This window comes from Macaca nemestrina, chromosome 19 (assembly GCF_043159975.1).
Source record: "Macaca nemestrina isolate mMacNem1 chromosome 19, mMacNem.hap1, whole genome shotgun sequence".
In the NCBI taxonomy this organism is placed as follows: Eukaryota; Metazoa; Chordata; class Mammalia; order Primates; family Cercopithecidae; genus Macaca; species Macaca nemestrina.
This window is the reverse complement of record NC_092143.1, coordinates 16,898,222-16,970,310: the sequence shown is the minus strand read 5'-3', so window position 1 is coordinate 16,970,310 and position 72,089 is coordinate 16,898,222. Positions and strand designations below refer to the sequence as shown.

At 40.9% G+C, this 72,089-nt stretch overlaps 1 protein-coding gene and 1 pseudogene across 1 annotated transcript; both read left to right on the top strand.

Moving 5' to 3' along the window:
• The first annotated feature begins 15,587 nt into the window (after positions 1-15,587).
• LOC105476997 (serpin family B member 5) lies at positions 15,588-43,234 on the top strand. The gene is made up of 7 exons (XM_011733301.2): positions 15,588-15,687; positions 24,052-24,226; positions 26,546-26,683; positions 28,890-29,007; positions 33,313-33,455; positions 39,584-39,751; positions 41,493-43,234. The coding sequence occupies exons 2-7, from the start codon at positions 24,059-24,061 to the stop codon at positions 41,883-41,885; spliced, it is 1,128 nt and encodes a 375-aa protein (XP_011731603.2). The 5' UTR covers positions 15,588-15,687; positions 24,052-24,058; the 3' UTR covers positions 41,886-43,234.
• LOC105477112 (ATP synthase F(0) complex subunit C1, mitochondrial pseudogene) lies at positions 37,509-37,919 on the top strand (annotated as a pseudogene).
• Positions 43,235-72,089: the final 28,855 nt, after the last annotated feature.

The window sequence follows — 72,089 nt, the reverse complement described above, 5'->3', positions numbered from 1 at the left end:
ACTATCATTCCTGTATTAAAAATGAAGAATGTAAGGCACAGGGAAGAAAGCAATTGGCCCAGGTTCACATAGCTAGTAAGTGTGAAGCCAAGTATTAAACCTGAGTCCAGAACCTGTACTCTCAACTGCTATCTAACACTTGACCTACGAGTGGTGTCTAATAAAAATCTAACACTCTTTCTTGACTGCTTCAAACTGTTTCTCTTGCAGATTGGTTTTCTTCTTCCCCCTTGCCCTCTGTCTTGTTCTGGTCTTGCTGGTGCCCTCACCCTGAAGCCTTTCCTTAATTGGTAAAATGACTTGCCTAGAAAAAAATAATCCATTTTATCTAGCAATTTCCTCCCTTTCTTGTATCCAGAGGCTGTTTACATCTTCTTTTTTTTTTTTTTTAAATTGCAATTTCTTTTCTCTCTCTCTCTCTCTCTCTCTTTTTGAGACAGGATCTTGCTCTGCTGCTTAGCCTGAAATGCAGTGGCATGATTATGGCTCACTGCAGCCTCAGTCTCTGGGCTCAAGTGACTCTCCCATCTCAGTCTCCCGAGTAATCGGGACTACAGGCAGACGCCACCACACCTGGCTAACTTTTGTGTTTTCTGTACAGACAGGATTTCGCCATGCTGCTCAGGCTGGTCTCGAACTCTTGGGCTCAGGAGATCTGCCTGCCTCAGCCTCCCAAACTGCTGGAATGACAGGCATGAACCACCATGCCTGGCCTCTTTTTTCTTTTTTAAACTTTTGTTATGAAACATTTCAAACACAGAGAAAATACTTTGTGAACCCTCACTTTGTCTCCTCACTTTATCTGTAAAAATATTAGTAACTATCTTAAATCAAGGAGGATTTTAAGAAATCATAACTCTGATATCATTATTACACTTGAAAAAAATTATATCAGCTTCTTAGTATCATCAATAAATCTCCTTGGTCTTCTCATTAATTTATTTTATGGCCAGTGTGAAGCAAGATCCAAATACTTATGATCATTTGATATGTCTCATAAATTTACTTGAATTTATAGGTTCCCCTTTGAACTCTTTTTTTTGTCCTTGAAGTTTAATTGTTGAAGAAAACAGGTTGTATGCTTATAAAGTTTCCTATAATCTGAATTTTTTTTGATCGAATCTTGTAGTATAGTTTAAAGTGCTCCTCTGTTCTTTATATTTCCTGAAATTTGTAGTCAGATCCAGAAACTTGATCATATTCGGGTTCAATTTGTTTTGCTTAGACCACTTCAAAGATGATGCTGTGAGCTTCCCCCCAAAAATAGACAATATCTGATTGTGTCTCTTCTTGAGATGGTATCAGCCATTGATAATCATAGCCTAAAATATATGAAGTCATTAGGAGTTGTTTTCCTATCATTTCTTCTGTATATATTAGCTGAAATATATCTACAGAGAGAAAACTTCTCCTTATCTACTATGTAGTTATTTAAGATTTGTAGAGGAAAAACAAAACAAATGTTGGGCTCTTTCTCTTTTGCACTGGTTTTCAAAACAGTAAGTTGGTTAGGAGATGGTGTTCTTTTTTTTTTTTGAGATGGAGTCTGGCTCTGTCGTCCAGGCTGGAGTGTAGTGGCGTGATCTCGGCTCATTGCAATCTCCGCTTTCCAGGTTCAAGTGATTTTCCTGCCTCAGCCTCCTGAGTAGCTGGGATTACAGGTGTGCACCTCCACGCCCAGCTAATTTTTGTATTTTTAGTGGAGACTGGGTTCACCATGTTGGCCAGGTTGGCCTTGAACTCCTGACTTCAAGTGATCCATCCACCTTGGCCTCCCAAAGTGCTGGGATTATAGGCATGAGCCACTGTGCCTGGACAGTTATGTTCTTCAAGATAGTAGAAGAATGCAAACATGATATGATGATGCTGGTCCATTTGCCAATAATTAATCATACAAACTCTTTTAGTACAGTCTCATCCTTGGTTTCCCTGAAGAACATACCAATGCTAATGGGAAATTAGGCACCATATGCCAGAAGATGAGCACAAGGAGTAATGTGGCACTTTTCATCTTCAAAGCATTTCAGGGCTAATTATTTCTCCCATCTCCCCAAAGAAATAGGTGTTATTAACTTCATTTTAAAGATAAGAAAATGGAGACTTAAAGAAGGCATGAGAGCCACCTGCCCCAAGCTAAGAGGGCATCACCATGAGAGATGAGATTGTAATTTATATGTGGCTTGATTTTTAATTTCATCCTGAGGAAGGGAGGTCCAGGGAGAGCCAGAGAAAAGGGAACTGGGGATCTCTGACTCCGTTCTGATGCCAGGAGTTGTGCAGTGTGTGGAGACTTGAAGACACGCTGTGGCATGGGCGTTATCGATGAAGTATTTGATGCTGTAGTGCCTGACCCGTGGCAGGTGATGAGTGGATGTTTGTTAGCTCACCATACACAATTTGCAACTGTAAATCTCTATCCTGTGACAAGGACAGGAAACTCCTCACTAGATTCAGACTTCTCAATTACTGCACAGCAGGCAGTTGGAAGATGACAGTTATTTTTTTTTTCCCCCCTCTGGGTTAGAACAATTTAGTTTACACTGATTACCTCTTATATACAGCAAAGAAAATATTAATATTTATACTAAGCTTGGAACATAGTCTGCGCTAAAAGACCCCAGGTAATTGTGAGCCTGAATCAAACAAGAGATCATATAATTCTTGGGACTCAGTCTTTTTTTTTTTTTTTTTTTGAGACAGAGTCTCGCTCTGCCGCCCAGGCTGGAGTGCAGTGGCGTGATCTTGGCTCACTGCAAGCTCCGCCTCCCGGGTTCACGCCATTCTCCTGCCTCAGCCTCCCGAGTAGCTGGGACTACAGGCGCCCGCCACCTCGCCCGGCTAGTTTTTTTGTATTTTTTAGTAGAGACGGGGTTTCACTGTGTCAGCCAGGATGGTCTCAATCTCCTGACCTCGTGATCCGCCCGTCTCGGCCTCCCAAAGTGCTGGGATTACAGGCTTGAGCGACCGCGCCCGGCCGGGACTCAGTCTTCTGAACATCTGGGCTGGTATTTGACTTTTCCACAGTAGAGATGTTGAAGTTAAAATAATTCCAACATCTTGGAGCTGGAATGTACAAAACTTGTGTTCTCCACCCAGAACAATTGCCCTAACAGCCCATAATCACCTGGTCCTCAAGTAAGCTTGCATCATCAGCACCAAACTCACTGTGGGTGGTGCCAGTATGGGCAAAGTCAATCAACAGAAGGTGTTTCCAAAAGGAAGAAACCTGGAAACCTCTTTCTGACATTCATTTTTATTTCTTTGTTTTTAGAGACAAGGTCTTGCACTGTCACTCAGGCTGGAGGGCAAGGTGTGATCATGGCTCACTGTAGCCTCCTGGGCTCAAGTGATCCTCCCACCTTGGCCTCCCAAAGTGCTAGGATTACAGGCATGTGCCACCACACCCGGCTAATTTTTAACTTTTTTGTAAAGATGGGGTCTCAGTATGTTGCTCAGGCTGTTCTCGAACCCCTGGTTTAAAGTATTTCTCCCGCCTCTGCCTCTCAAAATGCTGGGATTACAGGTGTGAGCCACTGTGCATGGCCTAGATTTTTCTTATTTGTTACCTAACAACATCTCCTAGCCTAAAACCCATTTGGTGAGCTTTATGATGACTTGGCAATTTATCTTCTCTTTGAAAAGAATGGCTAACACCTTCCATGTACTGTAGACTTTTAGTTTATGACTCAAATGCCATGTTACTCTTTGTGCTCATTTTCTGGCATGAGGTGTCAGATTTCCCATTACTGGGCGAGAAATCTCTCTGTTTAGTTTTCATCTTATGTCTCTTCTCTCTATTTAATTCATAACTCACGTGCCAATAACCTATTAATTGGCTTTTTTTTTTTTAATCTAAAGGAATTGCATTTCTTTTTAGTTTTTCTCCTTCCTTAACTTCAAGCTAGCATTGATGCTGTGGTTGCTCAGCTACTTAGAGGCATTCTTGTAATTGTTTGGACAGGGAAAGTGGAAGGGGAGAGGTCCTGTCCCTCTTACATAGCCTCCTCCTGCTGTGAACCCACCCAGATGTGCCCCACTTTCCTCTGGCTGTTTTCTCCCTGGCTAATGATATCTTCCTGTCATGACTAATGACAGTAGGGAAACACTGGTTTGCTCATCAACTCCTGGAATACAGGAGCTTGAGAAAAGTAGGTTTATGACTAATATCAAGGACACATTATTTGACATAAGAAGAGAAAATGAACCATCTTTGCCATCCTAGCAAGTGACGCATATAATTCAGTTAGGGGTATGCTCCGTGATGAGGGACCCCAGGGGGGCATCTGCCGTGGACACCAATCATGCTCTCCAGGGGGGTGAGCATGGTGCGGACCAAGTGAGTCTACATGGTGGTCTGGCTTTGTGCTGAGTCTTTGGGCTTCCCCTTCAAAACCTCCTTTGAAAAGGGAACTGATAATACACCTTGAGAGAATTACCATTGGTTCATTCATTCTCTTCCATTCTTTTTTTTTTTTTTTTTTTTTTTTTGAGACAAGGTCTTGCTCTGTTGCCAAGGCTGGAGTGCAGTGATGTGATCTCAGCTCACTGCAGCCTCTGCCTCCCAGGTTCAAGTGATTCTCCTGCCTCAGCCTCCTAAGTAGCTGGGATTACAGGTGCATGCCACCATGCCCAGCTAAGTTTTGTATTTTTAGTAGAGACGGGTTTTCACCATGTTGACCAGGCTCATCTCGAACTCCGGACCTCAAGTGATTCACCTGCCTTGGCTTCCCAAAGTGCTGGGATTACAGGTGTGAGCCACCACACCCGGCCTCCAATCCTTTTTTTTTTAGACAGTGGAAGGCAGTATGGTATTTGTACAGTCTCACTGAGTTCTGAGTGTGAGTTTGACTTTATTTCTTACTAGTAATTACTTAAATTTCTAATATCACTTTTCTCATTTGTAAAATAGAAATCATAATACATAACTGACTGATTTATTGTGAGGTTTGAAAGAGATAATACATATATAAAGACTGGGTATACAATAACAACTAATAAACTGCAAAGCACCATAATTAAGATAATATGTGTTGTTGATCATATTAATGATAGACATTTATTTAATATGAAGTATTACATGTACACTCCCCTCTTTGAAATCTTAATGTCCTTTCTCACTGTGAGTAAATTTCATTTTTATTCTTGTTTTTCGTGTTATAAGGCACCATAACCCAAAGATAGAAAGTGAAAACTTCACATAAATTGTGTGTGTGCGTGTGTATGTGAATGTGATGTGGTTAATGATTCTTAATTCTTCTCAAGCTTTAAAGACTATCAGTTTTTCTTCCAGTTAAAAAATCTTGAAATATATTAATACAATACAGACAAAAATTTTCTGTCTATACTTCCTATTGAGGTAAGACTAATCTCTCTGAGGTTTGTAACTTCACTACAGCATTTAGAGCACAAAAATCATGATAGTTAACATTTCTTGAACATTTACTGGTGGCAGGCAATATTCTAAGCCTTTTGCATGTATTATCTCATTTTGTCTTCATTGTAACCCTATGAGGAATTGCTAACGTCACCTCCATTTTACAGATGAAAGGATTGAGGCAAAGTGAAATGTACTCATTTGCTCGAGGCCATGGTGTCATTAATGGCAGAGTGGGAACCAGCCAGTCTTATGCTATAATCAGTGCTGGCCATTGGATCACCTGTGGTCAATGCAGAACCTGCCAGAAGCTTGTGATTCTGAAAGTGTGGTCTGTGAACAACTCGTTCTGAACCACCCAAAGGGATTCACGTTCCTGGGTCTTACCCTAGACCTCTAAATCCCAGGTCTCTGAGGATTTGGGTCTGGAAATGTGAAAGTTGATTGAACTTCTTCACCTGTCCTCCACACACATTATTCCTTCTTGATTCTGATGTGCAGTGATGTTGAAGGACCACTAGCATAAGGATCTTTATCGAGTTGGATTAAAAAAACCTTTGATTTACTTGCTATAATGTTTAATTCTTTCTTTATATTTCAGGATATTAAAATAGCAACACCATCCTTCATGGACACCACTTCCTGTCCTAACAATCATTGTCTGCATGATGCCATTACGAGAGGTAATTGACTGGTTTCTACTACTAGACTAAGACAAGTTTATTTAATGTGTAGTGTGAAAAGAACTTTGTGAGTTCTAGGAGAGGGGGTAGAGATGTACAGATAAACTGTGGTCCCTGGCCTCCCCATGGCTCAGGGTCTAGAGAGGAACCAGGCACGAATGCAAATAATATAAGGGGGTCTTCAAAAAGTTCATCAAAAATGTGTATCACAAAAAAACAATACATGGATTTCATTTTTTTTGTGTGTCAAAATAAACTCATACTAACTAGTTACAACATGTCTGAACAGGATCTAGTTTGAGGTGCTAAGAAAGATAAGACATCAGTTTGAATACAGCCCCTGTCAAAGCAATGTGAATTCTGCCAAAATTGAAACAAGAACAAACATCAAATTTATGGTGAAGCTTGAGTGCAAGAATGGTGAAATCACTGATGCTCTGTGAAAAGTTTATGGAGACAATGCCTGAAAGAAATCAGCAGTTTACAAATAGATAACTAATTTTAAGTAAGGATGAGAAGATATTGAAGATTGTGAAGAAAAAATTCATCCTGTTTGTGCCCTAATTGAAGAGACCTAACGATTAACAGCACAAACAATAGCTAACACCATTGACATCTCAGATGCTTCAGCATACACAATTCTGATTGAAAAACTAAAGCTGAGCAAACTTTCTACTCGATGGGTGCCAAAACTGTTACAGCCAGATCAGCTGTAGACAAGAGCAGAGCTTTCAATTGAAGTTTTACACAAGTGGGATCAAGATCCTGAAGCATCCTTTGAAGAACTATTACAGGAAGTGCAACACAGCTTTACCAGTACAACACTGAATGCAAAGCACCATCACAGCAATGGCTACCAAGAGGCAGAAGTGGACCAGCGAAAGTGGACTGGTCAGGAGCAAAGGTTATCACAACGGTTTTCTGGGACACTCAATGCATTTTGCTTGTTGACTTTCTGGAGAGCCAAAGAACAACAACATCTGCTTATTCTGAGAGCATTCTGAGAAAATCAACCAAAATGTTATCATTTAAACACCGGAGAAAGCTTCACTAGAGAGCCCCTCTCTACCATGACAATGCTCCAGTTTGTTCCTCTCACCAGATGAGGGCAGGTGTGTGAGAGTTTCGATGGGAAATCATTAGGCATCCACCTTACAGTCCTAATTTGGCTCCTTCTGACTTCTTTTTGTTTCCTAATTGTAAAAAAATAATAAAAATCTTTAAAGGGCAGCCATTTTTTTCCAGCGATAATGAAAAAGGGACTGCACTGACATAAATTCCCAGTAGTCTCCTTTCTTCAGAGATGGACTACGTGGCTGATACCATCACCTGCAAAAGTGTCTTGAACTTGATGCAGCTTACATTGAGAAGTAGAATTTATATTCTTAATTTTTATCTTTATGGTTCAAATTTTCCATGAATTTTTTTTTTTTTTTTTTTTTTTTTTTTTTTTTTGAGACGGAGTCTCGCTCTGTCACCCAGGCTGGAGTGCAGTGGCCCGATTTCAGCTCACTGCAAGCTCCGCCTCCCGGGTTCACGCCATTCTCCTGCCTCAGCCTCCGGAGTAGCTGGGACTACAGGCACCCGCCACCTCGCCCGGCTAGTTTTTTGTATTTTTTAGTAGAGACGGGGTTTCACCGGGTTAGCCAGGATGGTCTCGATCTCCTGACCTTGTGATCCGCCCGTCTCGGCCTCCCAAAGTGCTGGGATTACAGGCTTGAGCCACCGCGCCCGGCCTTAAATTTTCCATGAATTTTTGAAGTCCCCTCATATGTGGGTGTGAGTGAAGAGGCAAAAGTACAGAATGGGACTCATGAAGAAGTGTGTGTTCTCAAGTTTCTACAGGGGGCAGTCTTGGAGCTCCAAGTGAATCTCAGAGTCCTCCATGTCTGGGAGAAATTGAAGCTGCTGGATAGAAGGAGTCCCTCTTAAATCCCGTTTTAAGAGGCAGAGACGTGGACAGAGTTCTCATCTGCAGAATCTAGTGCAGTGCTTTACATACCCAGTACAGGCTGATTCCTACATCTCCCCCACCCCTGCCAAATGACCTTCACAGACTTCATGAAAATTTCCTCCCTTTCCTTGGGGTGGGGATGGTTAATGGGTACAAAAAATAACTGGAAAGAATGAATAAGATCTAGTATTTGATAGCACAACAGGGTGACTATAGTCAATAATAATTTAATTGTACATTTAAAAATGACTAAAAGAGTATAATTGGATTATTTGTAACACAAAGAATAAATGCTTGAGGGGATGGATACTCCATTCTCCATGACGTGATTATTACACATTGCACGCCTGTAATAAAGTATCTCATGTATGCCATAAATATGTACACTTACAGTGTACCCAGAAAAATAAAACATTAAAACAAAATGCCTCCCTTTCCAAGTAAAGCCAGTTGACTTTATGTTTCTGAGGCCTGTAAATTCCTGCGTTCTCTCTCCTCTTGAATTGGTCCTGACATCACATAGAACTAAGTGCTTATTAGAGGAAAAAGTATTTCATATCAATATATTTCTATATAACAACAATTATAAATATATGTATTTTAAATTGTTATATAAACATATTTATAATACAAATATATGTTTAAAATATATAATAAAAATATATTTATAAGTAGTTATAATATAAATATATAATATATAAATATGTACGTATACTATATATTTATGTATTATATATGTTTATATATAATAACAATTATAAAATACATATTTATATTTGTTACATATAAACATATATGTTTATATATATTTATATATAAAATAGTATATGTATATTTATATGTTTTATATATTTATATATATTGTGTGTGTGTGTGTATATATATATTTTTTAGAGACAGAGTCTCACTCTGTTGTTCAGGCTGGAGTGCAGTAGCGCGATCTTGATGCACTGCAATCTCACCGCTTCCCAGGTTCAAATGATTCTCCTACCTCAGCCTCCCAAGTAGCTGGGATTACAGGCGCCCACCACCACGCCTGGCTAAGTTTTGTATTTTTAGTAGAGACAGGGTTTCGTCATGTTGGCCAGGCTGGTCTGGAACTCTCGCCCTCCTTGGCCTCCCAAAGTGCTGGGATTACAGGCATAAGCCACTGCACCTGGCTGTGTTTTTAAAATTTAATACAGGAATAGGTATATTTAATCTCAGATTATGGTCAAGAACATAACGTTTAACACTTGGGTATAGTATGTTTGCTAAGAATACTACCAGGGTCTAAATTAGGTTCTACCATTCACTAACGTTGTGACCTGGGGGAAGTTACTCAATAGCCCTAGGCACCTGCATGTTTTTTCTTTCCATTTATAAATTGGGATGAAAACAGACCTTACATAAAGTGTTATCGCAAAGCATGTATAAAAGGTCTTCCTCACATAACTTTAAAAAATGCTCACACAAGGTGCTGTGGTGTATGTTCTTCACCATTTGGAAACAAGGGTTTGGACTTAGTAGAAGCAAGCTTCCTTTAGAGAAGAGCTGCGCTTCTCCTTGGCCCATTTCAGTTGCATCACCTATCAAGGCAGAGATCATGGCGTGCAACTGAGTCAGCACACTGGCTGATGCTACAGAGGAGGAGGAGGGAGAAAGGGGTCAGCTGTGTTCCCATTTGAGCAGCTCTCCCCTGAGGTGGCTGATACTCTCAGAGGTGCTCCTGAGCACCCCAGAGTCCTGGGCTTGGGCTCTCCTCAACCTGGCTCACCTGGGGTGTGGGTGGTGGTAGGGCTGGTGTGCCAAGGGCTGGTTGCTCATCTCAGGACGACGTCAGCTTCTGTTGGGCAGCTAAGAGGTCCTATGCCTCACAAAGATGCTCTGGAATTTCCACTGCTTAAGAAGTGCAACTTTTTAATCATAAGAAATGATGTACGGTGATTGTTGAAAATTTGCAAGATGCGCCAAAGATATGGAAAAATAATCTTTAATTTTGCCAGCCAGAAATAACTATTATTAAAATTATTTAGGCCAGGAGCAGTGACTCACACCTGCAATCACAGCACTTTGGGAGCCCCAGCCGGGCGGATCAACTGAGGTCAGGAGTTTGAGACGAGCCTGGCTAACATGGCAAAACCCTGTCTACTAAAAATACAAAAATTAGCAGGGCATGGTGGCACATGCCTATAGTCCCAGCTACGTGGGAGGCTGAGGCAGGAGAATCACTTGAACCCAGGAGGCAGAGGTTGCAGTAAGCCAGTAGAAATTAGGAGCTTCTGCCTCTTGTTATAAAGCACTTAAGGGTTGCTTAATTTTGTATTAGCAAATTAGATATTTAGAGGACTTGAAGAAAATATATAAAATAAATTTTTTTTTGAGATGGAATTTCGCTCTTGTCACCTAGGCTGGAGTGCAGTGGCCTAAGGGATTTGTCACTCAATTTTTAGCTCAGATATGCCTTTACACGTAGTATTAAGCATTTTATTTATTCGTATATATTTTTAATAGTACTGTGTGTTGCTATGTTGCCCAGGCTGGTCTCAGACGCTGAACACAAGTGATCCTCCTGCATTGGCCTTCCAAAGTGTTAGAATTACAGGTGTGAGCCACCGCGCCTGGCTAATGAAGCATTTTAGAGGCAAATTGTGCCACTTCTACTATCTGGTTTTGGTTTAACTTTGGGGTCCTGTTTAACTCTATTTTTTTCACTGTGGTCTTTTTTTTCCCCTTAAGTTTGCTTCTTAGAAAATTTCACATAACTTGTTTTCTGTAACAGTTTATCATTTAATATAAAATTTCTTCTAGACAAACACCAGAAGTTGAAAAGACACAAAGTACGAAATAAATCCTCAAACTAGAGTAGTTAGGGTAAAGAATTATAAATCTGGGGCTTTTATAATAGCTTTTTTTCCGTCTCAGTCAGAAACTTGAAAGCAGTCACTCTGTCTTCCCTGACTCAGTTTCCCCACAAGTGAAAAGGACACAATAGTCCTCAGTGACTAGTTAGGATCCTTGATCGTGAACTGTGAATGGCTGGAAACATGGAAGGCTAATATTATTCCACTATTGTATGCGAGAGGCATCATGTGAATTAGTGGGAACCACCTTTATCAGTGAAGAAAAAAATCACTTGATGATTTGTAGGAATCTGGGGAGAATGCTCAGAATTTGTGGCTGAAACTTCTCTTGAAAAGAGAGAGAGAGATTGAGCGAGAGCGAGAGAGAGACAGAGAGACAGAGAGAGAAAGCGAGAGGCACATGCTAGAACAAAGCTCTTTTGATTTGTTCCTGGGAGTGGCTGGGTGTGTCAAATCATCCCTCAGCCTGGATGCTGAGTAATCAAGTTACAATATTTGCAGAGCTTCTACCTATAGGTAAGAAAAAGCCCCAACAAAACAGTCTCCTAGGTTATTAAATATTTGGTCCAATGATTACTTGTGTTGAACTAGAGGAAGTTATTGCTTCATAAAATTGTACAATGAATGAATGAATAATTCATTCTTTGAGCTATGTATCTCCCCTTCAAAAAACCTGCTCTTTTTAATATATAGTCAATAAAATGGTTTTTGTGGCAAATAAAAAGAGGGGAAAACATTATGGATTATTTTTGACATTATAGAGCAAATGCTTTTTCCTACAAACAGGTGTATTCTTTTTCCCTAAATATTTTTTTAAAAAATCATTTATTTGGAGGGGCACCGTGGCTAATGCCTGTAATCCTAGCACTTTGGGAGGCTGAGGTGGGCAGATCAAGAGGTCAGGAGATCAAGACCATCCTGGCCAACATGGTGAAACTCCATCCCTACTAAAAATACAAAAATTAACCGGGCGTGGTGGCGGGCACCTGTAATCCCAGCTACTCGGGAGGCTGAGGCAGGAGAATCGCTTGAACCTGGGAGGTGGAGGTTGCAGTGAGCTGAGATCGTGCCACTGCACTCCAGCCTGGGTGACAGAGTGAGACTCCGTCTCAAAAAAAAAAAAATCATTTATTTTACAAATATAAAGTATTTGGGATGAATCAGATGCACTGGTCTTCAGTATATACAAAGAGAACTGGAGGAAAGGTAGCTGGTATTTAAGGAAATGTCAAACTGACTTCAAATTTATAGGCTGAATTCATCCTTAGTTGAATTACTGTCAGGTAGCGTTATTTCCCACTCATTCATTCTCTACCCACTATGTGCCAGGTACCCATTATGTGCCAGATACTACTCTAAGTTCTTGGACTACATCAGTGAATAAAACAGACCAAAAAAACCTGCTTAGATTTTAGCTGAAGGAGGCCATCAACAGTAAACATAATAAGTGAATTGCATAGTATATCATATCATATAGAAAACTTTAAAATCTGGCTTTATATCTGCTTCTTATAGGTTCAAATTTCATCAGGAAGAAGGGAGATCAAAAATACTCGAGAGTTGACTATTCATGGGCCCACATAAAAAGCTTTTCATGAGGCAACAGACTGAAGATTGTAACAGGATAATAACACCTGTAAAATAGCTTTGTTATTTTGATATTGTTGCTGTCTGAGTTATTAGTATGAGTAGAATCTTTTTTCTTATAAGTCTGATGCTTCTAAGTCCACATGTTAACATGATTGACATGACAACTTTGTTCTTTCCAGGCATTTCCTTCAGGATGTATGTATTTTTTTTTTTTTAACAGTATAACAATTAGTGTAGGTATCTGACTTACAGAAATGCAAAGCTAAACTGTAGTTGGCTTGAGATCCATAGTTAGGTCTTATTCTGGGTCTTGCCCAGGGTCTGACAAACTCAACAAATGCTTATTCAGTCAATCACAGACTCCAATCAAAATGTCTAGTTAAAACAGGGAAGCAGAGTAGAAACCTGTTGAATGCAGAAGACATTCTTGAGGTCACTCTTTCCTAAAATTAATCAGCAGGCATGTTCTCCAGAAACTAATTTGAAATTGTGTAATTTAAAAAACATGAACTACTTGTATAACTCCATCTTCTCCCACTTTTCTGTTTTCTAATGTCTTTTTAGATAGAATTCTAAAGAACTTAAAATTATGGCTGCCGTGGAAAAGAATATTACTGGGAAACGGGTCTTCTCAGTCAAATAGAATCACACTTTTAATACTCTTACCACTGAATGGGAACCACTTTTTTTTTTTCCTACTATTCTGCCTAAATCAACAATGTGTTTTGTCAATGATGTTATACCTGAGACTTGTGAGTCCTTGCCTTACTTGGGTTCAGTGAGAGAGTGAGAACATTTGGGTACAGGGTCTGACCTCCAGAGATACTTCAACAAGTGAAAACTTTTGACAGGGAATGTTCTGTTTAATCTTTTGTTAACATACCTGTCCAATATACCTTGTGTCATCCCAGCTCTGGACCTCCATTCTCAGGCTTAAATGGTCTCCCGATGTCCAATGACGTTGCCTCCGTGGTCCTTCCCCAGTCATAGCCAGACTGAAAAGGTTACACTCATCTCTGAACTCCTTTTGTCCTTTGCACCTCTCTTATGTCTCTTATTACATGCCTCCAGATACTTTCTTTTGTTTCTTATCCTACTGTACCCTTTGGGGAAAGGGAACATGTCTTATAGCCCCAGTCAAATGGTGCCTCTACCTTTCACACAGTTAGAATCACCCAAAGGCATTTCGTTTGGACTTTCTTGGGTGTTGTTGAATTCCTGTCATTGGAAATGTTTCTGCCCAGGCTGGGCAAGCACTGAACAGGAGTGTTTTAGAGGGAATTAAAACATCAAAAAGGAGAACAGAGAAGCTCTACCATTTAGTGCAAGTCCCTTGAAATCTGTAGACCACAGTAGCAAGCACGAAGCAGGTGTTCAATAAATGTGGTGAGTTCAATGTCAATAACAGCTCCAGCCTTTTGTCCACTATTCCCCGGGCCTGCCTAACTAATGGGCAAAGTGGTATTAATTGCCATCATTAGGAAGCACATGCTATGTGCCAGAAACTATGTAAGAATTGTCTCTTCATCCATCTCTGTCTATATCTCATTTTATAGATCTTACTGACAAATGAGGACTATATATAGATCTCATTTTACAGATGAGGAATCTGAAGCTAAAGAGATTAAGCAATTTGCTCAGGATTTCTCAAGCAATGAGTGGTTAGATTTAGTTTGCAAATTTATGACTCTGCTCCTAAATTCTCATTTTCCCTCCTACAGCTGGATAATAGAATTTTTAAGAAGCATCTTTCCACACCTCCTCACCGATGACCTTCCTTCCACTTGCTCCACTGATGCCTAAAATTCTGTTTTTGGAGTTCACTTAGTTTATGACTTTGATCCCGGTTAACATTAAAATACCCAGGACATGGGGGAGGGGAAGCTGTTGATCAATCTTAGTTTAGTAAGTTTAGTATAGCGAGTTGCTCTTATTCATTAGTCAACAAGCACTTATTGACTGCAGACTGTACATCAAGACTGTACCAAGCGTTGGTGTTATAAAAATGAACGAAGCTTGGCCCTTACCTTTAAAATTGTTGTAGTCACATATAGGATAATGTAAGAGATTATTATGAAACAATGTAGTAAACACACAACAGGGAATTCTAGATAAGCACAGCAGAAAAGCAACCAGATCAGTTTCAGGTCCTTTCCTGAGACTGATTCGGCTGGAAGGGAGTAGGTCCCACCAAATGGAGCTGTGGGAAGACAGGAGGACAAAAGCAGGCTCCGCAAAGAGATTTCAGAGCAGAGCTGCATACTCCTTTTTCATTTTGTTTCTTTTGCTCTGTTACCCAGGCTGAAGTACAGTGGTTAGCTCACGGCTCACTGCAGCTTTGCCCTCCCAGGCTCAAGTGATCCTCCCATCTCAGCTTCCCAGGTAACTGGGACCACAGGCATACGCCACCACACTAGGCTATTGTTTTGCATTTTTTGTATAGATGGGATCTCACCATGATGCCCAGGTTGGTCTCAAACTCCTGGGCTCAAGCGATCTGCTCACCTCAACCTCCCAGAATGCTGGGATTACAGGTGTGAGCCACCACACCAGGCCTGAGTAATCCTAATCACAGGATTTTAAAAAGAAACTTCCTGCGCCACCCATCAACCATATCTCCTATCACTTTGGTAGTAAATATTTTGCTAATAGTACCTAATTTTTAAGTAGGCACTGTGTTTATACATATATCCATTTCTTCTTTTTAAAATTGCCTTTTGGTTTAATGGGCAGCTACCTCTTTTGGCATCTAGCAGAATGAGCTGCTGCAGTTTACACAAAAAGAATGGAGATCAGAGTACTTTTTGTGCCACCAACGTGTTTGAGAAATTTGTAGTATTACTATCATCACACATTCCTTTTATTTCATTTAATGTTTCACCTTCCGGTCCTGCGTGGGCTGAGAGGATTGCTGTACGCATGTCTGTACGTATGCATAGAGCTCACAGCCCCTTCCTGCCCGAACATGTTGGAGGCCTTTTAGAAGCTGTGCAGACAACAGCAACTTCAGCCTGAATCATTTCTTTCAATTGTGGACAAGCTGCCAAAAGGCTTGAGTAAGAGCGGAGTGCTGCTGAGGCCGGGTGGGGCGTGGCGCTGGGCTGGCACAGGGGGCGTGGCGGTGCTGCCCAGGTGAGCCACCACTGCTTCTGCCCAGACACGGTCGCCTCCACATCCAGGTCTTTGTGCTCCTCGCTTGCCTGTTACTTTTCCACACATTTTCCAGGATAACTGTGACTCCAGGTAAGCAAGGTGGGGTAGCAGGGCTGGTGACTTCCTTTTTCAGGAAAATTCATAAAAATCATTATTTGAGCTGATTTGAGACGGTGGACAAAATGGGCATAAAGGGGCTGTGTTCAAAGATGGGCTGTCGGGTTGAGTACTGTCGCCTCTCATCCCCCATACTGGCAAGAGTTCCAGCTCCCAACCCTTTGGGCACCAGGAACACCATATAGGGAGTCAAATCACTTAACCATACAAGGTAAGAATATGAAGAAGTCACATGGCTCGGAGGTTTTGGTGGTAGAGGGGTGCAACCGTGATTCACGGAGGAGAAAATACTTCTGAGGACATTTTCAGGCCTACCTTGGAACTCAGAATGAATTTTGCAATGCTAGTTTCAGAAAGGGGATGGTACCCGCAAACCGGGAAAGTTGAGAAGGATTGGTGTGTCTGGTTGGCTCTTCTCCCTGGCTGACATTGTAAGGCTGAGATTTAGGCATATGGACTGCCCTTCTTTTTGGCATTTTAAAACATCAGATCACTGTTTATCTACTTGCAACTATATTCGTCTAAGTGGAAATTATTCTCCCTCCGGTTTCCTGGGTTTCAGCATAGCTTGGACTTATAAATTGGGCTTAAATTGGGCTGCTTGTAGTTTCTTACTCATACACTGTATGCTTCTTTTTTATGGCTTCATTTAAGCATATCATACTAAAAACCAACATGCCAGGCTATTCCAGAGACTCATAATCAGATCCTCCGAGCTGGGGGCTCTTAGACATATTTCAGCCCAGTCCCCTCATTCTGTAGATGAGGAGCGGAACTCACAGGGGTGACGTGGTGTCCAAAGTCACACCGCCTGTAAGTGGCAATGCTGAGATCGAATCAAGCCTTCAGGCTTGCAGCTCGGGATGTTTCCACAACACCATGGGTTCTGTTACCATCTTTTTCACCCCCTACATCTCCTGAGAGGTTTTCAATAATGGGTTCCAAACCTCAGTCCCCACCAGTGAGTGTAAGTGTTTGATGAGTTCCTTCATGGGTGGGGATGAAGCCTGTCTGAGGAAAGGAGTCTCCAAAGGAAATGAGTCAGCAGGTTTATATCTTTGCTTCCTAACGCCTTGAATTGTGCCACTTCAATCCCTCTAGGTTGCGGATTGACTTTGAGGCTATGCAGTCTCAGCGATTTGGGGCATTCTGGTGTGGCTGAGTCTGGCTGTAAGTTTACTGCTTGGCAACAGTGGGCTGGGTCAGTGGTCAAGGTCAGGCTTCTAAAGAGACAGGAGCAGCTATGATGCTTCAGAGCAAAGCAGACGCCCCCCTGCCATGGGAAATTAAAGCAATTAATCTCATTACTAATAGCTGTGTTGTACTTTCTTGCCCACAAAGCACTTTTCATATACATTGATTCACTTAATCACTTCGTTTAGTCCTCATATTCTTTCACATTGCAGACACTACAAAATATCCTATTTTCTTAATCCTGCACATCCTCTGCTCCTCAAAGACTTAGAATGTGGACAACGGAGGTTGTGTTTTTTTGGCATTCCATCACTGATATTATAATAGGCAAGGTTTCTCATGGCATTCCCTAAGGACTAGTTATACCAAATACTCGAGAGATGCTTTTCACTATGTCTCTCCATCTTTAAAATGAGGCAGGCTGGGCTAAGTGATATCTACAATACTCTCACACAGCAAAAAGGTAGTTTTTTTCTTTCTTTTTTTTTGAGATGGAGTCTTGCTCTGTCACCCAGGCTGGAGTGCAGTGGCATGATCTTGGCTTACTGCAACCTCAGCCTCCCATGTTCAAGTGATTTTTCTGCCTCAGCCTCCCAAGTAGTTGGGATGACAGGTACGTGCTGCCACGCCACTCCCGGCTAATTTCTGTATTTTTAGTAGACACAGGGTTTCACCATGTTGGCCAGGCTGGACTCGAACTCCTGACCTCAAGTGATCCGCCCACCTTGGCCTCCCAAAGTGCTGGGATTACAGGCGTGAACCACTGTGCCCAGCCAAAAGTTAGTTTTTAAGGGATGAAAAAACTATGTTCATACCTCCATTTAAATATGCACACCCGTAATGTGTGGTTGATGGTCTATAAGTAAAATGAACATATATTGTTCAAATCAGGATATGTTAGAGAGTAAATGGGGCACTGTTATTAATGTCAAGACAACAAACATAAACCAGGATTGTCCCAGGCGAAGTGGGATATATAGCAAACCTAACCACAGGACTTTTTTTTTCACCCAAATGGTCTAAAGACAAAAAATTTGAGGGCCATTGGCTCAGATGCATAAAAATCTTAGGAAATCTTGATACAAAGACCAGTAACAAGCTATAAGTCTAGAGAAGTGAGCACATCCCCTACCCCCAACCTAGAACATGTGTCTCTATTCATTGGGGCCACTTGCAGTCTCTGAATTGAGTCAGTTCTCCCTGTCGTGCATTTTTGCAAGGCTAACTTCTACTTATCCTGTAGGATTCAACTTTAGTGTGACTTACTCAGTTGTCACTGTCTCTGAGAAGGTATCACTGAGGTTTCTAGTATGAGGGAGGCTGTCACTGCTGGGGATCCCATAGTGACTTGTGTACTCATCAAAACACTTGTAACATTCATCATGGCACTAACTGACAACTCCTTGGAGGCAGGGACCATGTCATGTCCACCTTTGTTTTCTTAATGCCTACTCTGACACACATTAGGTACTCAGTTAATACTTATTAGATGAAAGCAACATCATACCAAGGGTTTACAATGTAAGTGGTAGAAAGGGAACAAGGGCTTCTTCAAGTAGAAAAATCAATGGGAAGAAGTTTTGCGATGATTAAACAAACCATGCAGGATATGTTGATATCTTCAAGACAGACTTCAGGACATGTTGGATTTTTGGAATTCGAGAGACTTCTGAGAGAACAAAGGCCAGCAAAGATGCAATTACCAAGAAAGCAGGTGGTAAGGTGTGGCGGGGAAGTGCCAGGCTGGGAGCTGGAAGTAATGAATTCTAGGTCTGGTTTTGCCACTCTCACTCCCTGTGTGGGTGGCCTGGGAGACTCACTTCATCTTTGTCTGCCTCACTTTCCTCATCTGTAAAACGAAGAGGTGTGGCCAGCCTAGATCCTCTCCAAGATCTTGTCCCACTTTCAAGGTTTATAATTTAGCACAGATTGTGAAAGCAAGCTACTTGGAAATAAGTTCTTAAAACTGCATTTGTATTACTACTTAAACTTCCGTCTCACTGTTCTGTGGTTAAAATAAAGTTCCTTTTTAAACTTTTAAGTGCCTGAAAGATGTAGCGTTTTCTACATTGCAACTATAAACGAAGTTCTTCTTGTTAAAATGGTTACAGGGTTTTCACAGAAATGGAAGAAGGCCCTTGTGACAAGGCAATAAAATGGAACAAAACTTGTAGCAATTTTAGCACTTTCAACAGAAGTCATTAGGCACATACATTTACCATACAGGAATTACTAATCTCTACTCTGGTACTTACAATTTTTATAGCATTCGATCATGCAAAATGGTCTGTGTAGAAGTTTGTATTTTTTCCAGGGCATGTATTGCTAACATTGCTGAGGTTTGTTTAAATGCTTTGATTGTCTTGCAACAAAAGTCGTGTGGCGATTGTGGCCAAAGTCATCTTTTGAGCTACCTCAGACCAGATCAACTTTATAGTGTTTTTAGGTCACTTGGGACTAATCACAGAGCCACTGATCAGATTTACCAGGAAATATTTGATTGATTACTTAGTGGGTGATTTTTTGCCACTACAACCATTTCCATGTACAGACCTTTTCTGTTGCCTCTGGCCAGCATCAAACAACACTGTGGCGGCTGGGACCGCAGATACTAACGGCTGTATGGCCTTCCCAGAAATGAAGGAGAATTTTCTGAAAAAGGAACCAGTCAGCATAGGAACAGGAAGGCAGATCTCTTTGTGTTCACGCACTGATGAAAGCAACATCATACCAAGAGTTTACAACATAGCCGGGCGCGGTGGCTCAAGCCTGTAATCCCAGCACTTTGGGAGGCCGAGACGGGCGGATCACGAGGTCAGGAGATCGAGACCATCCTGGCTAACACGGTGAAACCCCGTCTCTACTAAAAATACAAAAACTTAGCCGGGCGAGGTGGCAGGCGCCTGTAGTCCCAGCTACTCGGGAGGCGGAGGCAGGAGAATGGCGTGAACCCGGGAGGCGGAGCTTGCAGTGAGCTGAGATCCGGCCAATGCACTCCAGCCTGGGTGACAGAGCGAGACTCCGTCTCAAAAAAAAAAAAAAAAAAAAAAAAAAAAAAAGAGTTTACAACATAAGCGACAGAAAGGGAACAAGGGCTTCTTCAAGTAGGAAAACCATAGGGAAGAAGTTTTGTGTCGATTAAACAAACCATGCGAATATGTTGATATCTTCAACGCACTGAGGATTAGCATGCAAAGGAAGGGACTCACTCAAGGGGAAGGTCCGCCGGTGATGAGAGACAGCCCCGGAGATGTTAGGATGTCAGGTGTGCATCGATTCACATCTCCAACAGGGACCTGGATTGCAACAGAGCATTAATTGTATTGTGTAATTAGCTACGCTAAAAACCACAATGATCTTGTATCCACAATTATTTAGACCAAGTATATCTCAGAATGTTATGACGAATGAATGAATAATGCTTTAGTTGAATAAAGTGGTAAAATGAACATCTCCTCACCCTTTGATCCACTTCTAAGATCCGTTTGTAGGCGTTTGCAGCCAAACTCCCTCAGCAGATTAATTTAAGATCTTTTTTTTTTTTTTTTTTTTTTTTTTTTTTTGAGACGGAGTCTCACTCTGTCGCCCAGGCTGGAGTGCAGTGGCTGGATCTCAGCTCACTGCAAGCTCCGCCTCCCGGGTTTATGCCATTCTCCTGCCTCAGCCTCTCCAGTAGCTGGGACTACAGGCGCCCGCCACCTAGCCCGGCTAGTTTTTTGTATTTTTTAGTAGAGACTGGGTTTCACCGTGTTAGCCAGGATGGTCTCGATCTCCTGACCTCGTGATTCGCCCGTCTCGGCCTCCCAAAGTGCTGGGATTACAGGCTTGAGCCACCGCGTCCGGCCAATTTAAGATCTTAAACACCATTTTTCTATACAAAGGAAATCACTAGAATATTGTTTGTTATTGACTATGCAAAATTATTCTAGCTTCTCTTGGAGGATAATAAATACATGGTGGGAGGAACTACTTGTGTTTGTTAAAGCACTTTGTGTGTTTTCATATTATTATCAGTGTGATTAGCTCTCAACTTGTGGAAGTGTTAAGAAGCTTGCAGGGATATGGGTTTAGGCTTCTCTATTTGCTGAAGAAATAACTCATTACTTGTACATGTTGAGTTTTACTCGTAGATGAACTTGGCGTTATTAATATTAAATCTGCTGTGGAAGGAAGCCAGGTTTCCTATTCAGAAAGTCTGTCCACAGATTTCCCAAACCTTTCGTGAAGTTTCTTTATATTTTCCCAGTGGTGGGCACACTGGGTGAAACACTCCACAGGCTTTCATTTTTGCCTCAGTATACTCTGCTGACTCAGTATACACCTAATGCCAGTCACTTTTCCCTGAGGTGTGATGTCACCTGTCGGCCCTCGCCCCTGCCCTGAGGGGAGAAGGAATAAAGTTGTGGGCTTTAAAGAAAAGTGAGAGGCCCACCTGACTTCAGGGGGTCTCATGGTATATTTGCAATGGGAACACTGGCCTGAGTGCACAGCTTAGGCAGAGCCTCAGGAGTCCATGTAGTTCAGCTCTGCTCCCAGAAAGGGAAGCCCTGACTGCCTGAATTTACCTAATTCTCTTTGGGGTCTATCAGTAACTACTAAATAGGTACGTAGACCTTTATTAGAACAGTGAAGCGTTTTAAATCTGAGGACCCCGTTACACTCTTAAAAATTATCGAGGACCCCAAATAACTGTTTCTTTAAAAATTTGCAGATTATATCTATTATTATTATTATTATTTTTTTTTTGAGACGGAGTCTCACTCTGTCGCCCAGGCTGGAGTGCAGTGGCCGCATCTCAGCTCAGTGCAAGCTCCGCCTCCCGGGTTCCCGCCATTCTCCTGCCTCAGCCTCCCGAGTAGCTGGGACTACAGGCGCCGCCACCACGCCCGGCTAATTTTTTCGTATTTTTCAGTAGAGACGGGGTTTCACCGTGTTAGCCAGGATGGTCTCGATCTCCTGACCTCGTGATCCGCCTGTCTCGGCCTTCCAAAGTGCTGGGATTACAGGCTTGAGCCACCGTGCCCGGCCGATTATATCTATTGTTATTTACCAACTAGAAATAAAAACCAGACACATTTTGAAATGTTCACTTACTAATTTATTAAAATAATATAACCATTAAATGCTAATATGAATAATATATATATTTTAATATATATATAATTTTTTATTTAAATTTTTAAAATTTCAATTGCTTTAGGGGTACAAGTGGTTTTTGGTTACACTGACGGATTGTATAGTGGTGAAGTATAGGATTTTAATGTATCCATCACCCAAGTAGTGTACATTGCACCCAACAATTTTTTTTTAATACTTTAAGTTCTAGGGTACATGTGCAGAACGTGCAGGTTTGTTACATATGTATACATGTGCCATGTTGGTGTGCTGGACCCATTAACTCGTCATTTACATTAGGTATATCTCCTAATGCTATCCCTCCCCGCCCCCTCCCCACAATAGGACCCGGTGTGTGATGATCCCCTTCCTGTGTCCAAGTGATCTCATTGTTCAGTTCTCACCTATGAGTAAGAACATGCGGTATTTGGTTTTCTGTTCTTGTGATAGTTTGCTGAGAATGATGGTTTCCACCTGCATCCATGTCCAGTGAAAAAATATGAGAAGAATGATATATGAGAAGAGTGATATTGTTTTTCATTTTTGCAAATCTCCTTAATATTTGGTTTAATAGAAGGGATGTCATATAGCCTCTGGAAAACTCCACTGTCTATTAGAGATTGAGAATGATAATGTCTTAGTATTATTATGAGAATAGTTTTAATCTCATGGACCTGCTGAAAGGGTGTTAGGGACTGCCAGGAGTCAAGACACAACACTTTGGAAATTGCTGTGTTAGAATTAAAGAGCTCTGAATATGACAAAATGCCTAGTTGCTGCTATATCCACTTTACCAGGCTACATATTTTGAAGTTGTTCTCTCTTTTCTTTAACTCCCATATTACTGATTATACCACTCACATGTCTTGGGCAGCTCTGTATTCTAGTTATTTGTCTACATAGCTGCCCAAAGAGACTATGAGCTTAGAGAAGGAGGAGGTCCACTGATCCTTGTAACACTCTGGGTAGTGTCTTGCACACAGATGCGTATTATGAACACAAACAATAACAGCTGCTGTTTAATAAGTATTGTTATGTGCTGGGTGTCCTGCAAAGGCATTACTTACTCTAAGGGTTTTCTAGCACTTCTATCACAAAGCACCACAAACCAGGCAGCTTAAAGCAACATAAGTTTTATTCACCCCCAGGCTAGGAGGCCAGTAGTTTGAAATGATGATGTCGGCAGGGTCGTGCTGTCTCTGAAGGCTCCAGGGGAGAATGTTCCATGACTTTCTCTTGGTTTCTGGTGTTGCCAGCAGTTCTTAGCATTCTTTGGCTTGTGGAAGCATCCCTCCAATCTCTGCCTCCTTTGCCATACGGCATGTCCTTCACACAGGTGAAGACATTTGTGTCTTCACATCTGCCCTCTGTGTATTGTTTCTGTGTCTCTTCTCTTATTCCTTTAAGGACACCAGTCATGTTGGATGAGGGCTCACCTAACTCCAGTGTGACTTCATCTTAACTAATGATGTATTAGTTAAGATATAGGAAATACCCTGTTTCCACATAAGGTCACATTCACAGGTAATGGGGATTAGGACTTAACACATCTTTTTTGGGGACACAAGTCAACCCATAACACTTACTAAATATGAAACTGAACCATGCAAAACTGCTGCAATTTGACTGTTTTTGTTTTATAAAAATTTTAACTTTTAGTTTAACTGAAATCCTAATGGAAACAATATGTGATAAATAAAACCAACTGATGTTGATTAGTGCTGTCAACTTTTCTGACATATGCTGGAGAAGTGTGACCACTGGGCTCCCGACAACGGCCACAGTGGCTAAGCAGGCCCAAGACTGCAGAGTCTAGGCAGAGCTGCCACAGAGGACCTCATATGCCTTCGGACATTTGCCTGGAAGTTTCTTCACAACTGATCTTACTTTTGAATTTACAGAAAGTTCCTTGTTTCTTCTGAGATCATTACTTTGTTTAAATAGAATTCTTATAGTGTTGGCAGAATGCAGGTGAGAAGATGTTAAAGATGCTTTAGAAATTAACCTCTCCCTTGTCCTTGCTTCCAGGCCCACAATGGATGCCCTGCAACTAGCAAATTCGGCTTTTGCTGTTGATCTGTTCAAACAACTATGTGAAAAGGAGCCACTAGGCAATGTCCTCTTCTCTCCAATCTGTCTCTCCACCTCTCTGTCACTTGCTCAAGTGGGTGCTAAAGGTGACACTGCAAATGAAATTGGACAGGTAAGCCCCAAACCTTTCTACTTTAAGTGGGAATACAGTTATTAGAACCCATAGGCAGTGTCTTGGGAAAAAAGGAATGGAGACTTTGTGTTCAGAATTGGTCAAGATTCAGAGTTGTGCCATTCCAGGACTCCCTTAATCTTTTTTTTTTTTTTTTTTTTTGAGACAGAGGCCCACTACTCTGTTACCCAGGCTGGAGTGCAGTGGTGCGATCTCGGCTCACTGCAGCCTCCAGGTTCAAGTGATGATTGTGCCTCAGCCTTCGAGTAGCTGGGACAACAGGCGCCTGCCACAATGCCCAGCTAATTTTTGTATTTTTAGTAGAGATAGGGTTTCACCACGTGGCCAGGCTGGTCTCGAACTCCTGACCTCAGGTGATCCGCCTGCCTTGGCCTCCCGAAGTACTGGGATTACAGGCTTCTTAATCTGTTTTTAAATGTGAAAGCTCACTTGTAGGTAATGCAACTCACATTTGGGACAGGCATCAGGCTGTGATGGAGAACCTGGAGATCTGCTGGGTAATCACAGTTTTTTTCATTTTGACTTATGATATTTTTAATTTACAATGGATTGAGATAACCTCATCATAAATCAAGGAGCATCTGTATCATTATAGGGTTTCTTTCTGGCTATGGTTGATTATCTAGCTTTGTAAAGTTCTTAGACCTTCAAATGAGATGATTTTAAGTCCTCATGTACTTTTAGATAATAAGTGAATGTTCTCCTAATTATATTTCATTATTACTCTTATACTAATCATTTTAGGTTCAACAGAATTTCTTTCCTATTAGCTCATAAGCATTTAAAAAGGGAACACCTTATTGTATTCATATGTGCCCAGAAAGTATGGCCCATAAGAGTTATTTAGGTCAGGATGAAGAATTTACACTTGGGACTGGAAGCAGCTTCACTACTGTGAAGAGGAGATGTATCTTCTCATCGAGCCTCATCTCTGAACTGCACAACTCCACTATCCCTACCCAATCTCCCATTCCTCATTTCTCATCTACCATTAGAGAAAGGCCAGAGAAAGAGAACTTCCTGGTAGTGGGTCTGTCCCTCAATAATTCCCCACGATCTTCTCAGTACATGCAACTGGTTCCCCAGCAGTAGTTACCTGGGCTCTTTAATTTCCTGGCCTCCTCCATCCGTCTTTGGGCAGGAGAGTTACGCACTATCTGGGACCAGCCCATTTGACCCTGCAATGCTGAGGCTATGTAATTCACTGGCGCAATGTGCCGGTTTGGTGGCCTTGCTTATCTGGGTTGTGGAATCAGGCCATGACCATTATGGGTTATGGAGTGAGGAGGGTATCATCTTATGCTGACATTACATGTTGTGGTGCTGCAAGGCCGAGAAGATGCTGGACTATTGGTTGGAACAAAAAAAAAAAGTTAGGAACAAAATACAATGATTTAAGCCCTCCAAATGACAGTATCCTGGTTTTACATAGCTTACAATATTATTACAAGAATAATAATTAACAGCTTGAATCCGTATAATACTTTAGGTGTTTTACATGTAAGTAATCCTCATAAGAAATGAGGAAAGCAGGTATTCTCAGCCCATTTTACAGAGAGGAAAGGAGGCTCTGAACAGTTGGAGAAGATTCTCTGAAGAGTTGGTGAAGGCTGGGATTCACAGGCAGGGCCATCTGACTCTAGCCCACCCAGGGCGGGCAGCCCACCATTTATTGTAGCTGCCCATAAGAAATGACACACCTTTTACCTGGCATTTGCTAAACCACCCAGAGGCACTAGACAGACTCTGGCTAGAGGCACTTGTCCTGAAATCTGATTCCTGCCTGATGATGGTCTCTCTTGGTATTAATCTCTCTCTTCCGGTCTCTAAATTGGACAGAAATTATAACCCAGCTTCATCGTTCTCCAAGTTTGGAAATCTTTCTGTGTGAGTATTAAGGGCATCACTTTGAAGAAAGGACAAACGTTCTCGATAGTTGATTTGGAAGAGTACCTTTATGGTACTGTTTCTCAGTGGGGACAACTTGTCCTCCCCTTCCCACTCTGGGGACATCTGGCAATGTCTGGAGACATTTTGGGTTGTCACAAATAGGGGAAGGATGCCTCTGGCATCTAGTAGGTCAGAGATGCTGCTAAACTTCCTGCAGTACCCAGGATAGTCCCACAAAGACTCATTCAGCCTGAATGTCAATAACACTGAGGTTGAGGATCTTGCTTTATGGGAACTGGGCAGGAGGATTCTGTATGCCCAAGGACGTTGGTCATTATCACGTGTCCACTTCAGTGAAGCACCATTCAGAGGTAATGCTTTTCAGGTAATGGATTTTTCTCTTAACAGGTTCTTCATTTTGAAAATGTCAAAGACGTGCCCTTTGGATTTCAAACAGTAACATCGGATGTCAACAAACTTAGTTCCTTTTACTCACTGAAACTAATCAAGCGGCTCTACATAGACAAATCTCTGAATCTTTCTACAGTAAGTTGTTTAAAGCAAGTAGCAAGACTTAACTTTTTACAAGGAGTGGTATTTTCATGCTGTTAGACCTACAACTTTTTTTCAGTGAAATTCATTTCTAGGAGGTTCACTTGTGATTTGAGGCTTAAAATAAATAAATCCTAGTGGAGAGGTTAGGAGTACAGTGGGAGTCAATTGCGGTCACATCTTCTAACTCAAAATATAGAGAAGCTTATGGGCTTTCCTTTTCCGTCTCAAATAAATCTTACCCTCCTTTTAGCTTCCTCTGAGAGAATGGAGAACAGAGTAATTAACTCTCTAATAAATGTAGCTCCATAGACAAGGAGTGTAAGACAGCTCATTATTTAAACTTCTTTCTCCTTAAAGAGCAGGGCATATGGCCTGGAACAATGTTTTAAGCTCTCCACCTCATTTGTTATGCACAAAGTTCTGATGTTTCTCAAAATCAGTAAGAAAAATAATAACTATGAATTCACAATTTTCATCAGTCACAAATTAGTTTTGTTGTGCTGGGCTGGTCAGATGGGGATCTCCACAGGCAGTTCTGGTTATTTAAGTTTAGCCATTGCTGTAAGCAATCGTACAAAGAACACTATGGTACCCAATGTTGTAATATTTTAAAAATCTGTATTTGAAACACACAGACAGTATTCCAGACTACATGGAGGTTCCCTCTGTACTTCAGTAACATAGAGTTGATTTAGTTCCTGTTCGGATGGTCAGAATTTCAAGCTTTCCAAATCTAAAAGCTAGACTACCAGCTTTTAAATATTTTACCATGATTTTGCAACTTTCTGCAGTAGGTATTTTTGTGGTTAAGATCTTTTGAGGACATGGGTTACTAGATATTGTTAATATGTTTTTTGTTGCTTAAAGACACATATACACAACCATTTTTATTCCAACAATCATTGGAAGCATTAAAAAAAAACACTGAGATGTGAGTTGAAACCTGAGCATACAAAATTTCTAGAAGCTCCCTAAATGATCATTAAGGAGACAACACATTTTTATTGCTGGCAGTGAGGACAATGGAGGCCCTCCTTCATCTGGCTGAGGCTTTCTAATGTTTTCAGGTGAGATTGGTTCTCTCCATCAATGGTGACAGTCAGTCCCAAGGTTGATTTGCAATTAACTGAAGCTAAGTTAATTGGCTAAGGCTGAAGCTGCTCTGAAGAAATTCAAGAAGCCCTGTGCTTGGAAGTGAACTGACATAACATTGAATCAAGTTATATTTAGTTTGGTTGAACTTCTGTGCAACATCTGCAATGATCTTAACCAGACTAGGAGTTGTAAAGTTTTTTTTTTTCCCTTTGAGATGGAGTCTTGTTCTGTTGCCCAGGCTGGGGTGCAGTGGCATGATCTTGGCTCATTACAAAAGATTTTTTAAGACTGCTTTCCATTGCTCCTGCTAGGTGCACAGCATCTGCAAATTTACTAAAGGTCCAAACAAGTGTGGTCTGTGGAGGATCTCTCGCTTCAGAACTATCTGGGTGTTAAAAGGACAAGTTCTTGAGGCCCTTTTAACACCCAGGTACTTCTGATTGTCACGGTGGGAATGGGGTTTGGGGTTGCACATTTTAAATAAGCATTAGAGTAATAACTCCTGCTATGTTCTCTACAGCACTGTGTTTCCAACCTTAATATGCAGATGGCATACCTGGAAGTTCTGTTAAAATGCATTCTGATTCAGTATGTCTGGGGTGGGGTCTGAGATTCTTCACTTCTAACAAGGTCTCAGGTGATGCTGTACACCACCTTGGACCACAGTTTGAGTAGCAAGGGTCTACAGGATATTTATTTAGTTCAGCAAGGACAAGAGTTTTCTGTTCATAATTCTCTTTTCTATACATTTCCTATATTCTAATATATATGTATCTGTAGACATACAACATTTTCATGTTTCTGAAATTAGAACCCGTAAGATAATTGGGTATATTTAACATAGTGTTTCTTTTGTTTTCCTCAAAGCTGATATTAACTGATAGATGCATTTAATAATTGAAATTGTCTTATAATTGAAAAAAAGAAACATTCAATACAAAGAATTTCACTGACTTCTACATGAGGTTTCAATTCATATAGTGTTACCAATTTTGAAAGCGTACATATAGCAGTTGATATTTAATAATCCTTTTGTTAGAAGAGAATAACAATGCAATAGCTTGACTACAGACTCTGATTTTATGAACTGCATGTTTTTCAGGAGTTCATCAGCTCTACGAAGAGACCCTATGCAAAGGAATTGGAAACTGTTGACTTCAAAGATAAATTGGAAGAAACGAAAGGTCAGATCAACAACTCAATTAAGGATCTCACAGACGGCAAGTACCCTTTAATTGTTCTGCTATCAATCATCAAGTAAACAGGGCCTTCCATCTCATAAATGCTTGCTCCAGGCATAAAAAAACATCTGGAGGATTCTCTGGATATTTTTACTACGCAAGCTAAATTCTTTCCCTTCCAGACATGTAAACAACTTGGATTTCTGGGCATTTCTTGTATCATCTCATCACTTGGTAGAAACTGTTGGTGCTTCAGTGTTAGTCTACTTTGTCTTGCTCTCTGACGAGCTGTCACAGGCCCTAGTGGAATCCTAGCTGTGCCTCTAACAAAGTGTGACTTTGGGTCAATCATGAGGCCATTTTTCAGTCTGGAAATAGAGGAATTGGATTATAACTTCATGATCCCCGAGGCCCCTTTCAGCTGACAAATTTTACAAATTTGTTAAGGAAAAAGGGACATAGGCAACATATGTATAAGAAAAACAAACGGGCTGGGCGCGGTGGCTCACGCCTGTAATCCCAGCCCTTTGGGAGGCCAAGGTGGGCGGATCACGACGTCAGGAGATCGAGACCATCCTGGCTAACACAGTGAAACCCCGTCTCTACTAAAAATACAAAAAATTAGCTGGGCGTGGTGGCGGGCGCCTGTAGTCCCAGCTATTCGGGAGTCTGAGGCAGGAGAATGGCATGAACCCGGGAGGCGGAGCTTGCAATGAGCAGAGATCGCGCAGGGGCGACAGAGCGAGACTCTGTCTTAAAAAAAAAGAAAAAGAAGAAAAAAAAAAAAAAAAAACCCCAAACCAAACCAAACTAGCGTCAGCCTGTCCGAGGTGCCGCAGCTCCCCATGCTGGTCGCTCCTCTGATAGCCCCAGGGTCCAAGAAGCTCCTAACCGGTTCTTTCTCCGGCTCAGTGCTTCTTCTAGGCGTCTCCCTCGTCAGACTCCTCGTTCCTCCCTTAAAATTCCTGGTGAGTTGTCTTCCCTGCTGGAAAAGAATTAGGGTTATGATGATTTTGAGGGCAAGTCAGTGACTTTGTCCCCCTTCCCAGTGAATATATTTATAATTGCATCTGGAGAGACCCGTTGGGTGGCCGAATCTAGCCAGGAAAGAATTAAGCCTAGGTAGTCGCTGCTGTCTAGGGAGGGATACACTTCCGGGGTAAGGGAGACCCACTTCCTGCGAGAATGACTAGCGCCCCCAGCTGCTCGCTCTCTGTACTGACTGAGGAAATTCTAACGGGACAGTAACTGCAGGATGAGAACATGGAAAGAACAGGGTTTCTGGAGTCATTCAGCACCTAGGTTCAAATCCAGACGCTGGTACTTCCTAACTGATATTTGGACACAAAGCTTCAATTTACAGAACTGTAAAATGGGGCACATGTTACCTGATTTAATTTTTAAAATTGTATTATATTGTAATTTATTTCAATGGGTTTTGGGGAACAGGTGGTTTTTGGTTACATGGATAAGCTCTTTAGTGGTTACTTCTGAGATTTTGGTGTAGCCATCACCCAAGCAGTGTACACTGTATGCAGTGTGTAGTCTTCTATCCCTCACCTCCTTCCACTCTTCCCCCACCCCACGAAGTCTATTATGTCATTATCGTGCCTTTGCATCCTCATAGCTTAGCTCCCACTTATAAATGAGAACATACAATGTTTGGTTTTCCATTCCTAAGTTACTTCACTTAGAATAATGGCCTTCAGGCCAGACATGGTGGCTCATGCCATAATCCCAGCACTTTGGGAGGCTGAGGCAGGTGGATCCACCTGAGGTCAGGAGCTCAGGACCAGTCTGGCCAACATGGTGAAACCCCATCTCTACTAAAAATACAAAAATTAGCTGGGCATGGTGGCACGGACCTGTAGTCTCAGCTACTCGGGAGGCTGAGGCAGGATAATCACTTGCACCTGGGAGGCGGAGGTTGCAATGAGCTGAGATCGTGCCGTTGCACTCCAGCTTGGGCGAGAAGAGAGAAACCGCGTCTCCCAGAAAGCAACAACAACAAAACAAAGAGAATAATGGTCTTCAATTCCATCCAGGTTGCTGTGAATGCCCGCCCTTCCTTCCTTCCTTCCCTCCCTCCCTCCCTCCCTCCCTCCCTCCCTCCCTCCCTCCCTTCCTTCCTTCCTTCCTTCCTTCCTTCCTTCCTTCCTTCCTTCCTTCCTGTCTCGCTCTGTCGCCCAGGTTGGAGTGCAGTAGCACCATCTTGGCTCACTGCAAGCTCCGTCTCCTGGGTTCACGCCATTCTCCTGCCTCAGTCTCCCGAGTAGCTGGGACTACAGGCGCCCGCCACTATGCCCGGCTAATTTTTTGTATTTTTAGTAGAGATGGGGTTTCATTGTGTTAGCCAGGATGGTCTCGATCTCCTGCCATCGTGATCTGCCCACCTTGGCCTCCCAACGTGCTGGGATTACAGGCATGAGCCACTGGGCCCGGCCTTTCTTTTTTCTTTTTTTTGAGATAGAATGTTGCTCTGTCGCCCAGGCTGAAGTGCAGTGGCACGATCTTGGCTTACTGTAACCTCCACCTCCCAGGTTCAAGGGGTTCTCCTGTCTCAGCCTCCCGAATAGCTGGGACTACAGGTGCGTGCTACCATGCCCAGCTAATTTTTGTATTTTTAGTAGAGACGGGGTTTCACCATGTTGGCCAGGCTGGTCTCAAACTCCTGACCTCAGGTGATCCGCCCGCCTCAGCCTCCCAAAGTGCTGAGATTACAGGTGTAAGCCACCGCATCCAGCCATGAAAAGACCTCTGAATTTGAAATAGGAGGCTCAGGATTGAAGTTGAAGCTCTGTCAGTTACCAGCTCCCATGCTTCTTTGTTCTTCAGGTTTCTTCAGTAATACAATATATATTCAACATATTCTATAGCGTTGGCAGGACGAGTTACATAATTTGCGTGGTCCAGGGCAAAAGTAAAATTGCTGGGCCTCTTGTGTAAACATTTATTAAGAATTTTGAGATGGTGACAGCTGAACATTAAACCAAGAGCAGGGCCCTTCACACAGGGGTCACAGGCCTGTGAAGTGGGCCCTGAACATTGGTCTGAAAATTGGAGATTAGGTAAATGAAAACCCTTTATAAAAAACCTGTGGGTGAGGCTGGGTGCAGTGGCTCACGCCTGTAATCCCAGCACTTTGGGAGGCCAAGGCAGGCAGATCATGAGGTCAGGAGATGGAGACCATCCTGGCTAACACGGTGAAGCCCCATCTCTACTAAAAAATACAAAAAAACTAGCCGGGCGAGGTGGCGGGCACCTATAGTCCCAGCTACTTGGGAGACTGAGGCAGGAGAATGGCATAAACCTGGGAGGCGGAGCTTGCAGTGAGCCGAGATCCGGCCACTGCACTCCAGCCTGGGTGACAGAGTAAGACTCGTCTCAAAACAAAAACAAAAACAAAAACAAAACAAAAAAACAGCTGTGGGCTATTCAAATGTGAGGAGTTCTTTTTACTAAGGGATCACTTCCCTTGAATTGTTTTGGCTGTTGAGATTTAGCTTTGTAATAATTGCAATTGTGATTGAGCCCCATGGTGATTACAGTTGACCTTGAGGCAATCAGCCTGTCTGCAAGGAGTGCAACTGAGGGAGTGGATGGAGAGCTGTGGGGTGAAGGGGAGAACCTTCAGACATGCTTTCCAGCTGAGGAAACTAGAACAGCTCCAGAACCTTCAGACATGCTTTCCAGCTAAGGAAACTAGAACAGCTCCAGAACTTTCAGACATGCTTTCCAGCTGAGGAAACTAGAACAGTTTCTTGGCGTCTCTGAGCCTCTGTTTACTGCACTGTAAAATGGAGATAATGATCTTTGCCTTATAGGATGATTGTGAAAAGAGTGAGATAATAGATGTGAAATTCTGGCATTAAGAAAGTGATTACGTATTTTCATTCAAGAGCACAGGCTTTGGAGTCAGAAAGAGCTGGCTTTGAATCCTGAATCCACCCTCGTTTATATATCATCCTTGGAAAGTGAGTTATCATCCCTGAGTCTCAGCTTCCTCATTCGTAAAGCAGGAAGAAATATATATCATGTGTATCAAATAGCTTGTATACTGCCTGACACAGAATAGGCATTCAGAGTGGTAGCTGTGTTTTCCTTCTTATTTCTCTTCCTTTCTTCCCCCTCCTTCATTCTCCTTTCCTGACCTCTTTGGTAGATCTGGTTGTGTCAAGTTAGAAGGAGAGAAAAGAGTCCTTCTGAAATGTGATGGTTGGAACTACCAGGTCTTACATGGTGTGACTTCATGAAGTGGTAAATACTCGGCGAATATGCATGTGAATTTCAGATGTAGTTTGGAAGAATAATTCTGCTACTTGTGTTTTCCTAAAATTGTTGCAGGCCACTTTGAGAACATTTTAGCTGACAACAGTGTGAACGACCAGACCAAAATCCTTGTGGTTAATGCCGCCTACTTTGTTGGCAAGTGGATGAAGAAATTTCCTGAATCAGAAACAAAAGAATGTCCTTTCAGAGTCAACAAGGTATGTGGGGCAGCGTGTAGCAGTAAAAGGAGCCCAATTATAGATGTGAAAAATGATAGGGACAGAGGGGGGCATAAATCCATTCCAATGAGGAACCTGAAGGCATGGTCGGCAAAGTGCCTTTCCTGAGATGAACAGCTGGAAGGTAAGTGGTACAAAAAGAACCAGAATCCAGAGGCCCTCCCTCCTCTTTTCCAGAATGTCTTCAAGGATCTGAGCTGAGTGAAATTTTATAGAATTTATAACCCAGCGAGGAAAGCTAAGTCACTGGCTGAAAAATAGCTACAAACATCTGAGAACTTTAGCAGAAAAGGAAAAGACCAAACTCTGTTATCAGAGGACTTTGGATTATCATGAAACCTTGACATCTCGGAATCTTGTTCCCCATTAACTTCTCTAACATCTCATTTTCTTATCTGTTGATAGTGAAGTATATTGTTCTGGGATTTTAATTTATAATTTATAAGATGCTTTGATGGCTGGGCGTGGTGGCCCACACCTGTAATCCCATGACTTTGGGAGGCCGAAGCGGGCAGACCACCTGACGTCAGGAGTTGGAGACCAGCCTGGCCAACATGGAGAAACTCTCTCTACTAAAAATACAAAAATTAGCTGGGCATGGTCGTGGGTGCCTGTAATCCCAGCTACATGGGAGGCTGAGGCAGGATAATCACTTGACCCTGGGAGGCAGAGGTTGCAGTCAGCCGAGACTGCACCACTGCACTCCAGCCTGGGCAACAAGAGTGAAACTCCATCTCAAGAAAAACAAACAAACAAACAAAAAACCCCAGATGCTTTGAGGCACTTGTTGGCTGTGAAAAAACAAAGTATAGCTTACTCATCGGCATCACTGGAAGTCATTATGGGAAGAATTAAGTGCCTGTTTTGCAGGCCAGTCTCATTGATACTGTTGAAGTAAATATGTTAAAATAATTAGTAGACAGTGGGTGCAGTGGCTCATGTCTGTAATCCCAGCACTTTGGGAAGCCGAGGTGGGCAGATCACAAGGTCAGGAGTTTGAGACTAGCCTGACCAACATGGTGAAACCCCATCTCTACTAAAAATACAAAGATTAGCCGGGCATGGTGGCATGTGCCTATAATCCCAGCTACTTAGGGGGCTGAGACAGGAGAATGGCTTGAACCTAGGAGGCAGAGGTTGCAGTGAGCTGAGATCATGCCACCGCACTCCAGCCTGGGTGACAGAGTAAGAGTTCATCTCAAAAAAAAAAAAAAAAAGAAATAGGTCAAGTACCTCTTTTGTAAATGAGACCAAGACCAAGGAACTGAGACTGGAAATTTGACCCATTTTATTGAAAAACCCAGAGATCTATATGATGATGTAATGTGGTCTCCTTGGGTGGGATCTGGCTTGTGTTAGACTGGAAGCAGCACTTCAGTTAGTACAATACTTAAGGGTAGCTTAATTACCTTGTAGCTCCTATGCATCAGTTCTAGTTTTCATGCTTCTCCCAGTACTTAGAGTACCTAGCATCAGTATCTTGTTTTTGCCAAATATAGTAGCACCTTCTTAATGCTAGCATCCATGAGGAAGAGTCCTGCAAGATACAATCTACACCTGGGTTAGCTGGATGACTTCCATTACTCTTTCTTTCTTTGTTCCCATGGAATTTTTATTCATACTCCCCTCTGTCCCCTCCCAGAATATGCTTTGCACAGTGAAATCTGTTTGCTTATATAGATCCCCTACTAGTGCATGGGATTTTTAAGGTAGGGACAATGCCTGATTCATCTCAGGGTCTACAATTTCTGGCCAAGTCCCTAACACATCGGTAGGTGCTCAGCAAATTTGTTGAATGCTCAGTCGCTAAGGGTCAGTTTGTTTAAACAATCAATAGCAGACAAAGCCTGACCTTCCTGAGCTTAGCTTCCCAACTGCAGTGGTCTTCTCAAAACTGACTGCAGGGACAGGATTGACCCTGTACACAAGAGGTCTGTCTGAGATTCTAGAGACACACTTTAGGCTCTTCACACTCTTGTGTTTTGCACACACAGGTCCTTGAGTTTTAAACATGGCTTTTTGACCTTCTCAGTGTTGGCTTTTATCTGGAGTGGAAGTGCAACGTGACTTTACCCAGCCTCTACTGTGAGTTAGGGAGGGGTGTTGGCCCCACTGGCCCTGACGGCATCCACACACCCTTTGTTGTCATGGAGTGACCCCTCTGACTCCTTTGATCAGTGATTGGCTCTCCTCCCTGGCAAGGGCTGGCAAAGGGTTCCTAACTCTGTTTAAGTGAAATCTGAAACAGGTTGCCAATGGTGCCTCTCACCAAGGCCCCGAGCCAGCCTGGAAGGAATACCATGAAAATGTTGCAATAGTCAATGAGTAGAATGTGGACTTTTGTGTCAACCACACTAAGAGTTGTACTTTTTTCATTAAGAAAGTATTAATATGTGTTTTTTGAGAAGGGAGAAAGAATGTGTGCTATTCTTTTATTCTTGCTGTTAAATCAAAAAGCTAGGTTATATAAGATCCTGGAAACTCAGCCTTTATGAACAGAATTAATAAGAGTTTGAAATGTCTCATTGATCTCTCAGTGTTTCACTTGGTAAAGCAATAAAATGCTATTCACGACTGCATGAGGCTACACCCTTCTTTTGAATGCCGATGCTATTACTTCTCCTTTGTTGTCTTTGAATTGCTTTGTCAGCCCTTGAACTTTTTGAGTGACATTACTAAACCTTTTCTCATGTCCTGTGGTGTCTCTGGTAAGGGTTAAATTGGTAAAACTATATTATTAAAAGTTTAGTACTTATTCCGATAAATGTATCTATCCATATATATCTATATTAATATATATGTTGTATTATATTTTCTGGGATAGGTAGTCTTTATTTGGTCCTCTTTTCAGAAGATATGACTCAACATGTGTTTCAGAAAATAAAGTACCCATAGGCAGTGCTGATAAGTGAAATTGATGACAGTTTTTGGAGGCTACAACTATGTGCACATTCAGAAACTATTAGCAGTCTAACCTTTTGGAGATTTTTTTTTTTTTTTTTTTGAGATGGAGTCTCGCTCTGTCACCCAGGCTGGAGCACAGTGGTGCGATCTCTGCTCACTGCAAGCTCCACCTCCCAGGTTCACACCATTCTCCTGCCTCAGCCTCCCAAGTATCTGAGACTACAGGTACCCACCACCACGCCTGGCTAATTTTTTGTATTTTTAGTAGAGATGGGGTTTCACCGTGGTCTCGATCTCCTGACCTCATGATCCGCCTGCCTCAGCCTCCCAAAGGGCTGGGATTACAAGCATGAGCCACCACACCCGGCCCTGTTGGAGATTTTTAGACAAATTTCTTTAGGAGTAATATATTTTAAGACAATATCCTCTTTAGGAGAAATAAAGGGAAGAATTATCTGTTAACCTCCAAAGTAGTATGTTTTCCTATAATTCTGTTTCTGATTACAGATAGAGTTGAAGTCTTCCATTATTTATCAGCCAGATATTCAGTGAGCACTACAAGCTGGGATAGAAGTGAGCACTACAAGCTGGGATAAAAAATAAGACTTAGTTTCTGCCTTGACCGTATTCTAGTTGGGGTTGGAAGTGGAAAGACAATCACTAGATAATATTTCCAACACTGTAGCAAGTGTTAAAATAGAGGTATATACAAACGTAAAATAAATAAGGTTTAACTGTGCTTGAGAGAGGGATTGGGGAAGGTTCAGCTTAGTATTTAAAGATACCAGATGCAAGTTTACTGGAGTATTATGCTTGCAGGCTTGGTATGAGGCTTGAAATTTCTTCCCGAAGAGATTTAGTTAACAGGCAAATATCCCATGGGAGGTATACGTCAATAGGTTATACTACATTGCTGTCAGTCTTTTACATCTTAGTGTGAATTAATTTTCCTTCAGAAAATCAGTCATCTGTGGAGCAGAGACAGGAGGCCAGGTGTTAATAGGGGCAAAGAGAAGAGAAGGCCTGGGCAGTGCTTGGAGATAAAGACTTGAGTGATCAGACCCTTCCATGGGCTCCCCTTAAGAAGAACAGGGCGAGACCAAGGGCTAAAGTTGGGAGAGTGAAAAAATGCAGACCACAGGGGCATTACTTATTTCTCCAGCTCTGATCTGCTGTTTTACTAGAGGTCTAATTAGGCCTGTATCTGCCTCCTTCTTCAGTAGCCCAGAGAATTCATCTAAACAGCCTTCCTACAGCAGCTCCCCACTTTAGGTGGCCAAACAGGAGTTCTAGACCAGTGTTGTCTCCCGGAACATTGGCACAGCAGCCAAGTTGATTGGTGCTGGGGCAGACACAGTTGGTGTGGCTGGTTCAGGGACTGGCATTGGAATGGTGTTTGGCAGCTTGGTCATTGGCTATACCAGGAACCCGTCTCTCAAGCAGCAGCTCTTCTCCTATGCCGTTCTGGGCTTTGCCCTGTCTAAGGCCATGGGGCTGTTCTGTTTAATGGTTGCCTTCCATATCCTCTTTACCATGTGAGGCTCTGTGGGGGTCACCTGCCTGTCCCTGCTGCTGCAACTCCACACCGTTCCTGGTGCTGGGGTATGCTAAGCTTTATCACTGAACACAATGTTTCTGGAAAAAAAAAAAAGAGCAGGGCATACAGTGGAGCTCAAAGGGACTTAGAGATAATTTTAAAAAGACTTAGAGATAATTTTAAAGAACGTTTTCCTTTTTAAAAATTATGCAATACTCCAAGCATTCAGAAAATGATAGAGAATAATAAAACAAACACCCATATACCGATCAATCATCTTTTTGAACTTAATATTTTGCCTTAATTATTTCAGAATTTTAAAGAAAAAATATAAGAACAGTTGCATTGCTTTGTATGTATCCCTTCACTGCTCACTCCACTGTCCTGTTCCTCTTTCTTCCTCCCCAGTGGTAACCATTATTCTGAATATACAATTTCTTCATTCTACTGACAAGAATACTGAGGCCTAGAGAGATTGAGGGATTTGCTCAAGGCCACAGAATCTGTTTATGTCACATTTGGGACTAAAAACCAAGGTTCTTATCTTCAATCCAGACTTTGTTCATTAGCTCGAATCTAAGTAGGTGGCAGTACAGCGGGGAGTGGGCAATTCAAACCAAAGACAAACAGAGAGGTCACAACAAATACTGTTTTGTTCTGCTATATGCTAAGTTTGTTGTTGTTATTGTTTGTTTTGAGACAGAGTCTTGCTCTGTTGCCCAGGCTGGAGTGAGTGCAGTGGTGCGATCTTGGCTCACACCAACTTCTGGCTCCCATGTTCAAGCAATTCTCCTCCCTCAGTTTCCCAAGTAGCTGGGATTACAGGCTTGTGCCACCATGCCTGGCTGATTTTTGTATTTTTTATTAGAGATAAGGTTTCACTATGTTGGCCAGGCTGGTTTCGAACTCCTGACCTCAAGTGGTCTCCCAAAGTGCAGGATTACAGGCGTGAGGCACTGCGCCCAGTCAGTTTTTGAAATTAGGTATTTTATTGGGAAAAGCCATATGAATGGTTATGTGGATTTGCAGTAGAATTTACTTTCAAGTCAGCTCCACCAGGAATAGTTTAAAGATCTCATAGGCATCTGTAATGAATAACAAACATTGCTTGCATTTTCAGCCATACAGTCTTATTTTTAAGGTTTGATCTATGTAAATACAGTATTATATATAGTTCCTGTAATGTGTAACATGTAGATTATAAAGTATATGAATAACTTTTCAAAGGAACACAGACTCTTCACAGGACAGTCTCTGGTTTGGGTGCCATACAGCTTGGATCTCGGTGGATGATGAATTATAAGCCATAATAATCTGACACTATGTCAAGAGCAAATTTGTGTGTATATATATGTATATATGTACATATATTTATGTGTTTGCATATATATGTGTGTATATATGTGCATGTGTGTATATATGTATGGGGTTATATATAGTGTGTGTATATACAGGTGTGTGTATATGTATATATGTGTGTATATGTATGTGTGTATGCATATATACGTATGTGTGTAAATGTGTATATATAGGTGTATGTATATATGTGTTGTGTCTGTATATATACATGTGGGTATATATACATGTGGGTATATGTGTGTGTGTATATATATATTTATGCATGTGTAAGTTGAAAAGTAAGCAGTCCAGATTTTCCCTTTTACAGACAGACACGAAACCAGTGCAGATGATGAACATGGAGGCCACATTCTGTATGGGAAACATTGACAGTATCAATTGTAAGATCATAGAACTTCCTTTTCAAAATAAGCATCTCAGCATGTTCATCCTGCTACCCAAGGATGTGGAGGACGAGTCCACAGGCTTGGAGAAGGTAAGGAGGAGGCAGGTGCTCGCCACAAAGGCACCCCCTATCTTGGCAAAGAGTCGTGCAGACAGGAGTGTGTGGGCCATGAGAGCTGGGCTGGCAGCCCTCCTTATTGCCATTGGCTCAGTCACCTCCAAGGTCCCATACTTCTTTCTGGGGCCTTTCCTCCTTAATATTAACAACAGCCAACATTTATTTGGCACTTACAGTGTTCTAGGGACTGTGCTAAGTTGCCTACATGCATTATCACATTTAATTCTTACAGCAGGCTGATGAATTAGAGACTGTTACCACACTCTTATTTACCAGTGAGGGAACTGAGGCACAGAGGGGTAGGTAACGGGTCTGTGGTCATATAATTAGTCAAGGGTGTGTGCAGGATCAGGATTTGAGCCCATGTACTTGGAGCCAGGTTCTTAACTAAAGGCTAGAGTGCCTCCCTCATCTCCTAGGGAGTAAGGTACTACGTTGCTACGCACTGCCAGGTCCACTATCATGTGACCTGATATCAAGCATACTGTCTCCTACTCTTTCTTTTTTTTTAATTAGTGGATGTTATTTTTTAGAGCAGCTCTATGCTTACAGAAAAATAAGCGGAAAGTACAAGAAATTCCCATATACTCCCCTTCCCGTCTCAGGCCTACCGTTTCACCTGTTATTAGCATCTTGCATTAGTGTGGGATGTTTGTTACAATTGATGAGACAATACTGATATATTATTATTATTATTATTATTATTGTTTTAGAGACAGGGTCTTGCTCTGTTGCCCAGGCTGGAGTGCATCCACCCGCCTTGGCCTCCCAAAGTGCTAGGATTACAGGCGTGAGCCACTGCACCTGGCCGCATCTCTCTCATTTTTTAAACCAGCTAAAAGGGATGCATTCACTACCTATGACCTTAGGGAATGGCTCAGAGTTAGTTCAAGTTCCCGTTAAAAAAAAGTAACTTCAGCTTTAATTTAATTTATTAAATCTGATGCCATTCTTAGTACATGAATATTCTGGATTTCCTCGTAGAGAAATTACAATAAGCATTCAAGAAATATGTATAAAAAGCTTTCTAATTTTATATTCATTTCACTATTGTGTATGCAACATCATAATCCAGGCATTTGTTTCTATAAATCTATTCTCTAACTTAAGGTTGGGTGCGGTGGCTCACACCTTTAATCCCAGCACTTTGGGAGGCTGAGGCTGGCACATCACTTGAGGCCAGGAGTTTGAGACCAGCTTGGCCAACATGATGAAACCCTGTCTCTACTAAAAATACAAAAAAAAAAAATTTTAGCTGGGCGTGGTAGAGTGTGCCTGTACTCCCAGCTACTTGAGAGGCTGAGGCATGAGAATTGCTTGAACCCAGGAGGTGGAGGTTGCAATGAGCCAAGATCATACCATTACACTCCAGCCTCGGTGACAGTGCAAGATTCTCTAAAAAATCCCAAACAAACAAACAAACAAACAAACAAACAAAAAAACTACTCTCTAACTTAAAATGAAAAGACAGAACCCTGCCCTCATAAATTTCAGTGCACAGGGAACACTGTTATAGGCTGGGGGGGAGGAGGACACAGCTGGGTGGCTGCTGGGTCTCCTGAGTCACATACCAAAAACTTCTGGGCCATCTTTGATGTTCCACCCAGACTGCTTTGAAACTGGGCTTATAATAACACCTTATGTTTTCAATCAAGCCAGGTCTTTCACAATTGGAAATAAATAAAAATGATTTCTTTTCATTTTTGTCCTTCAGATTGAAAAACAACTCAACTCAGAGTCGCTGTTGCAGTGGACTAATCCCAGCACCATGGCCAATGCCAAGGTCAAACTCTCCATTCCAAAATTTAAGGTGGAAAAGATGATTGATCCCAAGGCTAGTCTGGAAAATCTAGGGCTGAAACATATCTTCAGTGAAGACACATCTGATTTCTCTGGAATGTCAGAGACCAAGGGAGTGGCCCTATCAAATGTTATCCACAAAGTGCGCTTAGAAATAACTGAAGATGGTGGGGATTCCATAGAGGTGCCAGGAGCACGGATCCTGCAGCACAAGGATGAATTGAATGCCGACCATCCCTTTATTTACATCATCAGGCACAACAAAACTCGAAACATCATTTTCTTTGGCAAATTCTGTTCTCCTTAAGTGGCATAGCCCACGTTAAGTCCCCCCTGACTCTTCTGTGGATGCCGATTTCTGTAAACTTTGCATCCAGAGATTCATTTTCTAGATACAATATCTATAACTGCTGGATCAGGAAGCCACCAGTACTTGTCACATGTAGCCTTCACACAGATAGACCTTTTTATCCCAATTCTATCTTTTGTTTCCTTTTTTCCCACAAGACAATGACATATGCTTTTAATGAAAAGGAATCACCTTAGAGGAAAAACATTTATTCATTATTTGTCAAATTTTCTGGGGTAGTTGGCAGAAATACAGTCTCCACAAAGAAAATTCCTTTAAGGAAGATTTGGAAGCTCTTCTTCCCAGCACTATGCCTTCCTTCTTTGGGATAGAGAATGTTCCAGACATTCTCGCTTCCCTGAAAGACTGAGGAAAGTGTGGTGTATGGGAACCACGAAACTGCCCTGGCTCCAGTGAAACGTGGGCACATGCTCAGGCTACTATAGGTCCAGAAGCCCTTATGTTAAACCCTGGCAGGCAGGTGTTTATTCAAATTCTGAATTTTGGGGATTTTCAAAAGATAATATTTTACACACACTGTATGTTATAGAACTTCATGGCTCAGATCTGGGGCAGTACCGTATAAATCAACACCTTAATATGCTGCGACAAAATGTAGACTATTCAGACAAAATGCATACCTAAAGACTAGCTCATAAGGGGTCAAATGTTGCTGGCAAATGCGTATGCCACCAACTTACAAAAACACTTTGTTCGCAGAACTCTTCAGATTGTGGAATGTTGGATAAGGAATTATAGACCTCTAGTAGCTGAAATGCAAGACCCCAAGAGGAAGTTCAGATTTTAATATAAATTCACTTTCATTTTTGATAGCTGTCCCACCTGGTCATTTGGTTGGCACTAGACTGGTGGCAGGGGCTTATAACTGACTCACATGGGGATTCTCACAATAGCCAATATCAGAATTTGTGTTGAAGGAACTTGTCTCTTCGTCTAATATGATAGTGGGAAAAGGAGAGGAAACTACTGCCATTAGAAAATATAAGTAAAGCGATTAAAATGCTCACATTACCTTGACACATAGTTTTTCAGTCTATGGGTTTAGTTCTTTAGATGGCAAGCATGTAACTTATATTAATAGTAATTTGTAAAGTTGGTTGGATAAGCTGTCTATGTGGCAGGTTCATGGATTAGTTCTCTATGAAAAATATATATTTACTGAAGATTTTGTGACATTCCTTCTCCCATCTCTTCCTTGCCATGCATTGTAAATAGGTTCTTCTTGTTCTGAGGTTCAATATTGAATTTCTCCTATGCTATTGACAATAAAATATTATTGAACTACATGTCTTGTTTTTTTTTCCATTAAGTTAGACTATTTTGAAATAGAACCAAGCCATCCATTTACAAAAGCATCTCTGAGGCAGGCAGATCACAAGGTCAAGAGATTGAGACCATCCTGACCAACATGGTGAAACTCTGTCTCTACTAAAAATACAAACATTAGCTGGGCATGGTGGCACACACCTGTAGTCCCAGCTACTCGGCAGGCTGAGAGAGGAGAATCGCTTGAACCTGGGAGGTGGAGGTTGCAGTGCAATAAAAAAACCCAAAACATAAAAACAAACAAACAAAAAACAAAAACAAAAAAACCCCAAAATCATCCCTGTATGTAAAACGCTCTTTTGAAGATTGAGGCAGACTAAAAAGAAATAAGAATAATTACTTCCTCTTTTCCCTTGTTTTCCTTTCTTCCTAGCCACCAGCTCTCACTTCATCCTCCCACACTCCTTTCATCCTAGGGAGTAAAAGACCAGGGCAGTGCTAGAATGACTCTCAACTGCATAATGTCTATAATGGAATCAGAGACCTTGCAGCAGGACATAGAGATCTTCCCAGCCCTTTTCACCCTAAACCCACCCTCAAAAGTCATTTTATTGGGTACACTGTACGTGCTTAAAACATTGTTTCTTCTTATGAAGAGTGTTTTTCTTCATGCCATGCACATTTGATTTAAATTAGTTCTGGTGTCCCTGAACCTAATATTCGACATAGCCTCTTTTCTGTCCCTGTGCTGTGCTTAAACTACACGTGTCTCCTCCTCCAACAAATGATGAGTACAAAAGCTGACAAATGCCCCCACATCCTTAAAAGATTATTTGTGCAGGATTGCTGGGGGTGGTCAAAGCCAGATTTTGCCCTCTTAGTTCATCATCCCTTTTATCCAGGCTATGAAAGAGAAAATGTGAGATGACTGTGAAAAACATTAGTGAGTTTTTAGAGGAGGGGAGAGATTAGTGCCTCTTTAAACCAAGAATGCAGGGAGCTTAAAGCGTCTCTTGGAATTTGGAAAACACTGAAAATTTTGGTCATCTTACCTGGGACAGTCTAATTCAGTGATTTTTCAACCAGGGGAAACTCTGCCCCCTAGGGGACATTTTCATTGTCACAACTGCGGGACTGTCATCTAGTGGATAGTCTAGGGGTTTTTGTCTATGATGAGGAGGAAGATGCAAGAGGGTCGGTTTGGAAAGGAAGAATTCAGTGCATTCTGCAAGCACCCTGCCCAGCCCAGCTCACTAGCAAACTGGTCACAGGTATATTATCTCATTTTGTCCTTTCCACAAACCTTTCAGGAGGAAACCATGATCCCATCTTATAAATGAGGACGTTGAGACTGAGACAGAGAATGGATAGACAACCAACTCAAGGTCACAGAGCTAATGCATGTTGCTGGCTATATTTGAACTCATGAAGACTGACTCCAGAGCTGGACTTCCTAACCTCTGTGCTCCATGCCCTCTTCCAACTGACAGCAATACCTGACAGGCGGTCACTGAATGGACCTGAAAGAATTCCTCTCTTCCAGACCTTCTCTATTTATTTGTCTTATCCTGGCAGTCCTTTCCTTGTCAACTAAAACATCCCTAGAGTCAGAGACAGTCCACCAGTAAGGGGCCCAATTACTGCCTTTGCTTATTCTCACAGTGACCCTGGAGTTAGGGGCTATGCCAGTCTATTTTATGAGGAAATACGGGCTCAGAAGAATTGGATAATGCATCCGAATGGGTAAATAGCAGGGCTTGGATTTGTGAACATTATTACTATGAAAACATATATTTAATTATTTCCTTACTGATGAATATTCAGTTAGTTTCTAGTTTTTCTGTTATAAATAATATTACCATGGACATTTCTATACTTAATCACCTATAATTATTATTATTATTATTTTTGAGGCAAAGTCTCTCTCTGTTGCCCATGCTGGAGTGCAGTGGTGCAGTCTTGGCTCACTACAACTTCCCTCCCTCTTGGGTTCAAGTGATTCTCATGCCTCAGCCTCCAGAGTAGCTGGGACTACAGGCATGTGCCACCCTGCCTGGCTAATTTTTGTATTTTTAGCAGAGATGGGGTTTTACCATGTCGGCCAGGCTGGTCTAGAACTCCCGACCTCAGGTGATCTGCCTGCCTTGGCTTCCCAAAGTGCTGGGATTACAGGCATGAGCCACTGTCTCTTTAAGATTTCTAAAATCTTTGTGATTGATATGTTGTGAATATATCACAATTTATTCATTCTACTCTTGATGGACATTTGAGTATTTCCAGGTTTGGGCTGTTACAAATAGTACTATTATGAATATTCTAGTACATGTTTTTTGGTGAAACGTGTGCATTCCTGATGTTACATATATGTATATAAAATGTAGCACACGTATGTACATGTACACACTTACCTAAGAATGGGATTGGTGACATTTATTTGCAAATAGTTAGCTTTGGTAGAGAATGTCAAACAGTTTTCCAAAGTGGTTTTCCCAGTGCCTCTCTCTCTTTCATTATGATTGTATAATAATTATGAGTGGTTACTTTTTCCAACTATGACTCCTACCATCACCACTGCCATTCTTGGAGTAATTATTATGAGCCGGGCACTTTGCTAGGCATGACATACGTTATAATTCAGCTTCCACAGCAACCCTGTGGGGGCACCATTTGAGTTGAAAGGTGCTAAAGTTCAGACATGTGACACAAAAAAGCTTGCTGAGCACAGATGGCTACTGAGTTGTATGGTTAGGACTTAAACCCGAGCTCTCTGACTCCACAGTCTATACTTTCAATCACTATGATCTGATTATATTACATTTACTTGTATTTGACCATAAAAAAGAATTAAATCATGTCATTTGCAGCAACATGGGTGGAACTGAAGGTCATTATCTGAAGTAAAATAAGACAGATTAATTATCTTAGGTGAAATAACCCACATAAAAATACAAATATCAAATGTTCTCGCTTATATGTGAGAGCTACAAAATTTGATCACATGGAGGTAGAGTGTGGAAAGATAGAGAACAGAGAGTGGCAGGGATGAGCTGGGGGTGGGAAGGAAGATGAAGAAAAGTGGCTTAAAGAGTACAAATATATACTGAGATAGGAGGAATAGATTCAATGTTTGATTTTGGAGTAGGGTGACTGTACTTAACAAAAATATATTGCACTTGGGTGGTGGACATCCACATACTCTGACTTGATCACTACACATTATACACATGGAATAAAATTTCACATGTGGCCACACATTTTTACAAATAAAAAACCCAAAGGGACCTGAAGTCCCTTTAGTCTCTTTATTGTGGGCTGCTTTGCATCAATAAATTAATGACTCAGGAAAAAACAAAACAAAAAGGGCAGATTTTCCTCCATGTTAAAAATGAAATGTTATGTTGAATAGAAGCCAAATGAATGTAGATAAAAATAAAAGTTAAATGTTTACATAATAAGTAAACATTCCATAAATATTTACTTTTCAAATATGTCTGGTTAAATGTAATTTTTGGAAAATTCTGTTTCTTTCTCAGGAGTCCTATTCGGTCAACTGTATGGCATTTGTGATTTATACCAGATAAAAAAGACTTCCCTTCTAAGTTTTAGCTGTTGGACTAGAAACCACTAGCACAACATTCTTACCCTCAACCCCACCCTACAGTCATGGAAGATTTAGGCGGTGGGCGTTTCCCTGTTCTTTTGTCCTTGTCACCATCCTCTGCCCAGACAATAACAGCTGCTTGAGTTTGTGAAAGCTTTTTGAAAAAATAGATCAAACTGTTTCACTAACAGCAGATGACTATTCCTTTCCCAAGTCCTGAAACAGACAAAGGAAATGGCATTATTCTCCATTAGAGATGAGATAGATACAGACGTGTCCCTGGAACTTCTGACTGCATTTGAGGAGTTTTGTCAGTTCCATGTGGCCTGAAATGACAGCCCTCCCTGTCTCTATCACAGGCTGCTTTGCACTTCTCACATCTCCTGGGACAGGATCTATCACATAGTAAAATAAATACCGAGGCATATTTTCAACGGATGGAAAATAGAGTTTGAATGGGCAGGTGATCTATGTGTTTGTGTTGGTTGCCCCTTGCATCTAATGAGGGCTTCTCTGATGACGTAAAACAAGATCGTCTTATGTTTCTGAAAGTGTGTCTGGAGGAACAGTAGTTGTGTAGGGTATGAGAAGCTGCTATGAAATTGGAGTCCATGGTTGAAAAATCTCGAAAAAGCTGTTTTGAACAAAATTATACAGGTTCTGCAGTACTCTTCAAGCTTTCAAGAAGTTGATGTGGCCGGGCGCAGTGGCTCACGCCTGTAATCCCAGCACTTTGGGAGGCCAAGGCAAGTGGGTCACCTGAGGTCAGGAGTTCGAGTCCAGCCTGGCCAATATGGTGAAACCCCTTCTCTACTAAAAATAAAAAAAAAAATTAGCTGGGAGGCTGAGGCAGGAGAATCAATTGAACTAGGGAGGCAGAGGTTGCAGTGAGCGGAGATAGCACCATTGCACTGCAGCCTGGGCAACAGAGCAAGACTCTGTCTCAAAAAAAAAAAAAAAAAAAAAGAAGTTGAAATTTATATGACCTCTAAACCATTTACATGACCTCTAAACCTGGTAGTCACCCTGCATCTCGGAGGACAATTGTTTCGTAGAGTGAATTTTGGGAAAAGTCAACTTACCTGGGAAATACACTTAGTAAGAAAAATCAAGATTTTTCCGTTTGCCATGTGGGTGCTGTGGAAAGAACCCTGGTGTGGGAGGAAGCCCTGGATTCCAGCAACCAAGCCACTCCTATCAGTGTCCCAGGTTCTCCCTGTATATGAGGGAGGGAGGGTCTTTATCTCAGTGATTTCTGAGATTCCTCTTGAAGCTAATAGTTCACAGGGCCCAAACAAATAGTCCATCCTGAGCCAGCCCTCACTCATCCATCTATGTGAAGACAGCTACCATTTCCGTCCCTAAAAGCATGGTCAAGGGTCTGATGCTCCTCTCTGACACTAGGAACAAAGATTGGCCTCCCAAAGGTGAAGAGGCATGATTGCTATGGGGCCCCCCAACTTTGGTAGGAGTCTTTGACTCACTTGTTATATCAATTCCAGGACCACACATTAGTGGTGAAACGACTTTTTCTTTCCAGCAATCCCAGGAAGTTACTGAGGGAGGTAGGAAATGTCAAGGCAATACAACCAACTTCTCTTCCACACCATATAGCTGTTTTTTCCCTGCCCAAATATAAACACAGACCTGTCTCGTTCTTGCAGGCTGCTTAGTCTTTTACTATTTATTCAGGCTGTTCCCCATATGACCACCATTGCATACAGGTGCGTAGGTTGATCCTTGCACAAGGACATCCTACAGAGATGGTGAGAGGGGGCTGAAGTCAAGCTTGTTGTCCACTTGCAGAGCAGGGCTCCGGGATGTGGGGCTGCGTCTGCCTGAGAAAGGGTCACCTCTTTTGCATTCACAAAAAGATATGGTATAGGCTAGCAGTGGCCCTGTTCAGTACTCAGAAAAATTTGCAGAAGAAAAAGAGCATCATTACATCTTCAGTACTGCTATCATTACCATTACTGACATCATCATCATCATCAATTCAATATACTACCTTGCTAAGATAATGATCCTCTGTAAAAATTAGGGCAATTAGAAGTCTATAGATTTTAGGAGCAAATAAGCTGATGAGAAGTAGGCCCAGCTTAAGAGGATGGACCTACCCTGGGGGAGAGCACGAGTGAGGGGCACTGGTATCAGGTGATTTATTGCAAGGAGCAGTCTGATAGTCGTGATGACATGCTGAGATCTGACTGGAGTCAACCTGAGGTCCAAAAGGAGTCATTGCCGTCTCTAGTTCGATCTTTCCTTAGGGAAGACGCCTGGATAAAGGGAGCTGGATGCCTAAGAACCAAAGCCTGGGTACTGGGGAGATGGGAACTTGTGCACAGCACTCAGATAAACAGGTCTTCTTTCCTTTGTCAAGAGCTGGTGTCGATTGCTAAATTTAGCCACTAGAGGGAGGTCCTGGGAAGTTAGGATGAGCTGTTTTCTCTTGCCCTTAATTCTTCTTGCTGACTTAGGGAAAAGCAGGAACTCCGCGGATTGGGTAATTAGGTCAATGGCTTTCCACATAGAGAACAGGTTTTCTCATCGTTGGGCAGGTGTCATTGCAATGCCGCTGGCCTGAGAGTCGCCTGCCTGAGCTGGTGAAGAGGAGACCATTTGGGTGTCGTTCTCTTTGTTACCAAAATTCATCACAGGCACCCATAATGGAGGTATAGTAAGCATTAAAGAAGATTTGTACTCTGTATTCAATAATTTTAGGCACATCATTCCCAGTCATAATTTTATTTTTTTCATTTAATAACATTGTATTGAGCATCCAATAGACAGCTGTCTGAAACGACCTAACTAGACTCTCATTTGCTGTCTCCCTCTTGTCCACAAGGTTAACAAGGAAATTTTCATCAGTCTCATTACTCATCTTTTCATTCATTCTTTGGATAAAAATTTGTTGGCCAAAGTGTGGGGGAAGAGGTAGGAATAAGACACAGAGGTCATCGCCATGTAAGAGAAAGTGAGCCGCGAGCAGAGCTGTGATGGGTCACTGGGGGGCGCTGGAGCACGAGGGAGGACTCCCGGCTCAGTCTGAGCTGAGTCTGAAAGGACCAGCAGGAATTAATTAGGAAAAGAAAGGCAGGGGACTGGCGGCCCACGCACAGGAAGGACTCAGGAGAAAGGAAGTGGCTGTGGGGTCGCGGTGGGTGGTGAGTGTCGGCAGGGCTGTGCATGACGCTCAACACTCTAGGAGGCTGAAATTCATCTCAAGGAGGATCAGGAGGAGGAAGACAATTCACGGAAGTGCCTCTCAAACTACCTATGGTGAAGGAACAGTTTCCCCCCTTTATATCACCAATTTATCATAGACCAATACGTAAGTAAAACAAAATAAACATGAGTTCCAAGGAAAGTAAAATAAAAAAAATGAAGACACCCAAAACAGAAGCCCTAGCTTTTCATGATTAGTTTCGAAGTACATAAAATTACTTGGTGAAATTTTCCTAACAGTTTCTATATTCATAATCTCCATTTCTATATTTATCTCACGATAGCCAAGTTTCAGAATCCACAGACTGACACAGACGTGGAGCCTCCTTAGAGTCTCAGTAGTTGAAAGGAGGGCAGAGGAGAGCTCAGATTTGCATTTTTGAAAGGTGTACCTGGCCAGTGGCTGGTGAAGCCTGAAAGAATGGAGACAGGTGAGGAGGGAGTTGAAGTAGCCCAGGTGGGAGTGTGTGAGGCACCAGATTCAGCAGTGGTGGTGGGGACGGAGAGGGGAGATCAGGATATGTGCTCTGAAGAACCATTTACCAATGTAGATGCAAATGGGTATGGTGATTTATTGGGTAGGGATGTGTGGGTGAAGGACCACAGGGGGATTGTGATGGTTCTTAGTTTCCAGGCTTATGCAGCTTAATGCATAAGATGTACAGGACCTCCCTCTTGAAGGGCAGGGCTCTCTGCTGGCATCTCCATATCTAGAAGATGGTTTCAGATGATAACCATAGGTCTCTATGAGCATTTTTAGAAAAGTGCCTGTGTTTATTATGGACAAAGTTTACTATTTTGCAACATCTAAGTTTCATAGGTGTCCTGAGTTGAAAATGTAGAATAAAAAGAGCGAATTAGCTGGTTTGTAACTATTTTTTTGTTATAATTGACAGAAAAGATGCATCTTGGACATGGAATTGTTAAACTACCTCTGAGCAGTGTATATTACAACTTGTTTACCAGGTTGGCAGCAGAGGGGCAGAAGGAAGGATAAAGGGAGAGAAGTATGCAGGTGTGTTCATATTAACATTTTGATGATAGCCGTCGATGTATGTGCATCTCTTTTGGCTGTACTATAGAAACATACTAAGTAGTTCAATGGAAACCCACCTTCTTGCTAATATTTTAACGGTATAGATCTGCTAATGACTTCTCGTAAGAAACATTGTACTCAATGTATTCTGTTGCTTTAGGTTTCATTTTAAATTGAGCATTAAGGGAATGCAGTATTCTGACTGGAACTCAGCTAATGCTTTTATCTAGAGGTCTGTTGCCATTTTTGTCTTCTATGAAATTTTTGTCCCAAGAAAGGTGGGGTTGCATTTTTTCTAACAGAAAAAAAAAGTGCAGGATGGGGAGTAGGGTTTTTTGTTTGTTTGTTTTCATTTTTAACATGCTTTTAGTTTTTAGTTTTAGCTATGTTGATTTTGAGATGCCAATGGGACATTCAGCAAGAGACAGGAAAGGCGTTTCTAGACGTTTCTAGATGTTTCTAGAGGTGAGAGATGAATCGGCTTATGGTGGGGCCCAAAACCAGGGCTGGGAGAGAGCATCAGGAGAAGAGAGTGGGGCTGAGAGCAGAACCCAGGGAAGCCAGGATGGGTGGCCTGCCAAAGAAGAGGAGCCACAGAGAGACGGGATGAGTTTAAGAAGGTAGTGATTTAGAGAGCCAAGAGCCCAGTGTTACAGAAAACCTAGCTCCCTTACAGACTGCAAAGTTCCTATTGCATTTTCCTGACCTGAGCAAGAATGATTTCGGAGGCAGGTCTGCAGGGTTTTCTTGCTCTATTAGCATGTTAATATTATCCACAGAAGGAATTCAGCCCATTTCAATTGCAAATTCCTGACGAGTAAAGCTATGACAAGGGAACAAAAAAAAAAAAAAGAGAACAAATCCTGCAAATCAGTTACCCAAGGCACCCACCTGTGAGGTGAAAAGTCATCTCCAAAGATTAAAGAAAGCCAACATAAAGGAAGCCCACTCTGAAACTCAAGAAAAATTTGATTTGCTTCCTCTTACCTTTGTACGCCTCAGTTTCCTGCTAGTTTAAGTTTATGTAAGTAACCTTTAGCGAGTAGCCTATAGCTTAACCCTCTTCTCTGTAAAGGAAGGGGAAGAATGAGGCCACTTCAATCTTCCTGCATAGGGGAGGAGAGCCCCTTGTCCAAAGCTCAGTCAGGCCCTTCCCTGCTGCAGCTGAGATTCATTTGAGCTCTTGGCATGCAAATGGCGGTGTGGAGGTAATTTGGGAAGGGATTGGAGATTGCTCTTTACAAACATAGAGACAGTACTCATGTTACACCTGTTTTCAGAAGGTCTTATTAGCATTTATCCCAGATTTAAAATAATTTTAAGTGAAGTATATTTAACATTTGCCTAATATTTAAGACAATCCTGGGTGAGTTCACTAAACCCCTCCTCACAACTTGTACTTCTAGCTTTGCCATTGTCTTCTCTAACAGTGTGAAACAGAATTTTCATTTAAACATGGGGTCAAACCTAAAAGATGAGCCATGATAAAAAAAAAAAAAAAAAGAACACTGTTTGATTGTTTGATCGATTGATTCATTATTTATTTTCTTGGAGCCTTTCCAGATACAATAAAACTAATACCATTTGTTCAAGATACTATGTAAGATAGTAAAATAAAGTACATCTAAACACTGACTTAGGATCTCTGAGTGTGGGAGAAATATTGGCTGTTGTTGCTCCATGAGGCTGCTGCCTCAAAGACCCAGGCCTTGGTCTTTGAGGTTCACAAAGCTCCAGGGCTGCCAGGTGGTGAAGTCAATAAGAAATGTCTGAAATTAGAGCTTGCATGTTTGTGAAATACTGGGTAATGCAGGCTGAGGGGTTCTGTGAGCATATGCAGAATAGTCTGAAGGCACTTGCAGTTTTATCAGTTAGTGCATGGGGGTATATCTGCAGCTACTTATTTATTTGGTAACAACTTTTAATTTTGCAGTAAACCCTGTTGACAACATTGAGCTAAAGAAAGAAAGAAAGAAAGAAAGAAAGAAAGAAAGAAAGAAAGAAAGAAAGAAGAAAGAGCATATTTAATGAAAAACCAGGGGTGCTGAATTTGCTTTTTTCCTGTTGATGATGTAACTTGGATTAAAATCTCCCATTAACCACAGGCTGCACTGCCATCACTGACCACATGAAAACCAGAAATGCTAACCTGCTGGAGAAGCACCAGGGTCTCCTCCAAATGTTACAATTTAGCACATCTGGCTGCAAAGGCCTTCCATGCAGCCCTCTGGGAAGTGTGATAGTTCATTCAGATCATGTGACTATTGTCCAAATTAATTAATTCATTCCAATTCCAAGTTTACACCGGACAGGTGAAGCAATAGCTATAGATGTGTGAGTTCCGTCAGAAAAGGAATGCCCCCAACAGTTAAATGATGTCAGTTTTATGTCAGTGTCATGAGCTGTTGCCAATAGAACATTATTTATGTTAATTTAAGTAATGGTTCCAATTTTCTTTTGTGGGACTCACAAAACTTTTGGAATATTTGTTTATTAAATGAGAAACATCTGACAATATTATGAATTTAATTGTAAATTCAGTTAAAGGTTCATAACTGAAGATAATACTTATTTGTGTAGTGATAACATAAATAGAAATTTTGGTAATGTCAGTGCTTTTGTCAACTTTTAAAAAATATGCATTTATTTTTCATCATTTGTTTCTCTACAAAAGGAAAATAATGTCACTGTTATAATGAAGACATTTTCTTTTCTAAATTAAAAAAAATCCCATAAATCAGCAATAGACTTGGAATTGGTTGTAGGGCTCATAAAATTCATAATTGTGTCCAAATACACTGTTATTTTACAAAAACAGAAGTTACAGTTGTAAAAATTTACAAACATTTATTTATTTTAAAAATTGTTTTTCCTTTAATTTTTTACATTGACATATAGCAATTGTATATATTTATGGGTTATAGAGCAATGTTTTGATACATATTACGTATAGTAATCAGATCAGGGTAATTAGCGTATCCACCATCTCAAATATTTATCATTTCTTTGTGTTGGGAACATTCAATATACACCTAGTTATTGGAAGCTATATATTATTATTAACTAAAGTCATCCCACAGTGCTATAGAACACTGTAATTTTTTTTTTTTTTTCTTTTTGAGACGGAGTCTTGCTCTGTTGCCCAGGCTGGAGTGCAGTGGCGTGATCTTGGTTCACTGCAAGCTCCGCCTCCCGGGTTCACGCCATTCTCCCGCCTCAGCCTCCGAGTAGCTGGGACTACAGGCGCCCGCCACCACGCCCGGCTAGTGTTTTGTATTTTTAGTAGAGACGGGGTTTCACCATGTTTGCCAGGATGGTCTCGATCTCCTGACCTTGTGGTCCACCCACCTTGGCCTCCCAAAGTGCTGGGATTACAGGCTTGAGCCACCGCGCCCGGCAATTTTGTATTTTTAAATAAATCTCTATCTCCCCTCCATCCCTTACCAATCTCTAGTGTCCTCTGTACAAATTTTTAAATTATGTACAGAATAATTACAGGTTTTTTGTGAAGTCTTCATCAGTTGGATTTTAGAAGTGTTGGAATCTTTGAAAAACTATATTATGAATCAAGTCATGTCCCATCTTAGTATTAAAGTTTTGTTGTTGCTTTCAGTAAACAAATCGTTTACCTTTTCATTGCATTTCCTCTGCAAAATCAGTTAGAAGTGTCTACACAAAGCATTTATAAAACAGAGCATAAGGAAACCTCAGCTTTTGCTGCTTTTAGCTAATTAAAAGTATCAAAAACAAAGTCTGCGGACATGATGCCATATAAATTAATTACCAAAAAAAGAAAGAGGGAGCTGAACAAATTTAAGAACAAGAGTTCGAATGTGTGTGATGTTCAATTTTGAAATTCTATAATTGCATCTTGGAATATTTCAACTCCTGGGAAGGATGTTTTGATAGGATTTGTACTTTTAATTAAACAACTTCATATTTTTTTTTACCAGTACAGAATGAAACCACGGTCCTCAATTTTGTACTTTCCAAACTTGGTGAAATGTTCAGAATAATCATAAATAGATAACTTATTTGACAAGTTCTGGCTTGTCGAAAACATTTTCTCTGAATAGAGGCAAAGAAACTGTGGCTGTCACAATATTGGAGCTGGATTATTTAAGAATTGAATTATGGAAAAGTTTCAACCAACAATGTCCCCCCATGTAGAATTTGCTCTGAGCTTAGCAGGTATTTCAGCATCTACAGAAAGACTATCTTCTAACAACCCCAATTTCATTAATCATAAAATGCAGTTTGAAGAAGATTTCTGGCAATTTTATGAAGGAACTAAAAATAATACAGCCCATTGAAAAACCAAATTCTTTGGAAAAATAGTAGTAACAGCTTTAGAGAGGAGGATTTCTAACATACCTGAGATTATACAAGAATAATGATTTTGTTTGTGTTTGTGTTCTTTTAACACTGAGAACAAACTTAAAAAGTTTTTTTCATATTTTGCTTAGTGTGTACAGATACATGCTATTTTATTTTGTTTTAAATTAATTTATTATTATTATTTTTTGAGGTGGGGCTGGAGTGCGGTGGGCAATCTTGGCTCACTGCAACCGTCTTCTCCCGGGTTCAGACGATTCTCCTGTCTCAGCCTGCCTAGTAGCTGGGATTACAGGCGCCCGCCACCATGCCCGGCTAATTTTTGTATTTTCAGTAGAGACAGGATTTTACCATGTTGGCCAGGCTGGTCTCGAACTGCTGACCTCAGGTGATCCACCTGCCTCAGGCTCCCAAAGTGCTGGGATTACAGGCGTGAACCAGCGCGCCTGGCCAGACACATGCTATTTTAAAAGAGAATTTTATTAGGGCCAGACGTGGTGGCTCACGCCTGTAATCCCAGTACTTTGGGAGGCCGAGGTGGGCAGATAACCTGAGGTCAGGAGTCTGAGACCACCCTGGCCAACATGGAGAAACCACGTCTCTACTAAAAATACAAAAAGTAGCCAGGCATTGTGGCGCACACCCGTAACCCCCAGCTACTTGGGAGGCCGAGGCAGGAGAATTGCTTAAACCCAGGAGGTGAAGGTTGAAGTGAGCGTAGATTGCACCACTGCACTCCAGCCTGGGCAACAGAGTGAGACTCTTAAAAAAAAAAGAAAAAAAAAAAAGAAGAGAGAGATTTTTATTTTTGAAAACAATTTTTTTTTTTGTATAGAATGATTTTAAAGGTCCACCAGTAAAATAAAACCAGTTGTCAATTAAGATTTCATCTATCTATGTAGCTTTATCTCTATCTCTATCTCTGTAACTATTTTTGATGCCCTTTTCACTTCCAGAATTGTCCTGGTGTGGAAGACTCATTATATGGTCGCGCTCTCTATGTACCAGAGCGGGATAGTAAAAATGCTCTCCAGAAAGGAGCTTTTCAGGTTTCCTTCATCTCCATTGGCCCCAGGCGAGGTGTTAGTTTTGCCAGGTGTGAGGTTGTTTCTGGTTGTTGTGTCGATCCTGACACCATAGTTTGCTTCTGTGTCTGGGTGAATGTCAGGGCTGAGAAAGAAAAAGCTCTGTCACTTGAGAACTGGCTTAACCTGTGGGGAAATCAGACTTAGACTCTATGTCTCCTCTGTAAAATATTAACTGTTAAGGTGCGTTCCAACTCAAACGCAATGTTATTATCAACCATTAAGAGAATCGGTCACTTCCTGTTCATTTTCTCTTCCACTAGGTGGCGCTGTCCGTCACATTATAACAGTGCTGCCCAGGGCCTGGAACTGTCAGTTGCTACAGCTTTTCTTTAAGATCTGTGAGCTCCCGCCCTGCCTTAGACCTCCTGCCCCCGGCCACTGTGGGGACGTTGTTGAAGAGCTTTCTTCTTCCTGCCGCCAAGACACTCTGCAACATTCCTTAACGTGTCATTCTAGGCTACCTCCCCGAGCTTAAAAAATTTGTTTATGGTAAGAATGCTTAATGTGAGGTGTAACTTCTTAATTTTCAATTATCATTATATCATATATATTTCAATATATCATTATCAGCTATAGGTACAGTGTTGTATAGCAGATCTCTAGAATCTATTCATCTTACTTAATTGAAACTTTACTTTCAGTCTTTCTAGAACTCGTGTTGCACCCTGTGTGACTATGATTTACCACCCACAGTTCAGGGTGGGAACACTGAAATACATAGCTCATAGAGGCTGGTGGTACTGGGTCTGGATGAGTAGGAACAAACAAGGCACTGCCCAAGAGCGCTCCTACCTGCATGAGCATCCGTCCACAGGTGAGACCCGGGGACTCAGCCCCGACTTTGCTGACGTGGCTCTGTGAGCACCAGGTGTGTGGGGCTGGGAGACAGGGCCCATTCTAGTTTAGCTTCCTTAAAACCTTCAACAATGGCTCCGCAAGGTGCATATAAAAGGAAAAATCCGTGGAATGAATCCCAGGGCAGTTGAGATCTGTTGTGGATCTACTCTGTACCAGCCATGTGCTAGATGCTTGGTATACACAACCACGTTTATGTGTAGCACAAAAACCCTGTAAGGTAGGGACTGGTACTTTGATCCTCACTTTGTTTCTTGAACGTTTGCTAATTGTTCTTTGCTTCTGCCTCAACTCCACCCCTTCTGTCCCTTTCAGTCTGACATACCAGTGGACTGCCCTCCTAGCTTGGTTTCCTAGATTCCAGTACCATTTGGTGCATTATTGCGATTAACTGATGAAAATCATGAGCCTCTTTCATGTTAGGGAACTAGGTCTTCTGGGTGGAATCCAGCCCGAAGGCTGGGAGTTGGTGACTTTGCTTTGTGTTTCTTCTTGTCACGAGATGCCTCATCCCTCATCGTAGGAGTCCTAAACGTTTCATATGTCTCAGCATCTCCTGAGAATTTTGTTAAAATGCAGATTCCAAGGTCCCGTCTCCATAGGTTCTGACTTATTATCTAAGGTAGGCCTAAGAATGAATATTTTGAAATAAGCATCACGGTGATTCTGAGGCAGTTTCCAAGGATCCCGTGGTGGGAAACTCACCCCATGGGGCTGGCTTATTGTCATGGATGCCCTATCTCAGTGCCTGCTTCTTAGCTCCCTATCTCTACAACAGGTACCCCGTGTGAAACGTGCTCATCAGGGATCTGTCCCTTCGCCCCTGGGAACCTTCTGTAGTCCAAACCAATGCCTTCACCCTCAGCTCTGTTTTCAAGTGTGAGGCTCTTGCTCTTCCTCAGAGACAGGTTCCATGAGTAACCTTTTCCTTTTGGTGGGGCCTACTCCCTATAAGCAGGGCGCGGCCTCACACCCAGTGCAGGCTTGGAAATCCCTTAATTGTGGAGTACGCAGAGAACAAGCGTTACCGGGATAGGACAATGGTGGCAGGAGCCATGCTTCTGCCCAGCCTGTTGGGCAGGATGATGATGATTTCTCAGGCAGGATAAGGGTGGGGTGGAAGCTATTTCTAGAAAAAGAAAAGCAAGAACAGTGAAAGGGCCAGGTGTGTTTGGGAGCCTAGAAGAGGCTGTGTGACTGAAATGCATGTGTTTGGGAAAAGTGGAGAATGAGTCACAGATGCAGGGTGTGGAAAGGCTGGACATCCACCCTCAGGAGATTGTCCTTCATGCTGGCTAGGGAGTGAGCAGGTGTCCTTTTGCAAGGGGGAGACAGATTGAATGAAATAGGGGGACTCAGTGGGAGAAAGAAAAGTTGATCAGAGGCGGTTGACTCTGATACAGAATAAAAGTAATGAAGGCATAAACCAGGGCAGTGGTAGAAAAACCAGACCACAGAGGAGAAAATGTGGAGAAGTTTGATAGGTAGAAGCTAAGCACCTTGAAGCCCAATTGCGGGTAGGGGTGGGTAAAACAGGAGAAATCAACAACTAACATTTTAAGCTGAAGTGAATAAACAGATGGTGAAGCCATTCTACAAGACAAATAGAAGGTGTCAAACTAAGTAACACACAGGGAAACTCTCTAAAAGAAAATGATATTTATTGGGAGTAACATTGCAATGGGAATATGTGTATCATAGTAAACTAACTATGTGTGTATTCAAAGAGGTAGAGGCAAGGAGAAATTTTTAAAGGTAAAATAAGGAGGATTACATAAGTTGTTTTGAATTAATTATCCTTGGCTGCAAGAATCAATAACAAGGGTGGCATCAGTCCAATGTTAAACAGGCAGTTGGTGGACAGATGTCCTTGTATAAGGAATTTTTTTGTGTGAGGTTATGCTGCCCTTTGTGCAAAGTTATGACTTTTGCAGAGTCTTTTATGATAGTTCTGGTTATCGGGCATATGCATATGAAAAAAAAATCCCATCTTGCCTTCTCTGGCTCCATTTTGTCAGGGCTTGACGTAAATGACTCCATTTGATTCTGACAATGTTCACATCTCCCCCTTTTGATCAAGATTTTTCTTTGAAAGCATCAGCGATCAGTCATCTTGATAAGGTTTGGTTATCCCTCAATATCGGTGTGGACGTGTCCCAGGTTGCTAATCTGATCCCCTGTTGGAGAGAAGTGACTGGTGACTAGGAGTCCGGGTCAAAATCCTTTTAGCAACATTTGAGCAACAAGGGAGGTTTGGAAGGAGTGGCTCTTGACTAAGTCTACCTGGAGTCCATTGTCAAGTTCAGTTTTTGTCTATTCTGTAGGTCTTGGCTATCATCTCAAAGCTAGAATTGTACTTACTATTATCTTGTCGAAGAAAAAGGTGGGCACAAGCAAGGGAAAATGAAGAGGGGCAAGAATCTCATTATGATGGGAGTTTTGTTCTGTCACTGTGAGAAAAGCTGTCCACAGCGGTCACCTACCTATCCCTCATCCTGGTTTGGAGTCTGAACACCTCCAGTAATGGAATTAGGTGGTTTAGTGAACTTTTGGTGTGACCCATATATCAGGCATGAGACTTGTCCCTTAAAATTCATTTAGTTTCAGCTGTAGGGCTTCAGGAACAGAACAGTTATTGTTCTTGGTTGGAGCATTGTAGTTAGATATTGGAGGAAAGTAAGGTAATTCAGAACCTAGTTCAGTCTACAGGTAGATAACCAGAACTCAAAAACAATGTATAGGGCTATAATCTAATGAAAAGTGTATTATAGCTATAGAGAAACATAGTTTTTGTCTCTATAATAATCCTGATTTTTATCAGAGATATTCAAAGTAAGACTAATTTGTTTGTAAAATAATTTTTGTTTTCACCAAATTTTACCTGATCATTTACATAGTGTGACAAGAACAATGACTGACCATGTGGTAATTTTAGATTTAAAAACCTCTTGAGGCTAGAAAGCCAAACCAAGTCATACTTCAGACTTTGTCTGCAGGACATATAAACAACTTAGAACTAAAATCTAACTCAAAACCTTGGTAATATAACCAATACTTGCAATAGTATCCTGTTATAAAAAGAGCAGATTCTTATTGCTAGAAAAATAAGAATATTCACAAATAGTTTCCAAATTTTGGAGGGATCAATCAGCAAAAGAAAAGTAAATGTTTCTACTTTTGTTCACAAGAGTATATTTTACCAAATTGCAAGCTGTAGATAAAGAGAAAAATGATAAAGAGAAAATTTCTTTAAATCTGGGAAACAAAACGTTAAAGAACCAATAGTTTTCAAATAAAAGCCGTAAAACATAATCTTTATCAGTTATTCCATTTCTTGTAATTAATTTTTTGTTTTGCTTGATCTTGATTAGCAGTTTCACAGATTCAACAGTTTCTCCTTTAAAGTTAAGGAAACTTCTTATTTAGTCCATCATCTAAACATTATTAGAAATCTGCATTCAAGAGTACTGGTTAGAATCTTTGCCATGAATCTGATGGCAGCTGCCTTTAGAGAAGAATCAAAACAGTAACTGTGGATGACAAACTTAGAATAACCATGGTTAAAAATCTGGAAATTCATAAGAAAATTTGTGTTTTTTTTTTTGGTGGCATACAACAAGATAGCCAGAATTATAACTGATGACATATTAGCTTTTAAGGAATTTTGTATCACTTTAGAACATTCATATCAATAACATAGTCATAAATGTAACTGAGATAAAAATCTAGCATCAGATATGATTTGATAATGTTTCTCATATAATTCAACATATTAATTAATCCTGATTTAGTTCATTTTCGTAAAACTTTGAGATGTTCCAGGGTCCTCTGGAACACTTTATCAAAACACTTTATCAAAATGGGATAACATGTCACTGAGAAATAATAGTCATTCATTTAAACAAAGTGATATTCAAAAGACTTTAGAAGCAAATATAGACAGTCACATGGTTGTAAGAAGAAAAATCCTTAACCCTTTCAAAGTTCAGTTTTCCTAAGTATTTTTTACTAAACTAATGAAGACAACGTGAAGCACAAGAAATGACAAAATATTTGTTTCCTAGGCCAATTAGTAAAAGGTAAAGATAACCTCCTTTGGTGTGATTGCTTCTGCCTATGGGAAGCTTGTTTAGATAATCTGGAAGTCAAACCTGATGAAAATGTCCTTGAATTCAGTCAAGCACAGGATGAGCCTGTGCCCATGTTGTGAATGTACACCATATGACAGAAGAAATAAACCAGTAAAAAGCCAGTACCTTAAAGAGGGGAATGTATGGCTTTTAGAAAAACTAAAGGCACCTGAAATTGCCTGGATGCAAGCACGATTCGGACAGATCAAGAAAAGCCAAGAGTACAGAATCAAGTTATACTGGAAGAAAATATTGCTTTTCTAAGCCTTCAGGACAAACATTTCAGCATCAGGTCACAACAGCAGATTAATAAATGGAAAACAATGTTATAGGAACTGATGAGAAGGTTGAAGGAGAGAATTACTGTCCCAGCCAAGCAAAAAGCTGTACTTTCTCAAGGACAGAAAGAGCAGGAGGCAGTGATGCATGACTTGCAAATCACAAGCTGTGGACACAGCAGAAGTCGAACTTCCGCGATATCGAATCTGAAAAGCTTCAAGAGGAAAATTCTACCTTGAGAAATAAAATTGCCATTCTAAGTGAAGAAGACAGCATTCTCAACTTTAAATGGGGAAATTACATGGATCTCAGGGAGAAATATGGCAGAAATAAAAACTGTAAAATAAGAAGTTGCAGTTCAGAAAATGGTTGAAAAAATTCAGAATTAAAAGAAAAACTCTTTTTTTGCTAGAAAAGATCAACACTTTAAGTAAATTTTGTTATTCCAACATAGGGGACCAAAATATTCTAGTTTTGTATTAGTATATTATTGCTCGATTTTTGGCAACACTTCTAAATAATTCCCTTTTAATTGTAGCCAAATTGATTATACACAAGTTTGTTTTCTCTTTCTTTCTTTCTTTCTTTCTTTCTTTCTTTCTTTCTTTCTTTCTTTCTTTCTTTCTTTCTTTCTTTCTTTTCCTTCCTTCCTTCCTTCCTTCCTTCCTTCCTTCCTTCCTTCCTTCCTTCCTTCCTTCTTTCTTTTCTTTCTTTCTTTCTTTCTTTCTTTCTTTCTTTCTTTCTTTCTTTCTTTCTTTCTTTCTTTCTTTCTTTCTTTCTTTCCTTCCTTCCTTCCTTCCTTCCTTCCTTCCTTCCTTCCTTCCTTCCTTCCTTCCTTCCTTCCTTCCTTCCTTCCTTCCTTCCTTCCCTCCCTCCCTCCCTCCCTCCCTCCCTCCCTCCCTTCTCTTTCTTTCTTTCTTTCTTTCTTTCTTTCTTCTTCTTTCTTTCTTTCTTTCTTTCTTTCTTTCTTTCTTTCTTTCTTTCTTTCCTTCTTTCTCTCTCTCTCTTTCTCTCTCTCTTTCTTTCATTCTTTCATTCTTTCATTCTGTCTGTCTTTTTTTGAGACAGTTTTGCTCTGTTGCCCAGGCTGGAGTGCAGTGGCATGATCTCGGTTCACTGCAACCTCTGCCTCCTGGATTCAAGTTTCTCCTGCCTCAGCCTCCTGAGTAGCTGGGATTACAGGTGCACACCACCATGCCTGGCTATTTTTGATTTTTCGTAGAGATGGGGTTTCACCACATTGGCCAGGCTGATCTTGAACTCCTGACCTCAAGTGATCTACCTGCTTTGGCCTCCTAAAATTGCTGGAATTACTGGCATGAGCCACTGTGCCTGGCCAAAATTTCTTTTATAAATTTATTATTTATAAAACGTTTACAACATGCTCAGAACTTCTACAACATGCTTGGACCTTTAGTTTTGTAGTTTTGTGCTATACTTCCTTTTACCAGTCATTTTATTTTAGGACTAAAAATTTACTTTCTTTTTTTCCCTTTCCATTTTTGTTTTTTGAGATGGAGTCTTGCTCTGTCACCCAGGCTGGAGTGCAGTGGCATGATCTTGGCTCACTGCACCCTCAGCCTTCTGGGTTCAAGTGATTCTCCTGTCTCAGCCACCCCAGTAGCTGGGACTATAGGCATGTGCCACCATGCCTAGCTGATTTTTGTATTTTTAGTAGAGACAGGGTTTTGCCATGTTGGCCAGGCTGGTCTTGAACTCCTCACCTCAGGTGATCCACCAGCCTTGGCCTCCCAAAGTGCTGGATTACAGGCATGAGCTACTGTGCCTGGCCCCCTTCCCATTTTGAAAAGTTCTTTGGTTTTTAACCTTCCTTACCAAAAATGTATTTTCATACCTATAATTCTTTTTAATTTCTTTCTCACATGCTTACTGGTTTCATTCTATGTTGTTTCTATTTCCTTTCTAAGTCTGTATTTTGAAACAACCATTAAATGACCTCCGACTTAGACAATAAAGAACTCATTTTCTATGCCTTTCTTATAATTTTTTCCATCAAAAATACATCTTAGTTTTCTGATATACTTTGTGTACAGATTTATATACACTAATTAGGAATTTTACTCATAGTAATCTTAATTTCTAGTGAAACCTTAGAAGTGAGCAGTTTTGAACTCTTACTCTTATACCAACAGCTTATAAATACATATTTTATAATTTTTAGAAACATAGCTTCTCATAGAACAATTTTTAATAGTTAACAATTTTATTAATAGAGTCAAATATATTTAGTTATTCTATAAAATTTAAGAAGTCAAGAACAAACTTGTACTTGTGTTCAGCAATTTAGTTTTCATAGTGGAAATGACCCAGACACTTAACAAGTATTTATTACTTAATTCAGCATAATATTACTCTAACATTTCAAATTACATGAAAAGTTCATTTATAAATGTTTATCCAACTTATATTTACCAAATTTATTTATTTTTTAAACAATTATACCTAGATTACTTATGAAAACTGCAATATTCAACAGGTCTAGTCATTACTTCAAGTGATTTCTTTGTTAACTGCTTTTATAGCCTGTAAATATTACGCATTTATTGCCCAAGTAAGAACTTTAAAGTAAATATGTATTTTGCTAATAATTCAGAAGGTATAGCTATTTTCATTAAATTAACAATATTAAACTAGTCTTATTCATCAAAGACTTACACAAATCATTTTATTTTTAAGCTAGATTTATACTTTCATGACTTTAAAACATCCAGGTAAGACAAATATAATCCTGTCTGACCAATAAACCCAGGCAAAATGTATGCTGATAATTCTGAAGACATTTCTATTTTTATATTATCAATAATTTAAAAATCATGGGAACTTAAAAACATTTGAGTTAGTTGCTATATTTTTGATAATGTATTTGATTTAAACACTTATTTTTTTCCTTTAAATTAGTTAATTAACTAGAGCTCTTTCATGAATTTTGGTTGAAAGGTATTACATACACACAACATGAAAACATACAAACAACATAAATACAGAAGCAGATTCCCTAGCTTCAATTTTATTTATTTATTTACTAATACTTATTTACTTATTTTTAGAGATGGGGTCTTGCTCTGTTGCCCAGGCTGGAGTGCAGTGGTGTGATCACAGTTCACTGCAGCCTTGAATTACTGGACTCTACTGATCCTCCCACCTCAGCATCCTGAGCAGTTGGGATTACAGATGTGAGTCATGGTGCCCACCTTCCCTAGCTTTCATTTTAGAATTTTAGTCGTGAAACAGTAAAATATAGTAAAACAAACTCATGACATTAACTGTTTTATATTTTTATCCAAATTGTGTTTCTGACAAAATGGGACAAATCTATCCTGTTTGGTAGCTTAGCTTTATGATTTTTATTTGCCTGATAATCTTATGAAGACTATGGAATACATTTGGGATAAAACAGTTTGGTGTAAAAAAGTATTTTACCATGTTTTCCCCTCTCTTTTCAATTTTAAGTGAGTTGAGGGATTGTTTCAGTGTTTACATTTTACAGTCATGTGTTATTTAATGATGAGGATACATTCTGACAAATATGTCATTAGATGACTTCCTCATTGTAGGAACATCACAGAGTGTACTTACACGAACCTAGATGGCATAGCCTACTACACACCTAAGCCATATCATATTGCCTCTTGCTACAAACCTGTGCCGCATGTAACTGTACTGAACATTGTAGGCAACTGTAACACAATGGCATATTTTTGTGTATCTAACATATCTAAGCATAGAAAAGGTACAGTAAAAATACAGTATTACAATCATATGAGACCTCAGTCCTGTATGTGGTCAGTTGTTGACTGAAATGTTGTTACGGAGTATATGAATATAGTTAGAATTGGCTGAATTGTGCAAGACCGTCTCCAAGTGGTCTTACATTTTAGTAACAAATTTTCCTTTGTTTGCTGGTCTGGTTTGCTTGACTAGTCAATGCAGGCAGGGAAGCATTTTAGAAAAGTTTATTCACAGTTTTTTCTTTTTTTATGGCAGACCAAGTAAGTTTTATGCTGGACAGAGATATATTATAGCTCTGAGCTCAAGATATTGACCTGTTTGACCTGGAAGCCTTTTATAAGAACATTTATCTAGTTCTTTCCTTTCAGACTATCAATCCTTCAAGTAACAGTTCCATTACTCTAAGTGATTATTAGACAGTCAAATCCAAATTTACATTAAAAGGGATGACTCCTTAAGAGGCTGTCATTGAGAATGGTCTTCTGGTGGGGGAAGTGGAAGTTGAGAGAAAGATTGCATGGACCTTTTTCTTTTGTGGCAATATTTTTTTTCCAGTCAGCTGCTTTTTTATACTCGTTTTTATACAGGGAGCTTCTATCTGTCATAATTGAAGTTTAAGGGTTTTAGTGGTTTTCTTTGTAGTAGCATCCTCAAGAATGCAGGCAAGTTGGTTTGCTAAATTAATTATAGGGAGTGGGCATAGTTTCCCATTCTGTGTGAACTCCTTTAACAAACTGGGAAAGTTTTTAAGAAAAGCAATTCACAAACGTAGAATTAAAATTACTCAAATAGAATCAACATCAATAGGTAATTGATATGGTTTGGCTGTGTCTCCACTCGAATCTCATCTTGAATTCCCATGTGTTGTGGGAGGGATCTGGTGAGAGATAATTGAATCATGGGGGCAGGTCTTTCCCATGCTGTTCTCATGATAGTGAATAAGGCTCACAAGATCTGATGGTTTTATAAGGGGGAGTTTCCCTGCACAAGCTCTCTCTTTGCCTGTTGCCATGTGAGACGTGACTTGCTCCTTCTTGCCTTCCACCATGATTGTGAGGCCTCCCCAGCCACCTGGAACTTTAAGTTTATTAAACCTCTTTTTCTTTATAAATTACCCAGTCTTGGATATATCTTTATTAGCACCATGAAAATGTACTAATACAGTAATCAAGAATTAGCTAGGAAACTTCTAAGAAAAATAAGTTTAGGGAGTTTGCAATATCTGTTTAATAGCCACAAATTATCCTTGGTGTAATTTTTCCATTGATTAAAAATGTATACAAGAATGGACTATAAATTTTGAATAGATAGCTGGCTGGAGTCACAGAAAATTTGGCATGCCTCAAGATTTGAGAATCCCATTTCATTTCTTAGTCTTTGAGAGCAAAAAAAAAAAATAAATACAGTCTATAAATCCTATCAGGCCATGTCAGGGGTTTGGACTAATGTTTTAGATGGTGGATACTGCCCTAGGTCTTTTGATTTTGGCCATCTTGTGCCTACCATATGGGATGTTCATTTTTAGTCTTGGGAGATGTTCAGAAATGAGGTAAGGGGAAAAAAGTAAAATAGCCAGATAATTTACAGAAATGTGTAGCCAAACCAAGATGAAATTAAAGAGTGCTCACAAAAATTTTAGACCAGGCAAGCAGACCAAACAAAAAAAACTTAAATTAGGCATGTAAAAAGATCCCAAACTGAATTCACCAGAAAAAAATGAGGTCCTTACAAACAATGTAAATTTGGTAGAAGCTAGAGTACTCTCCAAAAGGACACTCGTCTATATCAGAAAGGGCTTGCCAAAAAACACTTTATAGTCTCAAGAGGGATGCAGGATCCTTCATTTAAGGCAGTCTTATACCAAAAGAGAAGATCCCAAATAAAGTCAAAAGAACTCATCAAAAGGAGGGAGTACAAGAATCAGAGAGGAGATTCACCAGAGTAGAAAAGGCGACTACTGGAAGTAGATAGTGCAAAGAGCTCTGCTGGGACCACTCTCAGTTCCAGGGACTATTGATCCATCTGAGGTGAGCTCACTCTATCCTGCTTCTGGACACTATTGTGTCAAACTAAATAACAAGCAGAGAGGAAAATTCTCTAAATAAAAAGTATTTATTCAGGAGTAGCATTGCAGTGGGAATACATGTGCCTTACTAAATCGTATGTGTATTCAAAGAGGTTCAGGCAAGGGGAAGTTTTTGAAGGCAAAACAAGGAGGATTATGTAAGTTGCTTTGAATTCATTATCTTTGGCTCCAAGAATCAATAGCAAGGATGGCATCAGTCTAAGGTTGGTCAGGAGGTTGCTGGACAGATGCCCTCAATGAAGTGTTTCCTAAGGTTTTGATGGCCTGTATGCACAGTTGCAGTTTTGCAGAGTCTTTGGTGATAGTTCTTGTTATCAGGCATATGTGTGTGAGAACCTCCCTTCATGACTTTCCCAGGCTACGTTTTGTCAGGGATTGGTACAGGTGACTCGATTTTGATTCGACAGCTTTCACAGATGACAAGCAGTTTGGAGGAAATAGATTGAATTCAGTTTGGATTTGCTAGGTTTGATGTGTTGACAGTTTTCTACTGGCCCAGATGTCAGCACTTCATTTAAAATTATGTATCGGAATATTATTTCATAACTTTACTGCATAAACTGGTGGAATGCTCTGTGTGTGTGTGTGTGTGTGTGTGTGTACCTGTGTGTATAGTTTGGGTGGGAAGAGGTGTTTAAACCAGTGAAACATAATTATGCCAATTAAAAAATAAAATAAAATAATGTTTTGTTTATTGATTGGGGCACAAGATTAGGTTCCTTTTTTCCCCTCTGTTCATATTAAAGAACTCTTATTAGTCATCTCACTTGTTATGTAACGTTTTTCTTCCCTTTTTCAGGAACTCCTTCCCATGACAATTAAAAAACCTACAGGATGCACACTTGCTCCCAGGAATCATTGCAATTGCTAGAATACTATAATATTGAGGAAAAAAAGTTATCCAAGTCTGTGAAGGGGTCTCATTCTATTGCCGTGGTCACTGTCCCTGTTCAAACACAGGCACAAGGTACATGACTTCATTCGCTGCTAAATGATCTGGGTGACCTGGGTATGTAATGTCCCAGCCAGGTTGCTTTTCAGTGGTAGGGCATCCCTGTCCAACGAAGCAAAGCTCTTTGGTGACCTAAGGCTGAAGCCAGTATTACTGGCACAAGGATGGTATTTGCCTTGATTAGTATTCTCAGTTACAAAAAGACCACACCACCATAGGCCTGGACTCTCTACAGTTACACTGCCATTTTGGTGCTGATGTTTGTTTATTAATGTATACACACTTGCAGCCATTTTTCTAAGGAATGCCACAGGATGCCCAGATCTAGACCCACCTTCCCCCTAAACTTCCATATCTCAGCTTTTGAAGCAGAGGAAGAACTTCCTTCTGTTGGATTCAGGGCTTGCTTCTACTTCTTGTCCTAGAATGACACTTCTTTAAACAACTTGTTAGAATCAATCAAACAATAGATGAAAGTCAGGCGGCTGTCCCACTGCTGCCTTCGAGAGATGTCTTACTTTCAGAGTTGCCTCAATGCCCGGTGTCAAGTTGTACTAGACAACATAATCAGGTCGTGAGTACTTATCAGATGCCCACAGGGGGTGTAATACATGGTGCTCACACACGCAGGCCCTCCTTCAAGGATTTATAGGTGATAAGTTCATAATTAAGCGAAGTATGTCACAGAAAGGCAGTAATTACAACTGTATCCTTAAATGGGAGGGGAAGGTTAGAGAGGGGGAGAACGAATTGGGAAAACCTAACCAAGGTGACCGACTTTGAACCATTCAGAAACTCAGTTTCATATTTAATAAACACTTACTGATCAGCTACTAAGTGCCAGGCACTTCCACATAATTATTTTTGCTCTAAGAAATAGAATTCATTCTCAAGTGTATGCTGCATGGCTCGAAAAAAACAACAGTTCTTTAAAATCATAGAGTTCTGCAAGACCGAATAGACCTAAATCTTTCATTACAACATTGTAGCCTAAAGAGTGTAGCCTGCTTGCTCAAATGTGCAGGAGTTTGCCAAACCCCAGATGCTCAAGAGAGTTCAATGAGCAATTGTCGATAATTATGAATCCATGCACAAAAATGGATGAAGAGTTTCCTTGGGTCATTAATTTTCTCTTTCTTTATAGATCCTGAGACTATTAAGCTTGAGTTGCTGTGGCCTTTCTCAAATGGTAGTCAACATTTGGATTACTAATTTGTTCCAACTTCACAGGGAGGGACAAGAAATGTCAAAGACCTGGACCACGTCTGTGTTTCTCAAACATTCAGGGATGGACCGCCGAGCAATTTTTACTATCAAACTCAAATAGCATTGTTCTTTGGATGTAAATACAGGCAAATAGTTTTTGAGGCAGTAAAGATTTAAGAGTAGGAAAGATACAGGTTTGAGTTACCCTATTTAGAGTTCAGAGACCTCAGCAAGTCACTTCACCTCTCTGAGCTTCCATTTCCTAATCTGTAAAACTGAGATAATATTCCCTGTCTCCTACTGAGGGTTAAGTGACATGAACTAATAAAATACCCAGTTTAGTGCCTGGCAATAGTCAATATTCAACAAATATTTGTTACTTCTTTTTCCATTCTCCTAAATTAAATATCATCTTACACCTAGTCCTAATATAGATAACTTGCAACAAATGCCAAAGGTTTAAGACATTCTTTCAATGAAATAATTGTATTTATTAACATTTCATTTCTGTGATTCGGGGAAATGCTGTTATTTAAATATGGTCGAGGAAAATTTTAATACAAACTGTGGTACCCAGGGCATTGTGAGATCACAGCTTGAGACATTCCAGCCAGTGTGGTTTAGGGATGACTGTTGCTTCCCATAATAAGGTAACCGAGTAATCACATAATTCCCACTGATTTAAATAGTTATTTCTAAGATCTTGGGAAACAGAATCATTGTGAATTTCCAAGATCTTAGGAATAGTGTCTTTGTATTAATACAAACCCATCAGATGGATTTCAAGGCCACTTGGACTCTAGCTCACACTTTTGCCTCCTTGTACCTTATATTCTACTGGGAAAGACAGAAGACATCCTTTCAGTGGTAGACACCCTGCACAGATATAGGACACAGTCATACATCTTCGTTCAGGAGACTCAGGGGTTGCTTATCTCCAGCCTTCTGCTTACAGTTGCTAAGACCCTGACGTCCTCTTTCACATGGTTGAAAATACTCCCCATCGATATTTTAATGGTTGTCCATCAAAACCAGGGACATATAGAGAAGGCCACATAGGTTATAGTAAGTTTTCACTTAGCACTAGTTTGTCACACCAGCTAGTTGACATCTTCCACTTCCATGGGAGTGATGCAGATGTCAGTTTCTGGCTTGGGGCCTGAATATTGGGGGTTTGGGGTACAGCAAGAGAATGCTGATTAAGGAAGTGGGTACTATGTGGTGTAGCCCTGGGCTGTATGTCTATAGGAGCGGTGGGGATTTAGGAGGAGGAGATGAAAGTTTTGGACAGATTTTACCTACTCTACGGTTTTGTCTTTTACTTGCTCTGGCTCATCTTCAAGAGCAGGTTGTTTGAGATTAAAGAGATTGTCTCTATGGTAGATGCAAATGATTCTTGAAGTTCAGTAGGAGCTTGCTGAAGGGTTGCTAACCTCTCAGGGTGTGTCCACAAATCAGGTGGTACTAATTCTGGCTTCTGAGTGATGTTTAATGAATATAATTGAAAAGTAAGGAAAACAACAACAGTAGCAGAAGCAAACCCCATCCCCATTCTTATTTTTAGAACAGAATATGTTTGTAGTGTGTCCCTATGCCTTTCTGGGCCTGAAACAGTTGACTTAGCAGGTAATAGAAGCTTTTTATTATGTAAACCTTTGGTACCTAGTAACTACTCAGTTCATGCTTGGTTTTTTTTTTTTTTTTTTTTTTTTTGAGACAGAGTCTCGCTCTGTTGCCCAGGCTGGAGTGCAGCGGTGCGATCTCAGCTCACAGCAACTCTGCCTCCTGGATTCAAGCGATTCTCCTGCCTCATCCTCCTGAATAGCTGGGATTACAGGCGCCCACCACCACGCCTGGCTAATTCTTGTATTTTTAGTAGAGATGGGGTTTCGCCATGTTGACCAGGCTGGTCTGGAACCCCTGACCTCCTGATCTGCCCACCTCGGCCTCCCAAAATGCTGGGATTACAGGCATGAGCCACCGTGCCTGGCCTCATGTTTCTTAATGAATGAATCAAACTTAAGTTCTGGTGGTAGGGAATGTGTAAGAAGGTTGAATCCTGAGTATGATATTTAATCAGATATTTCAGCCTTGACAACTTGATAAGATTACCAGTTAGTCCACTGTCCTCCCATACAATTCTCTTGTAAACAAATATGGCACCCAATTACACCTAATGCCGAGTCTGAAAATTATAGAACAGCAGAGCTGAGAGCAGTCTTAGAGTTTCATTTATCCAACCCCTTAATTTTGCAGATAATGAAACAGAGGCATAGTTTTAATCCTTTTGAAAACACGTTAATCCAGATTCCCTCCTGGCTGTAACGAGTAG

What these genes read in the sequence shown, in the direction of transcription:
- LOC105476997 (XM_011733301.2), top strand. Translation starts at nt 24,059, where the DNA reads ATGGATGCCCTGCAACTAGCAAATTCGGCTTTTGCTGTTGATCTGTTC. An exon ending in GTCCTTTCAGAGTCAACAAG is followed by an intron (nt 33,456 to 39,583) that starts GTATGTGGGGCA and finishes TCCCTTTTACAG; the next exon opens with ACAGACACGAAACCAGTGCA. An exon ending in AGTCCACAGGCTTGGAGAAG is followed by an intron (nt 39,752 to 41,492) that starts GTAAGGAGGAGG and finishes TTTGTCCTTCAG; the next exon opens with ATTGAAAAACAACTCAACTC.